Raw genomic sequence first — 70,572 nt, 5'->3', positions numbered from 1 at the left:
AGTTCATACCACATCTGTCACCGCATTTGTCTGCCAGGACATTGATTTGGTGTAATGACGTTGTAGAGTAATGAAATGGAGATCAATGAGAGGAAACTCTTCAGTGAACACGTTAAAATAAAATAATTGTGTTTGAGAAATATCGACCTTAATCCGTTTTTCCAGATTTGTGGTAACTTGAAATGCTACACTTCTACTCAATGAGCAGGTGATGAAGACTCAGCAAAGGTCTGGGTCACGTAGGAGATGAAATGCTGGACACTGACTGCTGCACAGATTCCAGCTTGTCTACCTTTGTTTTCTAGCAAGAGGGAAGCTAAAGACGTCTGTTTATTGAATATGCATCTGTACCTCATAAAGGAGACATTTGGTTTGGGAAAATGCCCGTTGTGAGAGATTATGGACTATGTTCTGAAGTTTGCTAATCGGAGGATGCCAATATCACATCAAGTTTGCAGTTGCTTTCTTCTTGGCTTTCACTAAAGCTTACATTTTTTAAAGGTAAAAATTGTAATATGTGCTTAAAACGACTAAACTAGTCAAGGAAGCATTTCAGTGTGTAAAACCAATAAAATATATGCTTGTCCGTAATAGGAGACACAAAGATTGAAATTTGGTTGTGTGTTGACCTCTCGGTCACGAGAAGCAAGTTTTCTTGGAACATGCTGTCTCTGGGAGCAAACTGTGTGAATTTCTTCATCGTTGGGTGATTCCTACTTGCTTTCAAATCCTTCATGACTTTGATTATGTGAGTGTATCATTCCACAATGTGACCAAATTTCATACATGTTTTGATATTTTTAACAAACTTCCCAAGTGTCAAGTTCTAATTAAATTTCTTCTCCAGCGAATTCTGAGGTAACTCAGAGGGCCACCGAAGCATTTCAGAACAATTTGAAAAAGTCACCTGGATGTTTTGGACAGCTTTTATTACAGGCAGAGCATTATCAAGTAAAAGGTAACAACCGCAGGGGAGTTCAAGATTATACCACATGCAGATAAAGTCCACTCCACTTGCACAAAAGAAGGAAAACCAGTCGACCCCTCCTTGTCAGACCGGTGCCGTCCTGACGTCCTTGTGACATGGTCCCAGTCTCCTCCCAAACCAGAAAACTTAGAGTGGGTCACCGACAGCTATAAAGAAGCAGTAAGGGCCAGGAAAAATCCAAGAAGGCCCCTTGGCTTTTCCTGGCTCCCGGCAAACCTCGTCTTTATCGGACGGGTTAAAACGTTCCTTGGCTGTTGGGCTGATGCCCTCCCAGGAAAAAGGGAAGTGGTTACAAACTGGACTCCGAAGAGAACTCACTTAGGAGAGAGTCCATACACTGCTCAATATGAACTCAATTCCCATGACCCTTGGTCTGGCCTATTACTGGTTTTAATCTATGTTTTTCAGCTGCAGAGAGTCTATTCCCCTCAAGGCGTCTATGACTTATAGCAAGTTGAGAATTCACACGTGTGGGTGGAAATAGAAGACTTTTCTTTTCTCTCTGCCTAGTCGCTCCAGAAACCGGAAACCACTGGGTTCCGAGCAGCTTCATCAGGGACTTGAAAGACTGTCTCCTGACTTGTACGGGAATCTCCAGATACGTGGGCCACCTCTACAAGGAAAACGTCTGCCCAGGCAAAATCTAATGTCAACCACTAGGTGTGGCTTCTTGACCTTGAGAGTCTTTGGGGGAGAATAGTCTGAGAATCGTTTTGAAGAATTACTGCGGAGTTGGTGTGACAAAGCCTATAGGGTCAACGGGCCAAACCTATTTTGAAAATGAATTAGTCTTTGTTTAACTCTGTTTAATGGATATGAGGATAATTTTTTTAAAAACGAAATTGTTTCAATGGCATTAAATTCTAGGTCTATTCATTGGAGTCTGGGTTTGTGAAAGTGACTGTGTCAGCCACACTTTGCCCTGATGTTCAGAAGGAAAAAGAGTTACCTGGGGGAGATTTGATCCATGAGGATAACCACTCACGGCGTGTTTCTGCCTGTCTTAGGTCCATTGCTAAAAGCACCTGGCCACTGTGTGTGTGTGACCATTGGGTGTCTACCTGCCCTTCCTCGCTAAAGGCCTCCATATCCCAGCCCCTCCCTCGCTTCCTTAGAGCGGTTTCCTCAGGGTAGCTGGAGATGCTGCCTCCTGGACTTAGGGCTTCCTTCTGCCCCAAATAAAAGTGAACTCTCAACTCTCAGGTTGCGCATATTCTTTCAGTCAGCAACTTAGGAATGAGGCCTTGATGCAGCTCTCTTTTCCCTTCTGTAGACACCTAGAAACAGCCTTTCTAATGGCTCCTTTAGTCAGCTTGATCACTTTACACCAATGAGGCCATCTCGCTCTCAGGACCCCATGTGCCATAGGCCCAAGACACCAGAGGCTGCGGGTTCAAATACTTGAACTCTCCCGAATAGGTGATCCGTGGAATCAAAACCCAACTTCGTTGTTGGCAGGGGCTGGAGGGGCAGGTCAATACGTGGTGACTGAGTAACAGTTGTGGAGGGTTTCTTTTTAAGCAATGGAAGTGTCCTGCTGTTACATCGTGCGAATGGTTGCACAACGTTTTGAATGAAATAACAGGCACTCAGTTACACATTTTTTGGTCTTTTTTAGGGCTGTACCTGTGGCCTATGGAGGTGCCCAGGCTAGGGGTCAAATCAGAGCTGTAGCCACAAGCTTATGCCACAGCCACAGCACCACAGGATCCAAAGTGCATCTGTGACCTACACCCGAGCTCACAGCAGTGCCAGGTCCCTAACTCACTGAGCAAGGCCAGGGATCAAACCCACATCCTCATGGCTACTCACCTGGTTTGCGAACCACTGAGCCACGAGGGGAACGCCTCAATTATACCTTTTTAGTGATTTAAATAATTATTCTATGGCAAGAGAATTTTGCTTTAATAACAACTGATACAGTGTAAAGAGCGGTGTGCTAAAAATCTTCTTTCTCTCTGGTCACGTGTACACACACACGTATTAGGAACGTGCTGCAATGGATTGTGTAACTACATATTATGCACGTTTATTAAATCATGATATTGCTGAATAATCAGCCCTTGAATCACTTACCTGTGAAGGTCTTTTATAATGACAGCATTTATGTTTCAATATGGCACTGCCCCCATTTTTGTCCAAAATCATATGTAGGAAGTTTATACCAAGAAATGTATCAGCAGTTACCTCCACATTACGTAATTTCAAAGGTGCAATTTATCTACTTCCAAAATCATGTGTATTTTTCCAGCGAATGAACACTATAGGTCCTGCTTTCAATATCTTGCTACAGGTTACAAGACTAGAATCAGCATGGGTTTTATTGGTTCTTTGCTCTCATCACATCATCATTACTCCATATACACTTAGGCATCTCTTCTAAATACCCCCAGCTTAATATTTGTACAAGTACATCCGAACTGCTGGCAAACTCCCACAAAGCCACCACGTTCGTCCCCATGCTCACGTGAACGAAAATGTTGGCGAGTCAAATGACGTGTGGACGTGTGTGAGTGAAACTAAAACCTTCTGAAACACCGTCAGTGCTTTCCAGGTGTGTCCCACACAGCCTTTGTTCCCACCAGGAAAGAGACAAACCACCTTAAGAAACATTAACGTCCTTCATACTCATTCAAAGGCAATTGGGTTCACTCTCACTGCCTCGTGTGTATCACTCTCACGCAAGCACAGAGATATCGAAACACACAGATAAATTGCGTCTCTCCTTCGACCAGTAGGTGAGAGGCTGCAAATGGGACTTTCCACTCTTCCTCCTCCACTAGGGGGCCGCTTAATTCCCAGACCAGCACCAGCATCTCTGGTGTTTTGTGATACTCGCCTGGGGACAGAGAACACATGTTAAAGCTATTTCGTTCACCAGGACAAACATCAGGAGACGTAGTAGCCCAAGACTGCAAATGTACATATCCTGCAGAGTCGTACTTTCTTCATCAGGATCCGGCACAGCTGGAGCAGGTGGCCTTCAGCTCACAGGTCTGCCATCCAGAGACAAAGGTACTAAAGGAAACACAATAGGGGAGTGGAGATGAGCCTTTTCTCATTCTGTAGACAGAGAATACATGGGGATTGTATTTGGAAGTACATGAATTGACTATTTGCATGACTTAAGATTGGATTCCCTCTCCCTATCTGGAGGCAGAAGGATTAAGGAAGAGTGGGTTTTCATGGAAAAATGTTCAATTCCCCAGGTGTCCAATTGCAATGAACACACTTTGGTTTTCCAGGCTTATTATAAATACCTACTTATTTTCCTAAGCAAGTAGGAAACTTTGGTTAGGTTGTACTGAGTGTTAAGTATAAGTCACCCCCACGACGAGAAGAGTGAAGCGATAGCCACGACGAGTTCATGGTTGAAGGTTAAAAGAGTCGCCAGGTGTGCATCAGCATTGCCCCCCTCTGCATACCAGAATTTTGAACCACAGAATGTTCAAGTGTTGTGGCTTTGTGTGGTGTACTTACTATTTAGGGCTTGCAGAGAAAAGAAAGTAAACAGCATGTTTCTGGTAGAAACAGATCATAAAACTATGCCTTCGGTTTTCAAGTTCAAGTGTTGATGTTTACATCAGGTGTACCTATGTACAATATGAGAGCTATAGCGGGCCTTCCGTCATAACAGCGATCTCAGACTCAGTGTGTTTTGATTTCATGTCTTCTGTACTGATGACGAGGTGACTGTCTGGACTGTTCCAAGAAGCAAACGTATGTCCACGTAGGGGAAACTGACTCAAAGCCAGAATCAACTGGACTCAGAATACTGAGATCTATCAACTACTCTTGTTCTCTGTTGGCGCAGTTTGTCTTTAGACTGTTCATGGGCATTTTTTAGACACTTTATAGTTTCCTCACTGGAGAACATAAGTTATGCTGACTACGCTAACATAACCCAGAGTTTCATGAAAATTAACTCATATTTATGAGTATCGACAAATTCCCAAGGTCTTTGATGAAAAGAGGTTTTCTGATGTTCTATCAACTAATATGTTACTAAACTATTTTCGGACAGAAAAGCTACTGCTCTGAGTCTATGCATTGGTAGCAATGTCAAACTTAAGAAGCAGGCTCTGGCATCAGAGGGCTTTCCTCTTGTCCAGCCCCAATGTGGTACCCGGTGGAAGATAACGACCAAGGTTCTGACGTTCCTTGATACTCTGTATCTTAATTTTGACAACGTGCATGTAACGTTGTCGCCACAAATGCAGGCTCTGTACACCGGCACCAATTAAGTCTCAGAGACCGAGTTCTTTGAGGAAGAGAAAGGACAGGCTTGTTGCTTTGCGAGGCAGAGGAGGACACAGCAGGCTCGTACCTCAGAGCCATGTCCTCTCTTGCAAAGAGAAAGCAAAGAGGGACAGAGGGTGAGCTCAGAAGACAGGGTTACTGACCGTGGTGTCTGTCGTAGTTTTCATCCACAGCTCATTTCAGAGTCGTCAACTCTGGGGCCAGTCGGTCCGGGGAGGGCTTCTGGTTGTCTGTGGGAGTATCGCTTCCTGACCTTCTCTCTGGAATGAAGCTCACTTGTAGGGAAGGGGTGTCAGGGAGGGGTTCAATGACAAAAGGCAGCGCTGGGAGGGACACAGCTCTAAGTAGAAAGTAACCATTAGGAAAAGAAAGCAGTTGAGCCAGGAAGAGGTCATTGGGGGAACCCAGACATCAGGTGCCATCTAACTCTAACTAGAAGGTACATCTGAGTAGGAAGGTAGGGGGCCAAGGCAGGACATGACAAAATGAAGGCTGCATTAACCCGTTGTTAGCTCTACCTGTATTTCCTAATAGTTAACTCCTGAGTCAGCCTTTTAAGACTTGGGGGCCAGGCAGGACGGAGGGGCTAAAGGAAAGAACTTGTGGTTAAAAACTCAAAGAGCTATGGTCTGGAGCATGGTTTCAACATGACCTGCTTATGGAGTTTTTGTGATAATTAGCGCAGCTAACGCGCAAACTGCGTTATCCCAGGTTCTGTTTCATTAGAAGAGTCCAGGAAATGGTCATGGTAAGATGAGAACTGCAAGGATGAGCACTCCTCTCCTTCAAGACCAGGAAACAGGCAACGTCAGGGAGAGTATTCAGAGTCCTCACCCTGAATGTTTTTCCTCTTGGTGAAGATGTTCCAGGAGCTCAGCGGTGCCAACAGCTCGAAGGGCCAGGTCTCTGAGTTCGTTCTGATGGGTTTCCCAGGCATTCACACCTGGCAGCACTGGCTCTCTCTGCCCCTGGCGTGGCTCTACCTCTTAGCTCTCAGTGCCAACATCCTTATCCTGATCATCATCAATCATGAGGCAACCCTGCACCAGCCCATGTACCACTTCCTGGGCATCCTGGCGGTGGTAGACATGGGCCTGGCCACCACCATCATGCCCAAGATTTTGGCCATCTTGTGGTTTGATGCCAAGGCCATCAGTCTCCCTGAGTGCTTTCTGCAGATGTATGTCATCCATTGCTTTGTAGCAATGGAGTCGGGCGTCTTTGTCTGCATGGCTATGGATAGATATGTAGCCATTTGTCGACCACTACACTATACATCCATAGTTACACGATCTTTTGTGGTCAAAGCAACGGTGTTCATGGCACTGAGAAGCTGCTTACTTACCATCCCAGTGCCTGTGTTGGCTGCCCAGAGACAATACTGCTCCAGAAACGAAATTGAGCACTGTCTGTGCTCGAATCGTGGAGTCACCCGCCTCGCCTGTGATGACAGGACCATCAGCAGCATGTACCAGCTCCTTCTGGCTTGGACACTCATGGGAAGTGACTTGGGTTTGATTATGTTGTCATATGCTTTGATACTTCACTCTGTGCTGAAGCTGAACTCAGCCGAAGCTGCATCCAAGGCCCTAAGCACCTGCACGTCCCACCTCATCCTAATCCTGTTCTTCTACACGGCCATCGTTGTCCTCTCCGTCACCCACAGAGCAGCAGTGACGGTTCCCCTCATCCCAGTCCTACTCAATGTGCTGCACAATGTCATTCCTCCTGCCCTCAACCCCGTGGTCTATGCACTCAAGAACAAGGAGCTCAGACACGGCTTGTATAAGGTTCTTAAGCTGAAAGTCAAGGACAACTAACTCATAGAAGATACTCACGTTTTGATGTCTCCAGATACCTGCCCAATAGGACATCTAATGAGTGCCTAATGGAGAAGAACAGAAAAGTGGTCACTCTGAAGCTTTTTGCTTCCTATAATGAATCTGTGGCACCGCCTCAAGGTTAAAATAAAGCAACGGTGATGGTCCTATCTGAAATCCTTGGGTTTCAAGCAAGGGTTTACACAAAAGGAGGAAGGTGTTGATGTTTGTTGAGATGTGTATTGATCCCAAGGGAAACGGACGTGAACTATGACACCTGCGTCTCCTCATTGCTCTTTTCACCTCCCTTACCCTTTCTGTGTCTGGTCCGCATTCTTGTTTGTGCTTTGCAATGGCCTTCTCCATTCTTCACCTGACCAGGACTAAAACGCTCATTGTGAAAAACGTTCCCATTCCAGACTTCAAAATATTATAGAATCAGTTAGAATTTTTCCCCCTTTACAAAGGCCTAGCCAAGCATGTTCCATGGTTGCTTTGTGAATGCCTTGAGGACTTGAGACGCTGGGCGTGAGGACTCGGAAATGCTCCGAGGAGGGAGAATAACAGCGACGCCTTAGTCTTTCACCCTGTCTTTCAGTCTAACCCTGGAAGACCCCTTGCTGGTCCCGCTCAAGGAGGACACAGCTTGGAGGCATTAGCCTGCGGTGGCCTCTCTTGCCCGGGAAAGCAGTAAAGCTCTTCTTTCTGTTTCACCCACAACTCTGTCTCTGAGACCTAACTGGGGCTGGGGTACAGAGGCCACTTTTAGGCTCCAGAATTTGGGGGCTTGGCCTGGGTCTTGCTTGTGGTCAGGAGGCCCCCACAGGGGTCCCCCGGCTTGATCAGATGCTCCGAGTTCGTCCTCCTCGCAGCCAGCCTCTTTCAGGAAGGCAGAGGGTTGGAGGCCTCCTTCAGAGGCCGGAGGGCCTGGGACACTTGGGGAAAGGCCATGCCCTAGTCATGCCCATTCTGCCATGCGGGAAGTAGGAACTCCAGCGTGGGGATGGCAGGCGGAGGAGAGAGCACCCTAGCAGCTGCCAAGGCCCCCTTGGCCTCAGGGATGCACCTCTCTTCCTCCCACCCACATGAGCCCTACATCCCCCTCTGGGGAATTATTTGAGGGCAGGAGGAAAACAGTGTCTGAAACCTTGCAGCAGGTCTGTCGGCATCTGCGTAAGTCCACCAGTGTGCACTCTGGGGCCCCTGGGACATGGCTCTGTCTGGGCAACTCTTGGTCCCATGTGGGCATTTGTTTGTTTGTTTGCTTCTGACATTCCACCTGATCTGTAAGGTACCATTTGGGCTGCGGTCCCGGGCTTAGAGGGACTTGGAAGCCAATCTGAGCCTTGTGCTGTCCGACTCTGCTTTTCGGGCTTGAGGCTTCCATCTGCTGGTGAGGATTCTGGGTTTCTTCCCATGTGCATGTAGATTGGACTTCAAGGAAATGTGGGAATCACTTCCTCTTCCATTCCGTCGGATAGCCCCTTGTGAAAAACCGTGGCAAACTGGTCAACCTGTAGTGATACATGTATGAATCAGGAGAAATTCAACTTAAACTCTGTGGCTACGATATCCTTTAGACTCCAGAGAAAACTGGTTGAGGTAAAACGCGTCTGAAAGTTCAAAACTTGCTCTCTTTGTATATGCATTAGAGAAATCTTGCCTGATAACTTCTTTTCCAGAGTTCTGACCCTGAGAGAGCAATAGATGCCTGGGGGAAAGCATGCAACTCACCCTTGTCATGCCCTCGGTATCCCAACACAGCCAACTTTGCCTAAGACTTTGAGTTAATTAGTAGACGTTCCAAGCAGAAGGGAAAAGAGAGAGAGAAAGGAGAGGCAAGAGGCTTTTCCATTCAAGGAGGCAAATTCAGCTTATTCCAAGGGCTATTTTTGGTCTTGCCTTCGCCAGGTGAATTGCCACGTCAAGTGCAACCACGAGTCCCTATGTTTCCATGGGCATGTTCCTTACTGTTAAAAAGAGGAAGTTGCATTTGAAAAAATAGTGGAGGAAACTGTTAGATGTCACCGTTTTGACTTTCTCCTGCAGGAATCAGATTTTGTTCTGTGTGGGTATATTTGCATTTGTCTTGTAGGCACATGCGTGTGCCAGCTATGGGGAACTCCGTTTTGTCTCCTAAAGACAGCCCCTTGAGCTGCAGTCTTCAGGATGAAACCACTTGCAATTACAAACCAGTGAAATGTATGAAAGATGGCTTTCCTTTGTAAGACAGCCTGGGCATGATACATCCTAGATCAAATTTTAAAATAAGCTCCAAGCTCTCTCTCTGCTGAAATATATGTATGTCTCTGAATGTACCTTTGTGATACAATGAGCTCTATCTCCTTGGCTTAAAGACAAGTAAACACAAAGAAGCAGTTCTAAATAAAAGAGAAACGAAGCTAAATGAACTTAAGGTTTCCATGATCTGGGAAGTACTTAGCGTAAATGTCTGGTATTAACGTGAGTCCAAGTTTGTTGCTGAAGCACATTTTTCTTAATACAGACATGTTTTTAGAGTCATCAGTGTTAAGTATAATACTTTTGCTGTACCTAAGTTTACTGAGAGTCAGGAAGTTCATACCACATCTGTCACCGCATTTGTCTGCCAGGACATTGATTTGGTGTAATGACGTTGTAGAGTAATGAAATGGAGATCAATGAGAGGAAACTCTTCAATGAACACGTTAAAATAAAATAATTGTGTTTGAGAAATATCGACCTTAATCCGTTTTTCCAGATTTGTGGTAACTTGAAATGCTACACTTCTACTCAATGAGCAGGTGATGAAGACTCAGCAAAGGTCTGGGTCACGTAGGAGATGAAATGCTGGACACTGACTGCTGCACAGATTCCAGCTTGTCTACCTTTGTTTTCTAGCAAGAGGGAAGCTAAAGACGTCTGTTTATTGAATATGCATCTGTACCTCATAAAAGAGACATTTGGTTTGGGAAAATGCCCGTTGTGAGAGATTATGGACTATGTTCTGAAGTTTGCTAATCGGAGGATGCCAATATCACATCAAGTTTGCAGTTGCTTTCTTCTTGGCTTTCACTAAAGCTTACATTTTTTTAAAGGTAAAAATTGTAATATGTGCTTAAAACGACCAAACTAGTCAAGGAAGCATTTCAGTGTGTAAAACCAATAAAATATATGCTTGTCCGTAATAGGAGACACAAAGATTGAAATTTGTTTGTGTGTTGACCTCTCGGTCACGAGAAGCAAGTTTTCTTGCAACATGCTGTCTCTGGGAGCAAACTGTGTGAATTTCTTCATCGTTGGGTGATTCCTACTTGCTTTCAAATCCTTCATGACTTTGATTATGTGAGTGTATCATTCCACAATGTGACCAAATTTCATACATGTTTTGATATTTTTAACAAACTTCCCAAGTGTCAAGTTCTAATTAAATTTCTTCTCCAGCGAATTCTGAGGTAACTCAGAGGGCCACCGAAGCATTTCAGAACAATTTGAAAAAGTCACCTGGATGTTTTGGACAGCTTTTATTACAGGCAGAGCATTATCAAGTAAAAGGTAACAACCGCAGGAGAGTTCAAGATTATACCACATGCAGATAAAGTCCACTCCACTTGCACAAAAGAAGGAAAACCAGTCGACCCCTCCTTGTCAGACCGGTGCCATCCTGACGTCCTTGTGACATGGTCCCAGTCTCCTCCCAAACCAGAAAACTTAGAGTGGGTCACCGACAGCTATAAAGAAGCAGTAAGGGCCAGGAAAAATCCAAGAAGGCCCCTTGGCTTTTCCTGGCTCCCGGCAAACCTCGTCTTTATCGGACGGGTTAAAACGTTCCTTGGCTGTTGGGCTGATGCCCTCCCAGGAAAAAGGGAAGTGGTTACAAACTGGACTCCGAAGAGAACTCACTTAGGAGAGAGTCCATACACTGCTCAATATGAACTCAATTCCCATGACCCTTGGTCTGGCCTATTACTGGTTTTAATCTATGTTTTTCAGCTGCAGAGAGTCTATTCCCCTCAAGGCGTCTATGACTTATAGCAAGTTGAGAATTCACACGTGTGGGTGGAAATAGAAGACTTTTCTTTTCTCTCTGCCTAGTCGCTCCAGAAACCGGAAACCACTGGGTTCCGAGCAGCTTCATCAGGGACTTGAAAGACTGTCTCCTGACTTGTACGGGAATCTCCAGATACGTGGGCCACCTCTACAAGGAAAACGTCTGCCCAGGCAAAATCTAATGTCAACCACTAGGTGTGGCTTCTTGACCTTGAGAGTCTTTGGGGGAGAATAGTCTGAGAATCGTTTTGAAGAATTACTGCGGAGTTGGTGTGACAAAGCCTATAGGGTCAACGGGCCAAACCTATTTTGAAAATGAATTAGTCTTTGTTTAACTCTGTTTAATGGATATGAGGATAATTTTTTAAAAAACGAAATTGTTTCAATGGCATTAAATTCTAGGTCTATTCATTGGAGTCTGGGTTTGTGAAAGTGACTGTGTCAGCCACACTTTGCCCTGATGTTCAGAAGGAAAAAGAGTTACCTGGGGGAGATTTGATCCATGAGGATAACCACTCATGGTGTGTTTCTGCCTGTCTTAGGTCTATTGCTAAAAGCACCTGGCCACTGTGTGTGTGTGACCATTGGGTGTCTACCTGCCCTTCCTCGCTAAAGGCCTCCATATCCCAGCCCCTCCCTCGCTTCCTTAGAGCGGTTTCCTCAGGGTAGCTGGAGATGCTGCCTCCTGGACTTAGGGCTTCCTTCTGCCCCAAATAAAAGTGAACTCTCAACACTCAGGTTGCGCATATTCTTTCAGTCAGCAACTTAGGAATGAGGCCTTGATGCAGCTCTCTTTTCCCTTCTGTAGACACCTAGAAACAGCCTTTCTAATGGCTCCTTTAGTCAGCTTGATCACTTTACACCAATGAGGCCATCTCGCTCTCAGGACCCCATGTGCCATAGGCCCAAGACACCAGAGGCTGCGGGTTCAAATACTTGAACTCTCCCGAATAGGTGATCCGTGGAATCAAAACCCAACTTCGTTGTTGGCAGGGGCTGGAGGGGCAGGTCAATACGTGGTGACTGAGTAACAGTTGTGGAGGGTTTCTTTTTAAGCAATGGAAGTGTCCTGCTGTTACATCGTGCGAATGGTTGCACAACGTTTTGAATGAAATAACAGGCACTCAGTTACACATTTTTTGGTCTTTTTTAGGGCTGTACCTGTGGCCTATGGAGGTGCCCAGGCTAGGGGTCAAATCAGAGCTGTAGCCGCAAGCTTATGCCACAGCCACAGCACCACAGGATCCAAAGTGCATCTGTGACCTACACCCGAGCTCACAGCAGTGCCAGGTCCCTAACTCACTGAGCAAGGCCAGGGATCAAACCCACATCCTCATGGCTACTCACCTGGTTTGCTAATCACTGAGCCACGAGGGGAACGCCTCAATTATACCTTTTTAGTGATTTAAATAATTATTCTATGGCAAGAGAATTTTGCTTTAATAACAACTGATACAGTGTAAAGAGCGGTGTGCTAAAAATCTTCTTTCTCTCTGGTCACGTGTACACACACACGTATTAGGAACGTGCTGCAATGGATTGTGTAACTACATATTATGCACGTTTATTAAATCATGATATTGCTGAATAATCACCCCTTGAATCACTTACCTGTGAAGGTCTTTTATAATGACAGCATTTATGTTTCAATATGGCACTGCCCCCATTTTTGTCCAAAATCATATGTAGGAAGTTTATACCAAGAAATGTATCAGCAGTTACCTCCACATTACGTAATTTCAAAGGTGCAATTTATCTACTTCCAAAATCATGTGTATTTTTCCAGCGAATGAACACTATAGGTCCTGCTTTCAATATCTTGCTACAGGTTACAAGACTAGAATCAGCATGGGTTTTATTGGTTCTTTGCTCTCATCACATCATCATTACTCCATATACACTTAGGCATCTCTTCTAAATACCCCCAGCTTAATATTTGTACAAGTACATCCGAACTGCTGGCAAACTCCCACAAAGCCACCACGTTCGTCCCCATGCTCACGTGAACGAAAATGTTGGCGAGTCAAATGACGTGTGGACGTGTGTGAGTGAAACTAAAACCTTCTGAAACACCGTCAGTGCTTTCCAGGTGTGTCCCACACAGCCTTTGTTCCCACCAGGAAAGAGACAAACCACCTTAAGAAACATTAACGTCCTTCATACTCATTCAAAGGCAATTGGGTTCACTCTCACTGCCTCGTGTGTATCACTCTCACGCAAGCACAGAGATATCGAAACACACAGATAAATTGCGTCTCTCCTTCGACCAGTAGGTGAGAGGCTGCAAATGGGACTTTCCACTCTTCCTCCTCCACTAGGGGGCCGCTTAATTCCCAGACCAGCACCAGCATCTCTGGTGTTTTGTGATACTCGCCTGGGGACAGAGAACACATGTTAAAGCTATTTCGTTCACCAGGACAAACATCAGGAGACGTAGTAGCCCAAGACTGCAAATGTACATATCCTGCAGAGTCGTACTTTCTTCATCAGGATCCGGCACAGCTGGAGCAGGTGGCCTTCAGCTCACAGGTCTGCCATCCAGAGACAAAGGTACTAAAGGAAACACAATAGGGGAGTGGAGATGAGCCTTTTCTCATTCTGTGGACAGAGAATACATGGGGATTGTATTTGGAAGTACATGAATTGACTATTTGCATGACTTAAGATTGGATTCCCTCTCCCTATCTGGAGGCAGAAGGATTAAGGAAGAGTGGGTTTTCATGGAAAAATGTTCAATTCCCCAGGTGTCCAGTTGCAATGAACACACTTTGGTTTTCCAGGCTTATTATAAATACCTACTTATTTTCCTAAGCAAGTAGGAGACTTTGGTTAGGTTGTACTGAGTGTTAAGTATAAGTCACCCCCACGACGAGAAGAGTGAAGCGATAGCCACGACGAGTTCATGGTTGAAGGTTAAAAGAGTCGCCAGGTGTGCATCAGCATTGCCCCCCTCTGCATACCAGAATTTTGAACCACAGAATGTTCAAGTGTTGTGGCTTTGTGTGGTGTACTTACTATTTAGGGCTTGCAGAGAAAAGAAAGTAAACAGCATGTTTCTGGTAGAAACAGATCATAAAACTATGCCTTCGGTTTTCAAGTTCAAGTGTTGATGTTTACATCAGGTGTACCTATGTACAATATGAGAGCTATAGCGGGCCTTCCGTCATAACAGCGATCTCAGACTCAGTGTGTTTTGATTTCATGTCTTCTGTACTGATGACGAGGTGACTGTCTGGACTGTTCCAAGAAGCAAACGTATGTCCACGTAGGGGAAACTGACTCAAAGCCAGAATCAACTGGACTCAGAATACTGAGATCTATCAACTACTCTTGTTCTCTGTTGGCGCAGTTTGTCTTTAGACTGTTCATGCGCATTTTTTAGACATTTTATAGTTTCCTCACTGGAGAACATAAGTTACGCTGACTACGCTAACATAACCCAGAGTTTCATGAAAATTAACTCATATTTATGAGTATCGACAAATTCCCAAGGTCTTTGATGAAAAGAGGTTTTCTGATGTTCTATCAACTAATATGTTACTAAACTATTTTCGGACAGAAAAGCTACTGCTCTGAGTCTATGCATTGGTAGCAATGTCAAACTTAAGAAGCAGGCTCTGGCATCAGAGGGCTTTCCTCTTGTCCAGCCCCAATGTCGTACCCGGTGGAAGATAACGACCAAGGTCCTGACTTTCCTTGATACTCTGTATCTTAATTTTGAGAAGGTGCATGTAACGTTGTCGCCACAAATGCAGGCTCTGTACACCGGCACCAATTAAGTCTCAGAGACCGAGTTCTTTGAGGAAGAGAAAGGACAGGCTTGTTGCTTTGCGAGGCAGAGGAGGACACAGCAGGCTCGTACCTCAGAGCCATGTCCTCTCTTGCAAAGAGAAAGCAAAGAGGGACAGAGGGTGAGCTCAGAAGACAGGGTTACTGACCGTGGTGTCTGTCGTAGTTTTCATCCACAGCTCATTTCAGAGTCGTCAACTCTGGGGCCAGTCGGTCCGGGGAGGGCTTCTGGTTGTCTGTGGGAGTATCGCTTCCTGACCTTCTCTCTGGAATGAAGCTCACTTGTAGGGAAGGGGTGTCAGGGAGGGGTTCAATGACAAAAGGCAGCGCTGGGAGGGACACAGCTCTAAGTAGAAAGTAACCATTAGGAAAAGAAAGCAGTTGAGCCAGGAAGAGGTCATTGGGGGAACCCAGACATCAGGTGCCATCTAACTCTAACTAGAAGGTACATCTGAGTAGGAAGGTAGGGGGCCAAGGCAGGACATGACAAAATGAAGGCTGCATTAACCCGTTGTTAGCTCTACCTGTATTTCCTAATAGTTAACTCCTGAGTCAGCCTTTTAAGACTTGGGGGCCAGGCAGGACGGAGGGGCTAAAGGAAAGAACTTGTGGTTAAAAACTCAAAGAGCTATGGTCTGGAGCATGGTTTCAACATGACCTGCTTATGGAGTTTTTGTGATAATTAGCACAGCTAACGCGCAAACTGCGTTATCCCAGGTTCTGTTTCATTAGAAGAGTCCAGGAAATGGTCATGGTAAGATGAGAACTGCAAGGATGAGCACTCCTCTCCTTCAAGACCAGGAAACAGGCAACGTCAGGGAGAGTATTCAGAGTCCTCACCCTGAATGTTTTTCCTCTTGGTGAAGATGTTCCAGGAGCTCAGCGGTGCCAACAGCTCGAAGGGCCAGGTCTCTGAGTTCGTTCTGATGGGTTTCCCAGGCATTCACACCTGGCAGCACTGGCTCTCTCTGCCCCTGGCGTGGCTCTACCTCTTAGCTCTCAGTGCCAACATCCTTATCCTGATCATCATCAATCACGAGGCAACCCTGCACCAGCCCATGTACCACTTCCTGGGCATCCTGGCGGTGGTAGACATGGGCCTGGCCACCACCATCATGCCCAAGATTTTGGCCATCTTGTGGTTTGATGCCAAGGCCATCAGTCTCCCTGAGTGCTTTCTGCAGATGTATGTCATCCATTGCTTTGTAGCAATGGAGTCGGGCGTCTTTGTCTGCATGGCTATGGATAGATATGTAGCCATTTGTCGACCACTACACTATACATCCATAGTAACAGGATCTTTTGTGGTCAAGGCAACGGTGTTCAAGGCACTGAGAAGCTGCTTACTTACCATCCCAGTGCCTGTGTTGGCTGCCCAGAGACAATACTGCTCCAGAAACGAAATTGAGCACTGTCTGTGCTCGAATCGTGGGGTCACCAGCCTCGCCTGTGATGACAGGACCATCAACGGCATGTACCAGCTCCTTCTGGCTTGGACACTCATGGGAAGTGACTTGGGTTTGATTATGTTGTCATATGCTTTGATACTTCACTCTGTGCTGAAGCTGAACTCAGCCGAAGCTGCATCCAAGGCCCTAAGCACCTGCACGTCCCACCTCATCTTAATTCTGTTCTTCTACACGGCCATCATTGTCCTCTCCGTCACCCACAGAGCAGCAGTGACGGTTCCCCTCATCCCAGTCCTACTCAATGTGCTCCACAATGTCATTCCTCCTGCCCTCAACCCCGTGGTCTATGCACTCAAGAACAAGGAGCTCAGACACGGCTTGTATAAGGTTCTTAAGCTGAAAGTCAAGGACAACTAACTCAAAGAAGATACTCACATTTTGATGTCTCCAGATACCTGCCCAATAGGACATCTAATGAGTGCCTAATGGAGAAGAACAGAAAAGTGGTCACTCTGAAGCTTTTTGCTTCCTATAATGAATCTGTGGCACCGCCTCAAGGTTAAAATAAAGCAACGGTGATGGTCCTATTTGAAATCCTTGGGTTTCAAGCAAGGGTTTACACAAAAGGAGGAAGGTGTTGATGTTTGTTGAGATGTGTATTTAACCCAAGGGAAACGGACGTGAACTATGACACCTGCGTCTCCTCATTGCTCTCTTTTCACCTCCCTTACCCTTTCTGTGTCTGGTCCGCATTCTTGTTTGTGCTTTGCAATGGCCTTCTCCATTCTTCACCTGACCAGGACTAAAACGCTCATTGTGAAAAACGTTCCCATTCCAGACTTCAAAATATTATAGAATCAGTTAGAATTTTTCCCCCTTTACAAAGGCCTAGCCAAGCATGTTCCATGGTTGCTTTGTGAATGCCTTGAGGACTTGAGACGCTGGGCGTGAGGACTCGGAAATGCTCCGAGGAGGGAGAATAACAGCGACGCCTTAGTCTTTCACCCTGTCTTTCAGTCTAACCCTGGAAGACCCCTTGCTGGTCCCGCTCAAGGAGGACACAGCTTGGAGGCATTAGCCTGCGGTGGCCTCTCTTGCCCGGGAAAGCAGTAAAGCTCTTCTTTCTGTTTCACCCACAACTCTGTCTCTGAGACCTAACTGGGGCTGGGGTACAGAGGCCACTTTTAGGCTCCAGAATTTGGGGGCTTGTCCTGGATCTTGCTTGTGGTCAGGAGGCCCCCACAGGGGTCCCCCGGCTTGATCAGATGCTCCGAGTTCGTCCTCCTCGCAGCCAGCCTCTTTCAGGAAGGCAGAGGGTTGGAGGCCTCCTTCAGAGGCCGGAGGGCCTGGGACACTTGGGGAAAGGCCATGCCCTAGTCATGCCCATTCTGCCATGCGGGAAGTAGGAACTCCAGCGTGGGGATGGCAGGCGGAGGAGAGAGCACCCTAGCAGCTGCCAAGGCCCCCTTGGCCTCAGGGATGTGCCTCTCTTCCTCCCACCCACATGAGCCCTACATCCCCCTCTGGGTGATTATTTGAGGGCAGGAGGAAAACAGTGTCTGAAACCTTGCAGCAGGTCTGTCGGCATCTGCGTAAGTCTGCCAGTGTGCACTCTGGGGCCGCTGGGACATGGCTCTGTCTGGGCAACTCTTGGTCCCATGTGGGCATTTGTTTGTTTGTTTGCTTCTGACATTCCACCTGATCTGTAAGGTACCATTTGGGCTGCGGTCCCGGGCTTAGAGGGACTTGGAAGCCAATCTGAGCCTTGTGCTGTCCGACTCTGCTTTTCGGGCTTGAGGCTTCCATCTGCTGGTGAGGATTCTGGGTTTCTTCCCATGTGCATGTAGACTGGACTTCAAGGAAATGTGGGAATCACTTCCTCTTCCATTCCGTCGGATAGCCCCTTGTGAAAAACCGTGGCAAACTGGTCAACCTGTAGTGATACATGTATGAATAAGGAGAAATTCAACTTAAACTCTGTGGCTACGATATCCTTTAGACTCCAGAGAAAACTGGTTGAGGTAAAACGCGTCTGAAACTTCAAAACTTGCTCTTTTTATATATGCATTAGAGAAATCTTGCCTGATAACTTCTTTTCCAGACTTCTGACCCTGAGAGAGCAATAGATGCCTGGGGGAAAGCATGCAGCTCACCCTTGTCATGCCCTCGGTATCCCAACACAGCCAACTTTGCCTAAGACTTTGAGTTAATTAGTAGACGTTCTAAGCAGAAGGGAAAAGAGAGAGAGAAAGGAGAGGGAAGAGGCTTTTCCATTCAAGGAGGCAAATTCAACTTATTCCAAGGGCTATTTTTGGTCTTGCCTTCGCCAGGTGAATTGCCACGTCAAGTGCAACCACGAGTCCCTATGCTTCCATGGGCATGTTCCTTACTGTTAAAAAGAGGAAGTTGCATTTGAAAAAATAGTGGAGGAAACTGTTAGATGTCACCGTTTTGACTTTCTCCTGCAGGAATCAGATTTTGTTCTGTGTGGGTATATTTGCATTTGTCTTGTAGGCACATGCGTGTGCCAGCTATGGGGAACTCCGTTTTGTCTCCTAAAGACAGCCCCTTGAGCTGCAGTCTTCAGAATGAAACCACTTGCAATTACAAACCAGTGAAATGTATGAAAGATGGCTTTCCTTTGTAAGACAGCCTGGGCATGATACATCCTAGATCAAATTTTAAAATAAGCTCCAAGCTCTCTCTCTGCTGAAATATATGTATGTCTCTGAATGTACCTTTGTGATACAATGAGCTCTATCTCCTTGGCTTAAAGACAAGTAAACACAAAGAAGCAGTTCTAAATAAAAGAGAAACGAAGCTAAATGAACTTAAGGTTTCCATGATCTGGGAAGTACTTAGCGTAAATGTCTGGTATTAACGTGAGTCCAAGTTTGTTGCTGAAGCACATTTTTCTTAATACAGACATGTTTTTAGAGTCATCAGTGTTAAGTATAATACTTTTGCTGTACCTAAGTTTACTGAGAGTCAGGAAGTTCATACCACATCTGTCACCGCATTTGTCTGCCAGGACATTGATTTGGTGTAATGACGTTGTAGAGTAATGAAATGGAGATCAATGAGAGGAAACTCTTCAATGAACACGTTAAAATAAAATAATTGTGTTTGAGAAATATCGACCTTAATCCGTTTTTCCAGATTTGTGGTAACTTGAAATGCTACACTTCTACTCAATGAGCAGGTGATGAAGACTCAGCAAAGGTCTGGGTCACGTAGGAGATGAAATGCTGGACACTGACTGCTGCACAGATTCCAGCTTGTCTACCTTTGTTTTCTAGCAAGAGGGAAGCTAAAGACGTCTGTTTATTGAATATGCATCTGTACCTCATAAAGGAGACATTTGGTTTGGGAAAATGCCCGTTGTGAGAGATTATGGACTATGTTCTGAAGTTTGCTAATCGGAGGATGCCAATATCACATCAAGTTTGCAGTTGCTTTCTTCTTGGCTTTCACTAAAGCTTACATTTTTTTAAAGGTAAAAATTGTAATATGTGCTTAAAACGACCAAACTAGTCAAGGAAGCATTTCAGTGTGTAAAACCAATAAAATATATGCTTGTCCGTAATAGGAGACACAAAGATTGAAATTTGTTTGTGTGTTGACCTCTCGGTCACGAGAAGCAAGTTTTCTTGCAACATGCTGTCTCTGGGAGCAAACTGTGTGAATTTCTTCATCGTTGGGTGATTCCTACTTGCTTTCAAATCCTTCATGACTTTGATTATGTGAGTGTATCATTCCACAATGTGACCAAATTTCATACATGTTTTGATATTTTTAACAAACTTCCCAAGTGTCAAGTTCTAATTAAATTTCTTCTCCAGCGAATTCTGAGGTAACTCAGAGGGCCACCGAAGCATTTCAGAACAATTTGAAAAAGTCACCTGGATGTTTTGGACAGCTTTTATTACAGGCAGAGCATTATCAAGTAAAAGGTAACAACCGCAGGAGAGTTCAAGATTATACCACATGCAGATAAAGTCCACTCCACTTGCACAAAAGAAGGAAAACCAATCGACCCCTCCTTGTCAGACCGGTGCCATCCTGACGTCCTTGTGACATGGTCCCAGTCTCCTCCCAAACCAGAAAACTTAGAGTGGGTCACCGACAGCTATAAAGAAGCAGTAAGGGCCAGGAAAAATCCAAGAAGGCCCCTTGGCTTTTCCTGGCTCCCGGCAAACCTCGTCTTTATCGGACGGGTTAAAACGTTCCTTGGCTGTTGGGCTGATGCCCTCCCAGGAAAAAGGGAAGTGGTTACAAACTGGACTCCGAACAGAACTCACTTAGGAGAGAGTCCATACACTGCTCAATATGAACTCAATTCCCATGACCCTTGGTCTGGCCTATTACTGGTTTTAATCTATGCTTTTCAGCTGCAGAGAGTCTATTCCCCTCAAGGCGTCTATGACTTATAGCAAGTTGAGAATTCACACGTGTGGGTGGAAATAGAAGACTTTTCTTTTCTCTCTGCCTAGTCGCTCCAGAAACCGGAAACCACTGGGTTCCGAGCAGCTTCATCAGGGACTTGAAAGACTGTCTCCTGACTTGTACGGGAATCTCCAGATACGTGGGCCACCTCTACAAGGAAAACGTCTGCCCAGGCAAAATCTAATGTCAACCACTAGGTGTGGCTTCTTGACCTTGAGAGTCTTTGGGGGAGAATAGTCTGAGAATCGTTTTGAAGAATTACTGCGGAGTTGGTGTGACAAAGCCTATAGGGTCAACGGGCCAAACCTATTTTGAAAATGAATTAGTCTTTGTTTAACTCTGTTTAATGGATATGAGGATAATTTTTTAAAAAACGAAATTGTTTCAATGGCATTAAATTCTAGGTCTATTCATTGGAGTCTGGGTTTGTGAAAGTGACTGTGTCAGCCACACTTTGCCCTGATGTTCAGAAGGAAAAAGAGTTACCTGGGGGAGATTTGATCCATGAGGATAACCACTCATGGTGTGTTTCTGCCTGTCTTAGGTCTATTGCTAAAAGCACCTGGCCACTGTGTGTGTGTGACCATTGGGTGTCTACCTGCCCTTCCTCGCTAAAGGCCTCCATATCCCAGCCCCTCCCTCGCTTCCTTAGAGCGGTTTCCTCAGGGTAGCTGGAGATGCTGCCTCCTGGACTTAGGGCTTCCTTCTGCCCCAAATAAAAGTGAACTCTCAACACTCAGGTTGCGCATATTCTTTCAGTCAGCAACTTAGGAATGAGGCCTTGATGCAGCTCTCTTTTCCCTTCTGTAGACACCTAGAAACAGCCTTTCTAATGGCTCCTTTAGTCAGCTTGATCACTTTACACCAATGAGGCCATCTCGCTCTCAGGACCCCATGTGCCATAGGCCCAAGACACCAGAGGCTGCGGGTTCAAATACTTGAACTCTCCCGAATAGGTGATCCGTGGAATCAAAACCCAACTTCGTTGTTGGCAGGGGCTGGAGGGGCAGGTCAATACGTGGTGACTGAGTAACAGTTGTGGAGGGTTTCTTTTTAAGCAATGGAAGTGTCCTGCTGTTACATCGTGCGAATGGTTGCACAACGTTTTGAATGAAATAACAGGCACTCAGTGACACATTTGTTTTGGGTCTTTTTAGGGCTGTACCTGTGGCTTATGGAGGTTCCCAGGCTAGGGGTCAAATCGGAGCTGTAGCCACAAGCTTATGCCACAGCCACAGCACCACAGGATCCAAAGTGCATCTGTGACCTACACCCGAGCTCACAGCAGTGCCAGGTCCCTAACTCACTCAGCAAGGCCAGGGATCAAACCCACATCCTCATGGCTACTCACCTGGTTTGCTAACCACTGAGCCACGAGGGGAACGCCTCAATTATACCTTTTTAGTGATTTAAATAATTATTCTATGGCAAGAGAATTTTGCTTTAATAACAACTGATACAGTGTAAAGAGCGGTGTGCTAAAAATCTTCTTTCTCTCTGGTCACGTGTACACACACACGTATTAGGAACGTGCTGCAATGGATTGTGTAACTACATATTATGCACGTTTATTAAATCATGATATTGCTGAATAATCACCCCTTGAATCACTTACCTGTGAAGGTCTTTTATAATGACAGCATTTATGTTTCAATATGGCACTGCCCCCATTTTTGTCCAAAATCATATGTAGGAAGTTTATACCAAGAAATGTATCAGCAGTTACCTCCACATTACGTAATTTCAAAGGTGCAATTTATCTACTTCCAAAATCATGTGTATTTTTCCAGCGAATGAACACTATAGGTCCTGCTTTCAATATCTTGCTACAGGTTACAAGACTAGAATCAGCATGGGTTTTATTGGTTCTTTGCTCTCATCACATCATCATTACTCCATATACACTTAGGCATCTCTTCTAAATACCCCCAGCTTAATATTTGTACAAGTACATCCGAACTGCTGGCAAACTCCCACAAAGCCACCACGTTCGTCCCCATGCTCACGTGAACGAAAATGTTGGCGAGTCAAATGACGTGTGGACGTGTGTGAGTGAAACTAAAACCTTCTGAAACACCGTCAGTGCTTTCCAGGTGTGTCCCACACAGCCTTTGTTCCCACCAGGAAAGAGACAAACCACCTTAAGAAACATTAACGTCCTTCATACTCATTCAAAGGCAATTGGGTTCACTCTCACTGCCTCGTGTGTATCACTCTCACGCAAGCACAGAGATATCGAAACACACAGATAAATTGCGTCTCTCCTTCGTCCAGTAGGTGAGAGGCTGCAAATGGGACTTTCCACTCTTCCTCCTCCACTAGGGGGCCGCTTAATTCCCAGACCAGCACCAGCATCTCTGGTGTTTTGTGATACTCGCCTGGGGACAGAGAACACATGTTAAAGCTATTTCGTTCACCAGGACAAACATCAGGAGACGTAGTAGCCCAAGACTGCAAATGTACATATCCTGCAGAGTCGTACTTTCTTCATCAGGATCCGGCACAGCTGGAGCAGGTGGCCTTCAGCTCACAGGTCTGCCATCCAGAGACAAAGGTACTAAAGGAAACACAATAGGGGAGTGGAGATGAGCCTTTTCTCATTCTGTGGACAGAGAATACATGGGGATTGTATTTGGAAGTACATGAATTGACTATTTGCATGACTTAAGATTGGATTCCCTCTCCCTATCTGGAGGCAGAAGGATTAAGGAAGAGTGGGTTTTCATGGAAAAATGTTTAATTCCCCAGGTGTCCAATTGCAATGAACACACTTTGGTTTTCCAGGCTTATTATAAATACCTACTTATTTTCCTAAGCAAGTAGGAGACTTTGGTTAGGTTGTACTGAGTGTTAAGTATAAGTCACCCCCACGACGAGAAGAGTGAAGCGATAGCCACGACGAGTTCATGGTTGAAGGTTAAAAGAGTCGCCAGGTGTGCATCAGCATTGCCCCCCTCTGCATACCAGAATTTTGAACCACAGAATGTTCAAGTGTTGTGGCTTTGTGTGGTGTACTTACTATTTAGGGCTTGCAGAGAAAAGAAAGTAAACAGCATGTTTCTGGTAGAAAGAGATCATAAAACTATGCCTTCGGTTTTCAAGTTCAGGTGTTGATGTTTACATCAGGTGTACCTATGTACAATATGAGAGCTATAGCGGGCCTTCCGTCATAACAGCGATCTCAGACTCAGTGTGTTTTGATTTCATGTCTTCTGTACTGATGACGAGGTGACTGTCTGGACTGTTCCAAGAAGCAAACGTATGTCCACGTAGGGGAAACTGACTCAAAGCCAGAATCAACTGGACTCAGAATACTGAGATCTATCAACTACTCTTGTTCTCTGTTGGCGCAGTTTGTCTTTAGACTGTTCATGGGCATTTTTTAGACACTTTATAGTTTCCTCACTGGAGAACATAAGTTATGCTGACTACGCTAACATAACCCAGAGTTTCATGAAAATTAACTCATATTTATGAGTATCGACAAATTCCCAAGGTCTTTGATGAAAAGAGGTTTTCTGATGTTCTATCAACTAATATGTTACTAAACTATTTTCGGACAGAAAAGCTACTGCTCTGAGTCTATGCATTGGTAGCAATGTCAAACTTAAGAAGCAGGCTCTGGCATCAGAGGGCTTTCCTCTTGTCCAGCCCCAATGTGGTACCCGGTGGAAGATAACGACCAAGGTTCTGACGTTCCTTGATACTCTGTATCTTAATTTTGACAACGTGCATGTAACGTTGTCGCCACAAATGCAGGCTCTGTACACCGGCACCAATTAAGTCTCAGAGACCGAGTTCTTTGAGGAAGAGAAAGGACAGGCTTGTTGCTTTGCGAGGCAGAGGAGGACACAGCAGGCTCGTACCTCAGAGCCATGTCCTCTCTTGCAAAGAGAAAGCAGAGAGGGACAGAGGGTGAGCTCAGAAGACAGGGTTACTGACCGTGGTGTCTGTCGTAGTTTTCATCCACAGCTCATTTCAGAGTCGTCAACTCTGGGGCCAGTCGGTCCGGGGAGGGCTTCTGGTTGTCTGTGGGAGTATCGCTTCCTGACCTTCTCTCTGGAATGAAGCTCACTTGTAGGGAAGGGGTGTCAGGGAGGGGTTCAATGACAAAAGGCAGCACTGGGAGGGACACAGCTCTAAGTAGAAAGTAACCATTAGGAAAAGAAAGCAGTTGAGCCAGGAAGAGGTCATTGGGGGAACCCAGACATCAGGTGCCATCTAACTCTAACTAGAAGGTACATCTGAGTAGGAAGGTAGGGGGCCAAGGCAGGACATGACAAAATGAAGGCTGCATTAACCCGTTGTTAGCTCTACCTGTATTTCCTAATAGTTAACTCCTGAGTCAGCCTTTTAAGACTTGGGGGCCAGGCAGGACGGAGGGGCTAAAGGAAAGAACTTGTGGTTAAAAACTCAAAGAGCTATGGTCTGGAGCATGGTTTCAACATGACCTGCTTATGGAGTTTTTGTGATAATTAGCACAGCTAACGCGCAAACTGCGTTATCCCAGGTTCTGTTTCATTAGAAGAGTCCAGGAAATGGTCATGGTAAGATGAGAACTGCAAGGATGAGCACTCCTCTCCTTCAAGACCAGGAAACAGGCAACGTCAGGGAGAGTATTCAGAGTCCTCACCCTGAATGTTTTTCCTCTTGGTGAAGATGTTCCAGGAGCTCAGCGGTGCCAACAGCTCGAAGGGCCAGGTCTCTGAGTTCGTTCTGATGGGTTTCCCAGGCATTCACACCTGGCAGCACTGGCTCTCTCTGCCCCTGGCGTGGCTCTACCTCTTAGCTCTCAGTGCCAACATCCTTATCCTGATCATCATCAATCACGAGGCAACCCTGCACCAGCCCATGTACCACTTCCTGGGCATCCTGGCGGTGGTAGACATGGGCCTGGCCACCACCATCATGCCCAAGATTTTGGCCATCTTGTGGTTTGATGCCAAGGCCATCAGTCTCCCCGAGTGCTTTCTGCAGATGTATGTCATCCATTGCTTTGTAGGCATGGAGTCGGGCGTCTTTGTCTGCATGGCTATGGATAGATATGTAGCCATTTGTCGACCACTACACTATACATCCATAGTTACACGATCTTTTGTGGTCAAAGCAACGGTGTTCATGGCACTGAGAAGCTGCTTACTTACCATCCCAGTGCCTGTGTTGGCTGCCCAGAGACAATACTGCTCCAGAAACGAAATTGAGCACTGTCTGTGCTCGAATCGTGGAGTCACCCGCCTCGCCTGTGATGACAGGACCATCAGCAGCATGTACCAGCTCCTTCTGGCTTGGACACTCATGGGAAGTGACTTGGGTTTGATTATGTTGTCATATGCTTTGATACTTCACTCTGTGCTGAAGCTGAACTCAGCCGAAGCTGCATCCAAGGCCCTAAGCACCTGCACGTCCCACCTCATCCTAATCCTGTTCTTCTACACAGTCATCGTTGTCATTTCCGTCACCCACAGTGCAGCAATGACGGTTCCCCTCATCCCAGTCCTACTCAATGTGCTCCACAATGTCATTCCTCCTGCCCTCAACCCCGTGGTCTATGCACTCAAGAACAAGGAGCTCAGACACGGCTTGTATAAGGTTCTTAAGCTGAAAGTCAAGGACAACTAACTCAAAGAAGATACTCACATTTTGATGTCTCCAGATACCTGCCCAATAGGACATCTAATGAGTGCCTAATGGAGAAGAACAGAAAAGTGGTCACTCTGAAGCTTTTTGCTTCCTATAATGAATCTGTGGCACCGCCTCAAGGTTAAAATAAAGCAACGGTGATGGTCCTATCTGAAATCCTTGGGTTTCAAGCAAGGGTTTACACAAAAGGAGGAAGGTGTTGATGTTTGTTGAGATGTGTATTGATCCCAAGGGAAACGGACGTGAACTATGACACCTGCGTCTCCTCATTGCTCTCTTTTCACCTCCCTTACCTTTTCTGTGTCTGGTCCGCATTCTTGTTTGTGCTTTGCAATGGCCTTCTCCATTCTTCACCTGACCAGGACTAAAACGCTCATTGTGAAAAACGTTCCCATTCCAGACTTCAAAATATTATAGAATCAGTTAGAATTTTTCCCCCTTTACAAAGGCCTAGCCAAGCATGTTCCATGGTTGCTTTGTGAATGCCTTGAGGACTTGAGACGCTGGGCGTGAGGACTCGGAAATGCTCCGAGGAGGGAGAATAACAGCGACGCCTTAGTCTTTCACCCTGTCTTTCAGTCTAACCCTGGAAGACCCCTTGCTGGTCCCGCTCAAGGAGGACACAGCTTGGAGGCATTAGCCTGTGGTGGCCTCTCTTGCCCGGGAAAGCAGTAAAGCTCTTCTTTCTGTTTCACCCACAACTCTGTCTCTGAGACCTAACTGGGGCTGGGGTACAGAGGCCACTTTTAGGCTCCAGAATTTGGGGGCTTGTCCTGGATCTTGCTTGTGGTCAGGAGGCCCCCACAGGGGTCCCCCGGCTTGATCAGATGCTCCAAGTTCGTCCTCCTCGCAGCCAGCCTCTTTCAGGAAGGCAGAGGGTTGGAGGCCTCCTTCAGAGGCCGGAGGGCCTGGGACACTTGGGGAAAGGCCATGCCCTAGTCATGCCCACTCTGCCATGCGGGAAGTAAGAACTCCAGCGTGGGGATGGCAGGCGGAGGAGAGACCACCCTAGCAGCTGCCAAGGCCCCCTTGGCCTCAGGGATGCACCTTTCTTCCTCCCACCCACATGAGCCCTACATCCCCCTCTGGGTGATTATTTGAGGGCAGGAGGAAAACAGTGTCTGAAACCTTGCAGCAGCTCTGTCGGCATCTGGGTAAGTCCGCCAGTGTGCACTCTGGGGCCGCTGGGACATGGCTCTGTCTGGGCAACTCTTGGTCCCATGTGGGCATTTGTTTGTTTGTTTGCTTCTGACATTCCACCTGATCTGTAAGGTACCATTTGGGCTGCGGTCCCGGGCTTAGAGGGACTTGGAAGCCAATCTGAGCCTTGTGCTGTCCGACTCTGCTTTTCGGGCTTGAGGCTTCCATCTGCTGGTGAGGATTCTGGGTTTCTTCCCATGTGCATGTAGACTGGACTTCAAGGAAATGTGGGAATCACTTCCTCTTCCATTCCGTTGGATAGCCCCTTGTGAAAAACCGTGGCAAACTGGTCAACCTGTAGTGATACATGTATGAATAAGGAGAAATTCAACTTAAACTCTGTGGCTACGATATCCTTTAGACTCCAGAGAACACTGGTTGAGGTAAAACGCGTCTGAAAGTTCAAAACTTGCTCTTTTTATATACGCATTAGAGAAATCTTGCCTGATAACTTCTTTTCCAGACTTCTGACCCTGAGAGAGCAAATAGATGCCTGGGGGAAAGCATGCAGTTAACCCTTGTCATGCCCTCGGTATCCCAACACAGCCAACTTTGCCTAAGACTTTGAGTTAATTAGTAGACGTTCCAAGCAGAAGGGAAAAGAGAGAGAGAAAGGAGAGGGAAGAGGCTTTTCCATTCAAGGAGGCAAATTCAGCTTATTCCAAGGGCTATTTTTGGTCTTGCCTTCTCCAGGTGAATTGCCATGTCAAGTGCAACCACGAGTCCCTATGTTTCCATGGGCATGTTCCTTACTGTTAAAAAGAGGAAGTTGCATTTGAAAAAATAGTGGAGGAAACTGTTAGATGTCACCGTTTTGACTTTCTCCTGCAGGAATCAGATTTTGTTCTGTGTGGGTATATTTGCATTTGTCTTGTAGGCACATGCGTGTGCCAGCTATGGGGAACTCCGTTTTGTCTCCTAAAGACAGCCCCTTGAGCTGCAGTCTTCAGAATGAAACCACTTGCAATTACAAACCAGTGAAATGTATGAAAGATGGCTTTCCTTTGTAAGACAGCCTGGGCATGATACATCCTAGATCAAATTTTAAAATAAGCTCCAAGCTCTCTCTCTGCTGAAATATATGTATGTCTCTGAATGTACCTTTGTGATACAATGAGCTCTATCTCCTTGGCTTAAAGACAAGTAAACACAAAGAAGCAGTTCTAAATAAAAGAGAAACGAAGCTAAATGAACTTAAGGTTTCCATGATCTGGGAAGTACTTAGCGTAAATGTCTGGTATTAACGTGAGTCCAAGTTTGTTGCTGAAGCACATTTTTCTTAATACAGACATGTTTTTAGAGTCATCAGGGTTAAGTATAATACTTTTGCTGTACCTAAGTTTACTGAGAGTCAGGAAGTTCATACCACATCTGTCACCGCATTTGTCTGCCAGGACATTGATTTGGTGTAATGACGTTGTAGAGTAATGAAATGGAGATCAATGAGAGGAAACTCTTCAATGAACACGTTAAAATAAAATAATTGTGTTTGAAAAATATCGACCTTAATCCGTTTTTCCAGATTTGTGGTAACTTGAAATGCTACACTTCTACTCAATGAGCAGGTGATGAAGACTCAGCAAAGGTCTGGGTCACGTAGGAGATGAAAGGCTGGACACTGACTGCTGCACAGATTCCAGCTTGTCTACCTTTGTTTTCTAGCAAGAGGGAAGCTAAAGACGTCTGTTTATTGAATATGCATCTGTACCTCATAAAGGAGACATTTGGTTTGGGAAAATGCCCGTTGTGAGAGATTATGGACTATGTTCTGAAGTTTGCTAATCGGAGGATGCCAATATCACATCAAGTTTGCAGTTGCTTTCTTCTTGGCTTTCACTAAAGCTTACATTTTTTAAAGGTAAAAATTGTAATATGTGCTTAAAACGACCAAACTAGTCAAGGAAGCATTTCAGTGTGTAAAACCAATAAAATATATGCTTGTCCGTAATAGGAGACACAAAGATTGAAATTTGGTTGTGTGTTGACCTCTCGGTCACGAGAAGCAAGTTTTCTTGGAACATGCTGTCTCTGGGAGCAAACTGTGTGAATTTCTTCATCGTTGGGTGATTCCTACTTGCTTTCAAATCCTTCATGACTTTGATTATGTGAGTGTATCATTCCACAATGTGACCAAATTTCATACATGTTTTGATATTTTTAACAAACTTCCCAAGTGTCAAGTTCTAATTAAATTTCTTCTCCAGCGAATTCTGAGGTAACTCAGAGGGCCACCGAAGCATTTCAGAACAATTTGAAAAAGTCACCTGGATGTTTTGGACAGCTTTTATTACAGGCAGAGCATTATCAAGTAAAAGGTAACAACCGCAGGAGAGTTCAAGATTATACCACATGCAGATAAAGTCCACTCCACTTGCACAAAAGAAGGAAAACCAGTCGACCCCTCCTTGTCAGACCGGTGCCATCCTGACGTCCTTGTGACATGGTCCCAGTCTCCTCCCAAACCAGAAAACTTAGAGTGGGTCACCGACAGCTATAAAGAAGCAGTGAGGGCCAGGAAAAATCCAAGAAGGCCCCTTGGCTTTTCCTGGCTCCCGGCAAACCTCGTCTTTATCGGACGGGTTAAAACGTTCCTTGGCTGTTGGGCTGATGCCCTCCCAGGAAAAAGGGAAGTGGTTACAAACTGGACTCCGAACAGAACTCACTTAGGGGAGAGTCCATACACTGCTCAATATGAACTCAATTCTTGGTCTGGCCTATTACTGGTTTTAATCTATGCTTTTCAGCTGCAGAGAGTCTATTCCCCTCAAGGCGTCTATGACTTATAGCAAGTTGAGAATTCACACGTGTGGGTGGAAATAGAAGACTTTTCTTTTCTCTCTGCCTAGTCGCTCCAGAAACCGGAAACCACTGGGTTCCGAGCAGCTTCATCAGGGACTTGAAAGACTGTCTCCTGACTTGTACGGGAATCTCCAGATACGTGGGCCACCTCTACAAGGAAAACGTCTGCCCAGGCAAAATCTAATGTCAACCACTAGGTGTGGCTTCTTGACCTTGAGAGTCTTTGGGGGAGAATAGTCTGAGAATCGTTTTGAAGAATTACTGCGGAGTTGGTGTGACAAAGCCTATAGGGTCAACGGGCCAAACCTATTTTGAAAATGAATTAGTCTTTGTTTAACTCTGTTTAATGGATATGAGGATAATTTTTTAAAAAACGAAATTGTTTCAATGGCATTAAATTCTAGGTCTATTCATTGGAGTCTGGGTTTGTGAAAGTGACTGTGTCAGCCACACTTTGCCCTGATGTTCAGAAGGAAAAAGAGTTACCTGGGGGAGATTTGATCCATGAGGATAACCACTCACGGCGTGTTTCGCCTGTCTTAGGTCCATTGCTAAAAGCACCTGGCCACTGTGTGTGTGTGACCATTGGGTGTCTACCTGCCCTTCCTCGCTAAAGGCCTCCATATCCCAGCCCCTCCCTCGCTTCCTTAGAGCGGTTTCCTCAGGGTAGCTGGAGATGCTGCCTCCTGGACTTAGGGCTTCCTTCTGCCCCAAATAAAAGTGAACTCTCAACTCTCAGGTTGCGCATATTCTTTCAGTCAGCAACTTAGGAATGAGGCCTTGATGCAGCTCTCTTTTCCCTTCTGTAGACACCTAGAAACAGCCTTTCTAATGGCTCCTTTAGTCAGCTTGATCACTTTACACCAATGAGGCCATCTCGCTCTCAGGACCCCATGTGCCATAGGCCCAAGACACCAGAGGCTGCGGGTTCAAATACTTGAACTCTCCCGAATAGGTGATCCGTGGAATCAAAACCCAACTTCGTTGTTGGCAGGGGCTGGAGGGGCAGGTCAATACGTGGTGACTGAGTAACAGTTGTGGAGGGTTTCTTTTTAAGCAATGGAAGTGCCCTGCTGTTACATCGTGCGAATGGTTGCACAACGTTTTGAATGAAATAACAGGCACTCAGTGACACATTTTTTGGTCTTTTTTAGGGCTGTACCTGTGGCCTATGGAGGTGCCCAGGCTAGGGGTCAAATCGGAGCTGTAGCCGCAAGCTTATGCCACAGCCACAGCACCACAGGATCCAAAGTGCATCTGTGACCTACACCCGAGCTCACAGCAGTGCCAGGTCCCTAACTCACTGAGCAAGGCCAGGGATCAAACCCACATCCTCATGGCTACTCATCTGGTTTGTTAACCAATGAGCCACGAGGGGAACGCCTCAATTATACCTTTTTAGTGATTTAAATAATTATTCTATGGCAAGAGAATTTTGCTTTAATAACAACTGATACAGTGTAAAGAGCGGTGTGCTAAAAATCTTCTTTCTCTCTGGTCACGTGTACACACACACGTATTAGGAACGTGCTGCAATGGATTGTGTAACTACATATTATGCACATTTATTAAATCATGATATTGCTGAATAATCACCCCTTGAATCACTTACCTGTGAAGGTCTTTTATAATGAGAACATTTATGTTTCAATATGGCACTGCCCCCATTTTTGTCCAAAATCATATGTAGGAAGTTTATACCAAGAAATGTATCAGCAGTTACCTCCACATTACGTAATTTCAAAGGTGCAATTTATCTACTTCCAAAATCATGTGTATTTTTCCAGCGAATGAACACTATAGGTCCTGCTTTCAATATCTTGCTACAGGTTACAAGACTAGAATCAGCATGGGTTTTATTGGTTCTTTGCTCTCATCACATCATCATTACTCCATATACACTTAGGCATCTCTTCTAAATACCCCCAGCTTAATATTTGTACAAGTACATCCGAACTGCTGGCAAACTCCCACAAAGCCACCACGTTCGTCCCCATGCTCACGTGAACGAAAATGTTGGCGAGTCAAATGACGTGTGGACGTGTGTGAGTGAAACTAAAACCTTCTGAAACACCGTCAGTGCTTTCCAGGTGTGTCCCACACAGCCTTTGTTCCCACCAGGAAAGAGACAAACCACCTTAAGAAACATTAACGTCCTTCATACTCATTCAAAGGCAATTGGGTTCACTCTCACTGCCTCGTGTGTATCACTCTCACGCAAGCACAGAGATATCGAAACACACAGATAAATTGCGTCTCTCCTTCGTCCAGTAGGTGAGAGGCTGCAAATGGGACTTTCCACTCTTCCTCCTCCACTAGGGGGCCGCTTAATTCCCAGACCAGCACCAGCATCTCTGGTGTTTTGTGATACTCGCCTGGGGACAGAGAACACATGTTAAAGCTATTTCGTTCACCAGGACAAACATCAGGAGACGTAGTAGCCCAAGACTGCAAATGTACATATCCTGCAGAGTCGTACTTTCTTCATCAGGATCCGGCACAGCTGGAGCAGGTGGCCTTCAGCTCACAGGTCTGCCATCCAGAGACAAAGGTACTAAAGGAAACACAATAGGGGAGTGGAGATGAGCCTTTTCTCATTCTGTAGACAGAGAATACATGGGGATTGTATTTGGAAGTACGTGAATTGACTATTTGCATGACTTAAGATTGGATTCCCTCTCCCTATCTGGAGGCAGAAGGATTAAGGAAGAGTGGGTTTTCATGGAAAAAAGTTCAATTCCCCAGGTGTCCAGTTGCAATGAACACACTTTGGTTTTCCAGGCTTATTATAAATACCTACTTATTTTCCTAAGCAAGTAGGAGACTTTGGTTAGGTTGTACTGAGTGTTAAGTGTAAGTCACCCCCACGACGAGAAGAGTGAAGCGATAGCCACGACGAGTTCATGGTTGAAGGTTAAAAGAGTCGCCAGGTGTGCATCAGCATTGCCCCCCTCTGCATACCAGAATTTTGAACCACAGAATGTTCAAGTGTTGTGGCTTTGTGTGGTGTACTTACTATTTAGGGCTTGCAGAGAAAAGAAAGTAAACAGCATGTTTCTGGTAGAAAGAGATCATAAAACTATGCCTTCGGTTTTCAAGTTCAGGTGTTGATGTTTACATCAGGTGTACCTATGTACAATATGAGAGCTATAGCGGGCCTTCCGTCATAACAGCGATCTCAGACTCAGTGTGTTTTGATTTCATGTCTTCTGTACTGATGACGAGGTGACTGTCTGGACTGTTCCAAGAAGCAAACGTATGTCCACGTAGGGGAAACTGACTCAAAGCCAGAATCAACTGGACTCAGAATACTGAGATCTATCAACTACTCTTGTTCTCTGTTGGCGCAGTTTGTCTTTAGACTGTTCATGCGCATTTTTTAGACATTTTATAGTTTCCTCACTGGAGAACATAAGTTATGCTGACTACGCTAACATAACCCAGAGTTTTATGAAAATTAACTCATATTTATGAGTATCGTCAAATTCCCAAGGTCTTTGATGAAAAGAGGTTTTCTGATGTTCTATCAACTAATATGTTACTAAACTATTTTCGGACAGAAAAGCTACTGCTCTGAGTCTATGCATTGGTAGCAATGTCAAACTTAAGAAGCAGGCTCTGGCATCAGAGGGCTTTCCTCTTGTCCAGCCCCAATGTGGTACCCGGTGGAAGATAACGACCAAGGTTCTGACGTTCCTTGATACTCTGTATCTTAATTTTGACAACGTGCATGTAACGTTGTCGCCACAAATGCAGGCTCTGTACACCGGCACCAATTAAGTCTCAGAGACCGAGTTCTTTGAGGAAGAGAAAGGACAGGCTTGTTGCTTTGCGAGGCAGAGGAGGACACAGCAGGCTCGTACCTCAGAGCCATGTCCTCTCTTGCAAAGAGAAAGCAGAGAGGGACAGAGGGTGAGCTCAGAAGACAGGGTTACTGACCGTGGTGTCTGTCGTAGTTTTCATCCACAGCTCATTTCAGAGTCGTCAACTCTGGGGCCAGTCGGTCCGGGGAGGGCTTCTGGTTGTCTGTGGGAGTATCGCTTCCTGACCTTCTCTCTGGAATGAAGCTCACTTGTAGGGAAGGGGTGTCAGGGAGGGGTTCAATGACAAAAGGCAGCGCTGGGAGGGACACAGCTCTAAGTAGAAAGTAACCATTAGGAAAAGAAAGCAGTTGAGCCAGGAAGAGGTCATTGGGGGACCCCAGACATCAGGTGCCATCGAACTCTAACTAGAAGGTACATCTGAGTAGGAAGGTAGGGGGCCAAGGCAGGACATGACAAAATGAAGGCTGCATTAACCCGTTGTTAGCTCTACCTGTATTTCCTAATAGTTAACTCCTGAGTCAGCCTTTTAAGACTTGGGGGCCAGGCAGGACGGAGGGGCTAAAGGAAAGAACTTGTGGTTAAAAACTCAAAGAGCTATGGTCTGGAGCATGGTTTCAACATGACCTGCTTATGGAGTTTTTGTGATAATTAGCACAGCTAACGCGCAAACTGCGTTATCCCAGGTTCTGTTTCATTAGAAGAGTCCAGGAAATGGTCATGGTAAGATGAGAACTGCAAGGATGAGCACTCCTCTCCTTCAAGACCAGGAAACAGGCAACGTCAGGGAGAGTATTCAGAGTCCTCACCCTGAATGTTTTTCCTCTTGGTGAAGATGTTCCAGGAGCTCAGCGGTGCCAACAGCTCGAAGGGCCAGGTCTCTGAGTTCGTTCTGATGGGTTTCCCAGGCATTCACACCTGGCAGCACTGGCTCTCTCTGCCCCTGGCGTGGCTCTACCTCTTAGCTCTCAGTGCCAACATCCTTATCCTGATCATCATCAATCACGAGGCAACCCTGCACCAGCCCATGTACCACTTCCTGGGCATCCTGGCGGTGGTAGACATGGGCCTGGCCACCACCATCATGCCCAAGATTTTGGCCATCTTGTGGTTTGATGCCAAGGCCATCAGTCTCCCCGAGTGCTTTCTGCAGATGTATGTCATCCATTGCTTTGTAGGCATGGAGTCGGGCGTCTTTGTCTGCATGGCTATGGATAGATATGTAGCCATTTGTCGACCACTACACTATACATCCATAGTTACACGATCTTTTGTGGTCAAAGCAACGGTGTTCATGGCACTGAGAAGCTGCTTACTTACCATCCCAGTGCCTGTGTTGGCTGCCCAGAGACAATACTGCTCCAGAAACGAAATTGAGCACTGTCTGTGCTCGAATCGTGGAGTCACCCGCCTCGCCTGTGATGACAGGACCATCAGCAGCATGTACCAGCTCCTTCTGGCTTGGACACTCATGGGAAGTGACTTGGGTTTGATTATGTTGTCATATGCTTTGATACTTCACTCTGTGCTGAAGCTGAACTCAGCCGAAGCTGCATCCAAGGCCCTAAGCACCTGCACGTCCCACCTCATCCTAATCCTGTTCTTCTACACAGTCATCGTTGTCATTTCCGTCACCCACAGTGCAGCAATGACGGTTCCCCTCATCCCAGTCCTACTCAATGTGCTCCACAATGTCATTCCTCCTGCCCTCAACCCCGTGGTCTATGCACTCAAGAACAAGGAGCTCAGACACGGCTTGTATAAGGTTCTTAAGCTGAAAGTCAAGGACAACTAACTCAAAGAAGATACTCACATTTTGATGTCTCCAGATACCTGCCCAATAGGACATCTAATGAGTGCCTAATGGAGAAGAACAGAAAAGTGGTCACTCTGAAGCTTTTTGCTTCCTATAATGAATCTGTGGCACCGCCTCAAGGTTAAAATAAAGCAACGGTGATGGTCCTATCTGAAATCCTTGGGTTTCAAGCAAGGGTTTACACAAAAGGAGGAAGGTGTTGATGTTTGTTGAGATGTGTATTGATCCCAAGGGAAACGGACGTGAACTATGACACCTGCGTCTCCTCATTGCTCTCTTTTCACCTCCCTTACCTTTTCTGTGTCTGGTCCGCATTCTTGTTTGTGCTTTGCAATGGCCTTCTCCATTCTTCACCTGACCAGGACTAAAACGCTCATTGTGAAAAACGTTCCCATTCCAGACTTCAAAATATTATAGAATCAGTTAGAATTTTTCCCCCTTTACAAAGGCCTAGCCAAGCATGTTCCATGGTTGCTTTGTGAATGCCTTGAGGACTTGAGACGCTGGGCGTGAGGACTCGGAAATGCTCCGAGGAGGGAGAATAACAGCGACGCCTTAGTCTTTCACCCTGTCTTTCAGTCTAACCCTGGAAGACCCCTTGCTGGTCCCGCTCAAGGAGGACACAGCTTGGAGGCATTAGCCTGTGGTGGCCTCTCTTGCCCGGGAAAGCAGTAAAGCTCTTCTTTCTGTTTCACCCACAACTCTGTCTCTGAGACCTAACTGGGGCTGGGGTACAGAGGCCACTTTTAGGCTCCAGAATTTGGGGGCTTGTCCTGGATCTTGCTTGTGGTCAGGAGGCCCCCACAGGGGTCCCCCGGCTTGATCAGATGCTCCAAGTTCGTCCTCCTCGCAGCCAGCCTCTTTCAGGAAGGCAGAGGGTTGGAGGCCTCCTTCAGAGGCCAGACGGCCTGGGACACTTGGGGAAAGGCCATGCCCTAGTCATGCCCACTCTGCCATGCGGGAAGTAAGAACTCCAGCGTGGGGATGGCAGGCGGAGGAGAGACCACCCTAGCAGCTGCCAAGGCCCCCTTGGCCTCAGGGATGCACCTTTCTTCCTCCCACCCACATGAGCCCTACATCCCCCTCTGGGTGATTATTTGAGGGCAGGAGGAAAACAGTGTCTGAAACCTTGCAGCAGCTCTGTCGGCATCTGGGTAAGTCCGCCAGTGTGCACTCTGGGGCCGCTGGGACATGGCTCTGTCTGGGCAACTCTTGGTCCCATGTGGGCATTTGTTTGTTTGTTTGCTTCTGACATTCCACCTGATCTGTAAGGTACCATTTGGGCTGCGGTCCCGGGCTTAGAGGGACTTGGAAGCCAATCTGAGCCTTGTGCTGTCCGACTCTGCTTTTCGGGCTTGAGGCTTCCATCTGCTGGTGAGGATTCTGGGTTTCTTCCCATGTGCATGTAGACTGGACTTCAAGGAAATGTGGGAATCACTTCCTCTTCAAGTCCGTCGGATAGCCCCTTGTGAAAAACCGTGGCAAACTGGTCAACCTGTAGTGATACATGTATGAATAAGGAGAAATTCAACTTAAACTCTGTGGCTACGATATCCTTTAGACTCCAGAGAACACTGGTTGAGGTAAAACGCGTCTGAAAGTTCAAAACTTGCTCTTTTTATATACGCATTAGAGAAATCTTGCCTGATAACTTCTTTTCCAGACTTCTGACCCTGAGAGAGCAAATAGATGCCTGGGGGAAAGCATGCAGTTAACCCTTGTCATGCCCTCGGTATCCCAACACAGCCAACTTTGCCTAAGACTTTGAGTTAATTAGTAGACGTTCCAAGCAGAAGGGAAAAGAGAGAGAGAAAGGAGAGGGAAGAGGCTTTTCCATTCAAGGAGGCAAATTCAGCTTATTCCAAGGGCTATTTTTGGTCTTGCCTTCTCCAGGTGAATTGCCACGTCAAGTGCAACCACGAGTCCCTATGTTTCCATGGGCATGTTCCTTACTGTTAAAAAGAGGAAGTTGCATTTGAAAAAATAGTGGAGGAAACTGTTAGATGTCACCGTTTTGACTTTCTCCTGCAGGAATCAGATTTTGTTCTGTGTGGGTATATTTGCATTTGTCTTGTAGGCACATGCGTGTGCCAGCTATGGGGAACTCCGTTTTGTCTCCTAAAGACAGCCCCTTGAGCTGCAGTCTTCAGAATGAAACCACTTGCAATTACAAACCAGTGAAATGTATGAAAGATGGCTTTCCTTTGTAAGACAGCCTGGGCATGATACATCCTAGATCAAATTTTAAAATAAGCTCCAAGCTCTCTCTCTGCTGAAATATATGTATGTCTCTGAATGTACCTTTGTGATACAATGAGCTCTATCTCCTTGGCTTAAAGACAAGTAAACACAAAGAAGCAGTTCTAAATAAAAGAGAAACGAAGCTAAATGAACTTAAGGTTTCCATGATCTGGGAAGTACTTAGCGTAAATGTCTGGTATTAACGTGAGTCCAAGTTTGTTGCTGAAGCACATTTTTCTTAATACAGACATGTTTTTAGAGTCATCAGGGTTAAGTATAATACTTTTGCTGTACCTAAGTTTACTGAGAGTCAGGAAGTTCATACCACATCTGTCACCGCATTTGTCTGCCAGGACATTGATTTGGTGTAATGACGTTGTAGAGTAATGAAATGGAGATCAATGAGAGGAAACTCTTCAATGAACACGTTAAAATAAAATAATTGTGTTTGAAAAATATCGACCTTAATCCGTTTTTCCAGATTTGTGGTAACTTGAAATGCTACACTTCTACTCAATGAGCAGGTGATGAAGACTCAGCAAAGGTCTGGGTCACGTAGGAGATGAAAGGCTGGACACTGACTGCTGCACAGATTCCAGCTTGTCTACCTTTGTTTTCTAGCAAGAGGGAAGCTAAAGACGTCTGTTTATTGAATATGCATCTGTACCTCATAAAGGAGACATTTGGTTTGGGAAAATGCCCGTTGTGAGAGATTATGGACTATGTTCTGAAGTTTGCTAATCGGAGGATGCCAATATCACATCAAGTTTGCAGTTGCTTTCTTCTTGGCTTTCACTAAAGCTTACATTTTTTAAAGGTAAAAATTGTAATATGTGCTTAAAACGACCAAACTAGTCAAGGAAGCATTTCAGTGTGTAAAACCAATAAAATATATGCTTGTCCGTAATAGGAGACACAAAGATTGAAATTTGGTTGTGTGTTGACCTCTCGGTCACGAGAAGCAAGTTTTCTTGGAACATGCTGTCTCTGGGAGCAAACTGTGTGAATTTCTTCATCGTTGGGTGATTCCTACTTGCTTTCAAATCCTTCATGACTTTGATTATGTGAGTGTATCATTCCACAATGTGACCAAATTTCATACATGTTTTGATATTTTTAACAAACTTCCCAAGTGTCAAGTTCTAATTAAATTTCTTCTCCAGCGAATTCTGAGGTAACTCAGAGGGCCACCGAAGCATTTCAGAACAATTTGAAAAAGTCACCTGGATGTTTTGGACAGCTTTTATTACAGGCAGAGCATTATCAAGTAAAAGGTAACAACCGCAGGAGAGTTCAAGATTATACCACATGCAGATAAAGTCCACTCCACTTGCACAAAAGAAGGAAAACCAGTCGACCCCTCCTTGTCAGACCGGTGCCATCCTGACGTCCTTGTGACATGGTCCCAGTCTCCTCCCAAACCAGAAAACTTAGAGTGGGTCACCGACAGCTATAAAGAAGCAGTGAGGGCCAGGAAAAATCCAAGAAGGCCCCTTGGCTTTTCCTGGCTCCCGGCAAACCTCGTCTTTATCGGACGGGTTAAAACGTTCCTTGGCTGTTGGGCTGATGCCCTCCCAGGAAAAAGGGAAGTGGTTACAAACTGGACTCCGAACAGAACTCACTTAGGGGAGAGTCCATACACTGCTCAATATGAACTCAATTCTTGGTCTGGCCTATTACTGGTTTTAATCTATGCTTTTCAGCTGCAGAGAGTCTATTCCCCTCAAGGCGTCTATGACTTATAGCAAGTTGAGAATTCACACGTGTGGGTGGAAATAGAAGACTTTTCTTTTCTCTCTGCCTAGTCGCTCCAGAAACCGGAAACCACTGGGTTCCGAGCAGCTTCATCAGGGACTTGAAAGACTGTCTCCTGACTTGTACGGGAATCTCCAGATACGTGGGCCACCTCTACAAGGAAAACGTCTGCCCAGGCAAAATCTAATGTCAACCACTAGGTGTGGCTTCTTGACCTTGAGAGTCTTTGGGGGAGAATAGTCTGAGAATCGTTTTGAAGAATTACTGCGGAGTTGGTGTGACAAAGCCTATAGGGTCAACGGGCCAAACCTATTTTGAAAATGAATTAGTCTTTGTTTAACTCTGTTTAATGGATATGAGGATAATTTTTTAAAAAACGAAATTGTTTCAATGGCATTAAATTCTAGGTCTATTCATTGGAGTCTGGGTTTGTGAAAGTGACTGTGTCAGCCACACTTTGCCCTGATGTTCAGAAGGAAAAAGAGTTACCTGGGGGAGATTTGATCCATGAGGATAACCACTCACGGCGTGTTTCGCCTGTCTTAGGTCCATTGCTAAAAGCACCTGGCCACTGTGTGTGTGTGACCATTGGGTGTCTACCTGCCCTTCCTCGCTAAAGGCCTCCATATCCCAGCCCCTCCCTCGCTTCCTTAGAGCGGTTTCCTCAGGGTAGCTGGAGATGCTGCCTCCTGGACTTAGGGCTTCCTTCTGCCCCAAATAAAAGTGAACTCTCAACTCTCAGGTTGCGCATATTCTTTCAGTCAGCAACTTAGGAATGAGGCCTTGATGCAGCTCTCTTTTCCCTTCTGTAGACACCTAGAAACAGCCTTTCTAATGGCTCCTTTAGTCAGCTTGATCACTTTACACCAATGAGGCCATCTCGCTCTCAGGACCCCATGTGCCATAGGCCCAAGACACCAGAGGCTGCGGGTTCAAATACTTGAACTCTCCCGAATAGGTGATCCGTGGAATCAAAACCCAACTTCGTTGTTGGCAGGGGCTGGAGGGGCAGGTCAATACGTGGTGACTGAGTAACAGTTGTGGAGGGTTTCTTTTTAAGCAATGGAAGTGCCCTGCTGTTACATCGTGCGAATGGTTGCACAACGTTTTGAATGAAATAACAGGCACTCAGTGACACATTTTTTGGTCTTTTTTAGGGCTGTACCTGTGGCCTATGGAGGTGCCCAGGCTAGGGGTCAAATCGGAGCTGTAGCCGCAAGCTTATGCCACAGCCACAGCACCACAGGATCCAAAGTGCATCTGTGACCTACACCCGAGCTCACAGCAGTGCCAGGTCCCTAACTCACTGAGCAAGGCCAGGGATCAAACCCACATCCTCATGGCTACTCATCTGGTTTGTTAACCAATGAGCCACGAGGGGAACGCCTCAATTATACCTTTTTAGTGATTTAAATAATTATTCTATGGCAAGAGAATTTTGCTTTAATAACAACTGATACAGTGTAAAGAGCGGTGTGCTAAAAATCTTCTTTCTCTCTGGTCACGTGTACACACACACGTATTAGGAACGTGCTGCAATGGATTGTGTAACTACATATTATGCACATTTATTAAATCATGATATTGCTGAATAATCACCCCTTGAATCACTTACCTGTGAAGGTCTTTTATAATGAGAACATTTATGTTTCAATATGGCACTGCCCCCATTTTTGTCCAAAATCATATGTAGGAAGTTTATACCAAGAAATGTATCAGCAGTTACCTCCACATTACGTAATTTCAAAGGTGCAATTTATCTACTTCCAAAATCATGTGTATTTTTCCAGCGAATGAACACTATAGGTCCTGCTTTCAATATCTTGCTACAGGTTACAAGACTAGAATCAGCATGGGTTTTATTGGTTCTTTGCTCTCATCACATCATCATTACTCCATATACACTTAGGCATCTCTTCTAAATACCCCCAGCTTAATATTTGTACAAGTACATCCGAACTGCTGGCAAACTCCCACAAAGCCACCACGTTCGTCCCCATGCTCACGTGAACGAAAATGTTGGCGAGTCAAATGACGTGTGGACGTGTGTGAGTGAAACTAAAACCTTCTGAAACACCGTCAGTGCTTTCCAGGTGTGTCCCACACAGCCTTTGTTCCCACCAGGAAAGAGACAAACCACCTTAAGAAACATTAACGTCCTTCATACTCATTCAAAGGCAATTGGGTTCACTCTCACTGCCTCGTGTGTATCACTCTCACGCAAGCACAGAGATATCGAAACACACAGATAAATTGCGTCTCTCCTTCGTCCAGTAGGTGAGAGGCTGCAAATGGGACTTTCCACTCTTCCTCCTCCACTAGGGGGCCGCTTAATTCCCAGACCAGCACCAGCATCTCTGGTGTTTTGTGATACTCGCCTGGGGACAGAGAACACATGTTAAAGCTATTTCGTTCACCAGGACAAACATCAGGAGACGTAGTAGCCCAAGACTGCAAATGTACATATCCTGCAGAGTCGTACTTTCTTCATCAGGATCCGGCACAGCTGGAGCAGGTGGCCTTCAGCTCACAGGTCTGCCATCCAGAGACAAAGGTACTAAAGGAAACACAATAGGGGAGTGGAGATGAGCCTTTTCTCATTCTGTAGACAGAGAATACATGGGGATTGTATTTGGAAGTACGTGAATTGACTATTTGCATGACTTAAGATTGGATTCCCTCTCCCTATCTGGAGGCAGAAGGATTAAGGAAGAGTGGGTTTTCATGGAAAAAAGTTCAATTCCCCAGGTGTCCAGTTGCAATGAACACACTTTGGTTTTCCAGGCTTATTATAAATACCTACTTATTTTCCTAAGCAAGTAGGAGACTTTGGTTAGGTTGTACTGAGTGTTAAGTGTAAGTCACCCCCACGACGAGAAGAGTGAAGCGATAGCCACGACGAGTTCATGGTTGAAGGTTAAAAGAGTCGCCAGGTGTGCATCAGCATTGCCCCCCTCTGCATACCAGAATTTTGAACCACAGAATGTTCAAGTGTTGTGGCTTTGTGTGGTGTACTTACTATTTAGGGCTTGCAGAGAAAAGAAAGTAAACAGCATGTTTCTGGTAGAAAGAGATCATAAAACTATGCCTTCGGTTTTCAAGTTCAGGTGTTGATGTTTACATCAGGTGTACCTATGTACAATATGAGAGCTATAGCGGGCCTTCCGTCATAACAGCGATCTCAGACTCAGTGTGTTTTGATTTCATGTCTTCTGTACTGATGACGAGGTGACTGTCTGGACTGTTCCAAGAAGCAAACGTATGTCCACGTAGGGGAAACTGACTCAAAGCCAGAATCAACTGGACTCAGAATACTGAGATCTATCAACTACTCTTGTTCTCTGTTGGCGCAGTTTGTCTTTAGACTGTTCATGCGCATTTTTTAGACATTTTATAGTTTCCTCACTGGAGAACATAAGTTATGCTGACTACGCTAACATAACCCAGAGTTTTATGAAAATTAACTCATATTTATGAGTATCGTCAAATTCCCAAGGTCTTTGATGAAAAGAGGTTTTCTGATGTTCTATCAACTAATATGTTACTAAACTATTTTCGGACAGAAAAGCTACTGCTCTGAGTCTATGCATTGGTAGCAATGTCAAACTTAAGAAGCAGGCTCTGGCATCAGAGGGCTTTCCTCTTGTCCAGCCCCAATGTGGTACCCGGTGGAAGATAACGACCAAGGTTCTGACGTTCCTTGATACTCTGTATCTTAATTTTGACAACGTGCATGTAACGTTGTCGCCACAAATGCAGGCTCTGTACACCGGCACCAATTAAGTCTCAGAGACCGAGTTCTTTGAGGAAGAGAAAGGACAGGCTTGTTGCTTTGCGAGGCAGAGGAGGACACAGCAGGCTCGTACCTCAGAGCCATGTCCTCTCTTGCAAAGAGAAAGCAGAGAGGGACAGAGGGTGAGCTCAGAAGACAGGGTTACTGACCGTGGTGTCTGTCGTAGTTTTCATCCACAGCTCATTTCAGAGTCGTCAACTCTGGGGCCAGTCGGTCCGGGGAGGGCTTCTGGTTGTCTGTGGGAGTATCGCTTCCTGACCTTCTCTCTGGAATGAAGCTCACTTGTAGGGAAGGGGTGTCAGGGAGGGGTTCAATGACAAAAGGCAGCGCTGGGAGGGACACAGCTCTAAGTAGAAAGTAACCATTAGGAAAAGAAAGCAGTTGAGCCAGGAAGAGGTCATTGGGGGACCCCAGACATCAGGTGCCATCGAACTCTAACTAGAAGGTACATCTGAGTAGGAAGGTAGGGGGCCAAGGCAGGACATGACAAAATGAAGGCTGCATTAACCCGTTGTTAGCTCTACCTGTATTTCCTAATAGTTAACTCCTGAGTCAGCCTTTTAAGACTTGGGGGCCAGGCAGGACGGAGGGGCTAAAGGAAAGAACTTGTGGTTAAAAACTCAAAGAGCTATGGTCTGGAGCATGGTTTCAACATGACCTGCTTATGGAGTTTTTGTGATAATTAGCACAGCTAACGCGCAAACTGCGTTATCCCAGGTTCTGTTTCATTAGAAGAGTCCAGAAAATGGTCATGGTAAGATGAGAACTGCAAGGATGAGCACTCCTCTCCTTCAAGACCAGGAAACAGGCAACGTCAGGGAGAGTATTCAGAGTCCTCACCCTGAATGTTTTTCCTCTTGGTGAAGATGTTCCAGGAGCTCAGCGGTGCCAACAGCTCGAAGGGCCAGGTCTCTGAGTTCGTTCTGATGGGTTTCCCAGGCATTCACACCTGGCAGCACTGGCTCTCTCTGCCCCTGGCGTGGCTCTACCTCTTAGCTCTCAGTGCCAACATCCTTATCCTGATCATCATCAATCACGAGGCAACCCTGCACCAGCCCATGTACCACTTCCTGGGCATCCTGGCGGTGGTAGACATGGGCCTGGCCACCACCATCATGCCCAAGATTTTGGCCATCTTGTGGTTTGATGCCAAGGCCATCAGTCTCCCCGAGTGCTTTCTGCAGATGTATGTCATCCATTGCTTTGTAGGCATGGAGTCGGGCGTCTTTGTCTGCATGGCTATGGATAGATATGTAGCCATTTGTCGACCACTACACTATACATCCATAGTTACACGATCTTTTGTGGTCAAAGCAACGGTGTTCATGGCACTGAGAAGCTGCTTACTTACCATCCCAGTGCCTGTGTTGGCTGCCCAGAGACAATACTGCTCCAGAAACGAAATTGAGCACTGTCTGTGCTCGAATCGTGGAGTCACCCGCCTCGCCTGTGATGACAGGACCATCAGCAGCATGTACCAGCTCCTTCTGGCTTGGACACTCATGGGAAGTGACTTGGGTTTGATTATGTTGTCATATGCTTTGATACTTCACTCTGTGCTGAAGCTGAACTCAGCCGAAGCTGCATCCAAGGCCCTAAGCACCTGCACGTCCCACCTCATCCTAATCCTGTTCTTCTACACAGTCATCGTTGTCATTTCCGTCACCCACAGTGCAGCAATGACGGTTCCCCTCATCCCAGTCCTACTCAATGTGCTCCACAATGTCATTCCTCCTGCCCTCAACCCCGTGGTCTATGCACTCAAGAACAAGGAGCTCAGACACGGCTTGTATAAGGTTCTTAAGCTGAAAGTCAAGGACAACTAACTCAAAGAAGATACTCACATTTTGATGTCTCCAGATACCTGCCCAATAGGACATCTAATGAGTGCCTAATGGAGAAGAACAGAAAAGTGGTCACTCTGAAGCTTTTTGCTTCCTATAATGAATCTGTGGCACCGCCTCAAGGTTAAAATAAAGCAACGGTGATGGTCCTATCTGAAATCCTTGGGTTTCAAGCAAGGGTTTACACAAAAGGAGGAAGGTGTTGATGTTTGTTGAGATGTGTATTGATCCCAAGGGAAACGGACGTGAACTATGACACCTGCGTCTCCTCATTGCTCTCTTTTCACCTCCCTTACCTTTTCTGTGTCTGGTCCGCATTCTTGTTTGTGCTTTGCAATGGCCTTCTCCATTCTTCACCTGACCAGGACTAAAACGCTCATTGTGAAAAACGTTCCCATTCCAGACTTCAAAATATTATAGAATCAGTTAGAATTTTTCCCCCTTTACAAAGGCCTAGCCAAGCATGTTCCATGGTTGCTTTGTGAATGCCTTGAGGACTTGAGACGCTGGGCGTGAGGACTCGGAAATGCTCCGAGGAGGGAGAATAACAGCGACGCCTTAGTCTTTCACCCTGTCTTTCAGTCTAACCCTGGAAGACCCCTTGCTGGTCCCGCTCAAGGAGGACACAGCTTGGAGGCATTAGCCTGTGGTGGCCTCTCTTGCCCGGGAAAGCAGTAAAGCTCTTCTTTCTGTTTCACCCACAACTCTGTCTCTGAGACCTAACTGGGGCTGGGGTACAGAGGCCACTTTTAGGCTCCAGAATTTGGGGGCTTGTCCTGGATCTTGCTTGTGGTCAGGAGGCCCCCACAGGGGTCCCCCGGCTTGATCAGATGCTCCAAGTTCGTCCTCCTCGCAGCCAGCCTCTTTCAGGAAGGCAGAGGGTTGGAGGCCTCCTTCAGAGGCCAGACGGCCTGGGACACTTGGGGAAAGGCCATGCCCTAGTCATGCCCACTCTGCCATGCGGGAAGTAAGAACTCCAGCGTGGGGATGGCAGGCGGAGGAGAGACCACCCTAGCAGCTGCCAAGGCCCCCTTGGCCTCAGGGATGCACCTTTCTTCCTCCCACCCACATGAGCCCTACATCCCCCTCTGGGTGATTATTTGAGGGCAGGAGGAAAACAGTGTCTGAAACCTTGCAGCAGCTCTGTCGGCATCTGGGTAAGTCCGCCAGTGTGCACTCTGGGGCCGCTGGGACATGGCTCTGTCTGGGCAACTCTTGGTCCCATGTGGGCATTTGTTTGTTTGTTTGCTTCTGACATTCCACCTGATCTGTAAGGTACCATTTGGGCTGCGGTCCCGGGCTTAGAGGGACTTGGAAGCCAATCTGAGCCTTGTGCTGTCCGACTCTGCTTTTCGGGCTTGAGGCTTCCATCTGCTGGTGAGGATTCTGGGTTTCTTCCCATGTGCATGTAGACTGGACTTCAAGGAAATGTGGGAATCACTTCCTCTTCAAGTCCGTCGGATAGCCCCTTGTGAAAAACCGTGGCAAACTGGTCAACCTGTAGTGATACATGTATGAATAAGGAGAAATTCAACTTAAACTCTGTGGCTACGATATCCTTTAGACTCCAGAGAACACTGGTTGAGGTAAAACGCGTCTGAAAGTTCAAAACTTGCTCTTTTTATATACGCATTAGAGAAATCTTGCCTGATAACTTCTTTTCCAGACTTCTGACCCTGAGAGAGCAAATAGATGCCTGGGGGAAAGCATGCAGTTAACCCTTGTCATGCCCTCGGTATCCCAACACAGCCAACTTTGCCTAAGACTTTGAGTTAATTAGTAGACGTTCCAAGCAGAAGGGAAAAGAGAGAGAGAAAGGAGAGGGAAGAGGCTTTTCCATTCAAGGAGGCAAATTCAGCTTATTCCAAGGGCTATTTTTGGTCTTGCCTTCTCCAGGTGAATTGCCACGTCAAGTGCAACCACGAGTCCCTATGTTTCCATGGGCATGTTCCTTACTGTTAAAAAGAGGAAGTTGCATTTGAAAAAATAGTGGAGGAAACTGTTAGATGTCACCGTTTTGACTTTCTCCTGCAGGAATCAGATTTTGTTCTGTGTGGGTATATTTGCATTTGTCTTGTAGGCACATGCGTGTGCCAGCTATGGGGAACTCCGTTTTGTCTCCTAAAGACAGCCCCTTGAGCTGCAGTCTTCAGAATGAAACCACTTGCAATTACAAACCAGTGAAATGTATGAAAGATGGCTTTCCTTTGTAAGACAGCCTGGGCATGATACATCCTAGATCAAATTTTAAAATAAGCTCCAAGCTCTCTCTCTGCTGAAATATATGTATGTCTCTGAATGTACCTTTGTGATACAATGAGCTCTATCTCCTTGGCTTAAAGACAAGTAAACACAAAGAAGCAGTTCTAAATAAAAGAGAAACGAAGCTAAATGAACTTAAGGTTTCCATGATCTGGGAAGTACTTAGCGTAAATGTCTGGTATTAACGTGAGTCCAAGTTTGTTGCTGAAGCACATTTTTCTTAATACAGACATGTTTTTAGAGTCATCAGGGTTAAGTATAATACTTTTGCTGTACCTAAGTTTACTGAGAGTCAGGAAGTTCATACCACATCTGTCACCGCATTTGTCTGCCAGGACATTGATTTGGTGTAATGACGTTGTAGAGTAATGAAATGGAGATCAATGAGAGGAAACTCTTCAATGAACACGTTAAAATAAAATAATTGTGTTTGAAAAATATCGACCTTAATCCGTTTTTCCAGATTTGTGGTAACTTGAAATGCTACACTTCTACTCAATGAGCAGGTGATGAAGACTCAGCAAAGGTCTGGGTCACGTAGGAGATGAAAGGCTGGACACTGACTGCTGCACAGATTCCAGCTTGTCTACCTTTGTTTTCTAGCAAGAGGGAAGCTAAAGACGTCTGTTTATTGAATATGCATCTGTACCTCATAAAGGAGACATTTGGTTTGGGAAAATGCCCGTTGTGAGAGATTATGGACTATGTTCTGAAGTTTGCTAATCGGAGGATGCCAATATCACATCAAGTTTGCAGTTGCTTTCTTCTTGGCTTTCACTAAAGCTTACATTTTTTAAAGGTAAAAATTGTAATATGTGCTTAAAACGACCAAACTAGTCAAGGAAGCATTTCAGTGTGTAAAACCAATAAAATATATGCTTGTCCGTAATAGGAGACACAAAGATTGAAATTTGTTTGTGTGTTGACCTCTCGGTCACGAGAAGCAAGTTTTCTTGGAACATGCTGTCTCTGGGAGCAAACTGTGTGAATTTCTTCATCGTTGGGTGATTCCTACTTGCTTTCAAATCCTTCATGACTTTGATTATGTGAGTGTATCATTCCACAATGTGACCAAATTTCATACATGTTTTGATATTTTTAACAAACTTCCCAAGTGTCAAGTTCTAATTAAATTTCTTCTCCAGCGAATTCTGAGGTAACTCAGAGGGCCACCGAAGCATTTCAGAACAATTTGAAAAAGTCACCTGGATGTTTTGGACAGCTTTTATTACAGGCAGAGCATTATCAAGTAAAAGGTAACAACCGCAGGAGAGTTCAAGATTATACCACATGCAGATAAAGTCCACTCCACTTGCACAAAAGAAGGAAAACCAGTCGACCCCTCCTTGTCAGACCGGTGCCATCCTGACGTCCTTGTGACATGGTCCCAGTCTCCTCCCAAACCAGAAAACTTAGAGTGGGTCACCGACAGCTATAAAGAAGCAGTGAGGGCCAGGAAAAATCCAAGAAGGCCCCTTGGCTTTTCCTGGCTCCCGGCAAACCTCGTCTTTATCGGACGGGTTAAAACGTTCCTTGGCTGTTGGGCTGATGCCCTCCCAGGAAAAAGGGAAGTGGTTACAAACTGGACTCCGAACAGAACTCACTTAGGGGAGAGTCCATACACTGCTCAATATGAACTCAATTCTTGGTCTGGCCTATTACTGGTTTTAATCTATGCTTTTCAGCTGCAGAGAGTCTATTCCCCTCAAGGCGTCTATGACTTATAGCAAGTTGAGAATTCACACGTGTGGGTGGAAATAGAAGACTTTTCTTTTCTCTCTGCCTAGTCGCTCCAGAAACCGGAAACCACTGGGTTCCGAGCAGCTTCATCAGGGACTTGAAAGACTGTCTCCTGACTTGTACGGGAATCTCCAGATACGTGGGCCACCTCTACAAGGAAAACGTCTGCCCAGGCAAAATCTAATGTCAACCACTAGGTGTGGCTTCTTGACCTTGAGAGTCTTTGGGGGAGAATAGTCTGAGAATCGTTTTGAAGAATTACTGCGGAGTTGGTGTGACAAAGCCTATAGGGTCAACGGGCCAAACCTATTTTGAAAATGAATTAGTCTTTGTTTAACTCTGTTTAATGGATATGAGGATAATTTTTTAAAAAACGAAATTGTTTCAATGGCATTAAATTCTAGGTCTATTCATTGGAGTCTGGGTTTGTGAAAGTGACTGTGTCAGCCACACTTTGCCCTGATGTTCAGAAGGAAAAAGAGTTACCTGGGGGAGATTTGATCCATGAGGATAACCACTCACGGCGTGTTTCGCCTGTCTTAGGTCCATTGCTAAAAGCACCTGGCCACTGTGTGTGTGTGACCATTGGGTGTCTACCTGCCCTTCCTCGCTAAAGGCCTCCATATCCCAGCCCCTCCCTCGCTTCCTTAGAGCGGTTTCCTCAGGGTAGCTGGAGATGCTGCCTCCTGGACTTAGGGCTTCCTTCTGCCCCAAATAAAAGTGAACTCTCAACTCTCAGGTTGCGCATATTCTTTCAGTCAGCAACTTAGGAATGAGGCCTTGATGCAGCTCTCTTTTCCCTTCTGTAGACACCTAGAAACAGCCTTTCTAATGGCTCCTTTAGTCAGCTTGATCACTTTACACCAATGAGGCCATCTCGCTCTCAGGACCCCATGTGCCATAGGCCCAAGACACCAGAGGCTGCGGGTTCAAATACTTGAACTCTCCCGAATAGGTGATCCGTGGAATCAAAACCCAACTTCGTTGTTGGCAGGGGCTGGAGGGGCAGGTCAATACGTGGTGACTGAGTAACAGTTGTGGAGGGTTTCTTTTTAAGCAATGGAAGTGCCCTGCTGTTACATCGTGCGAATGGTTGCACAACGTTTTGAATGAAATAACAGGCACTCAGTGACACATTTTTTGGTCTTTTTTAGGGCTGTACCTGTGGCCTATGGAGGTGCCCAGGCTAGGGGTCAAATCGGAGCTGTAGCCGCAAGCTTATGCCACAGCCACAGCACCACAGGATCCAAAGTGCATCTGTGACCTACACCCGAGCTCACAGCAGTGCCAGGTCCCTAACTCACTGAGCAAGGCCAGGGATCAAACCCACATCCTCATGGCTACTCATCTGGTTTGTTAACCAATGAGCCACGAGGGGAACGCCTCAATTATACCTTTTTAGTGATTTAAATAATTATTCTATGGCAAGAGAATTTTGCTTTAATAACAACTGATACAGTGTAAAGAGCGGTGTGCTAAAAATCTTCTTTCTCTCTGGTCACGTGTACACACACACGTATTAGGAACGTGCTGCAATGGATTGTGTAACTACATATTATGCACATTTATTAAATCATGATATTGCTGAATAATCACCCCTTGAATCACTTACCTGTGAAGGTCTTTTATAATGAGAACATTTATGTTTCAATATGGCACTGCCCCCATTTTTGTCCAAAATCATATGTAGGAAGTTTATACCAAGAAATGTATCAGCAGTTACCTCCACATTACGTAATTTCAAAGGTGCAATTTATCTACTTCCAAAATCATGTGTATTTTTCCAGCGAATGAACACTATAGGTCCTGCTTTCAATATCTTGCTACAGGTTACAAGACTAGAATCAGCATGGGTTTTATTGGTTCTTTGCTCTCATCACATCATCATTACTCCATATACACTTAGGCATCTCTTCTAAATACCCCCAGCTTAATATTTGTACAAGTACATCCGAACTGCTGGCAAACTCCCACAAAGCCACCACGTTCGTCCCCATGCTCACGTGAACGAAAATGTTGGCGAGTCAAATGACGTGTGGACGTGTGTGAGTGAAACTAAAACCTTCTGAAACACCGTCAGTGCTTTCCAGGTGTGTCCCACACAGCCTTTGTTCCCACCAGGAAAGAGACAAACCACCTTAAGAAACATTAACGTCCTTCATACTCATTCAAAGGCAATTGGGTTCACTCTCACTGCCTCGTGTGTATCACTCTCACGCAAGCACAGAGATATCGAAACACACAGATAAATTGCGTCTCTCCTTCGTCCAGTAGGTGAGAGGCTGCAAATGGGACTTTCCACTCTTCCTCCTCCACTAGGGGGCCGCTTAATTCCCAGACCAGCACCAGCATCTCTGGTGTTTTGTGATACTCGCCTGGGGACAGAGAACACATGTTAAAGCTATTTCGTTCACCAGGACAAACATCAGGAGACGTAGTAGCCCAAGACTGCAAATGTACATATCCTGCAGAGTCGTACTTTCTTCATCAGGATCCGGCACAGCTGGAGCAGGTGGCCTTCAGCTCACAGGTCTGCCATCCAGAGACAAAGGTACTAAAGGAAACACAATAGGGGAGTGGAGATGAGCCTTTTCTCATTCTGTAGACAGAGAATACATGGGGATTGTATTTGGAAGTACTTGAATTGACTATTTGCATGACTTAAGATTGGATTCCCTCTCCCTATCTGGAGGCAGAAGGATTAAGGAAGAGTGGGTTTTCATGGAAAAAAGTTCAATTCCCCAGGTGTCCAGTTGCAATGAACACACTTTGGTTTTCCAGGCTTATTATAAATACCTACTTATTTTCCTAAGCAAGTAGGAGACTTTGGTTAGGTTGTACTGAGTGTTAAGTGTAAGTCACCCCCACGACGAGAAGAGTGAAGCGATAGCCACGACGAGTTCATGGTTGAAGGTTAAAAGAGTCGCCAGGTGTGCATCAGCATTGCCCCCCTCTGCATACCAGAATTTTGAACCACAGAATGTTCAAGTGTTGTGGCTTTGTGTGGTGTACTTACTATTTAGGGCTTGCAGAGAAAAGAAAGTAAACAGCATGTTTCTGGTAGAAAGAGATCATAAAACTATGCCTTCGGTTTTCAAGTTCAAGTGTTGATGTTTACATCAGGTGTACCTATGTACAATATGAGAGCTATAGCGGGCCTTCCGTCATAACAGCGATCTCAGACTCAGTGTGTTTTGATTTCATGTCTTCTGTACTGATGACGAGGTGACTGTCTGGACTGTTCCAAGAAGCAAACGTATGTCCACGTAGGGGAAACTGACTCAAAGCCAGAATCAACTGGACTCAGAATACTGAGATCTATCAACTACTCTTGTTCTCTGTTGGCGCAGTTTGTCTTTAGACTGTTCATGCGCATTTTTTAGACATTTTATAGTTTCCTCACTGGAGAACATAAGTTATGCTGACTACGCTAACATAACCCAGAGTTTTATGAAAATTAACTCATATTTATGAGTATCGTCAAATTCCCAAGGTCTTTGATGAAAAGAGGTTTTCTGATGTTCTATCAACTAATATGTTACTAAACTATTTTCGGACAGAAAAGCTACTGCTCTGAGTCTATGCATTGGTAGCAATGTCAAACTTAAGAAGCAGGCTCTGGCATCAGAGGGCTTTCCTCTTGTCCAGCCCCAGTGTCTTACCCGGTGGAAGGTAACGACCAAGGTTCTGACGTTCCTTGATACTCTGTATCTTAATTTTGAGAAGGTGCATGTAACGTTGTCGCCACAAATGCAGGCTCTGTACACCGGCACCAATTAAGTCTCAGAGACCGAGTTCTTTGAGGAAGAGAAAGGACAGGCTTATTGCTTTGCGAGGCAGAGGAGGACACAGCAGGCTAGTACCTCAGAGCCATGTCCTCTCTTGCAAAGAGAAAGCAGAGAGGGACAGAGGCTGAGCTCAGAAGACAGGGTTACTGACCGTGGTGTCTGTCGTAGTTTTCATCCACAGCTCATTTCAGAGTCGTCAACTCTGGGGCCAGTCGGTCCGGGGAGGGCTTCTGGTTGTCTGTGGGAGTATCGCTTCCTGACCTTCTCTCTGGAATGAAGCTCACTTGTAGGGAAGGGGTGTCAGGGAGGGGTTCAATGACAAAAGGCAGCGCTGGGAGGGACACAGCTCTAAGTAGAAAGTAACCATTAGGAAAAGAAAGCAGTTGAGCCAGGAAGAGGTCATTGGGGGACCCCAGACATCAGGTGCCATCGAACTCTAACTAGAAGGTACATCTGAGTAGGAAGGTAGGGGGCCAAGGCAGGACATGACAAAATGAAGGCTGCATTATCCCGTTTTTAGCTCTACCTGTATTTCCTAATAGTTAACTCCTGAGTCAGCCTTTTAAGACTTGGGGGCCAGGCAGGACGGAGAGGCTAAAGGAAAGAACTTTTGGTTTAAAACTCAAAGAGTTATAGTCTGGAGCATGGTTTCAACATGACCTGATTATGGAGTTTTTGTGATAATTAGTGCAGCTAACACGCAAAATGCGTTATCCCAGGTTCTGTTTCATTAGAAGAGTCCAGGAAATGTTCATGGTAAGATGAGAACTGCAAGGATGAGCACTCCTCTCCTTCAAGACCAGGAAACAGGCAACGTCAGGGAGAGTATTCAGAGTCCTCACCCTGAATGTTTTTCCTCTTGGTGGAGATGTTCCAGGAGCTCAGCGGTGCCAACAGCTCGAAGGGCCAGGTCTCTGAGTTCGTTCTGATGGGTTTCCCAGGCATTCACACCTGGCAGCACTGGCTCTCTCTGCCCCTGGCGTGGCTCTACCTCTTAGCTCTCAGTGCCAACATCCTTATCCTGATCATCATCAATCACGAGGCAACCCTGCACCAGCCCATGTACCACTTCCTGGGCATCCTGGCGGTGGTAGACATGGGCCTGGCCACCACCATCATGCCCAAGATTTTGGCCATCTTGTGGTTTGATGCCAAGGCCATCAGTCTCCCTGAGTGCTTTCTGCAGATGTATGTCATCCATTGCTTTGTAGCAATGGAGTCGGGCGTCTTTGTCTGCATGGCTATGGATAGATATGTAGCCATTTGTCGACCACTACACTATACATCCATAGTTACAGGATCTTTTGTGGTCAAAGCAACGGTGTTCATGGCACTGAGAAGCTGCTTACTTACCATCCCAGTGCCTGTGTTGGCTGCCCAGAGACAATACTGCTCCAGAAACGAAATTGAGCACTGTCTGTGCTCGAATCGTGGAGTCACCCGCCTCGCCTGTGATGACAGGACCATCAACAGCATGTACCAGCTCCTTCTGGCTTGGACACTCATGGGAAGTGACTTGGGTTTGATTATGTTGTCATATGCTTTGATACTTCACTCTGTGCTGAAGCTGAACTCAGCCGAAGCTGCATCCAAGGCCCTAAGCACCTGCACGTCCCACCTCATCCTAATCCTGTTCTTCTACACAGCCATCGTTGTCATTTCCGTCACCCACAGTGCAGCAGTGACGGTTCCCCTCATCCCAGTCCTACTCAATGTGCTCCACAATGTCATTCCTCCTGCCCTCAACCCCGTGGTCTATGCACTCAAGAACAAGGAGCTCAGACACGGCTTGTATAAGGTTCTTAAGCTGAAAGTCAAGGACAACTAACTCATAGAAGATACTCACGTTTTGATGTCTCCAGATACCTGCCCAATAGGACATCTAATGAGTGCCTAATGGAGAAGAACAGAAAAGTGGTCACTCTGAAGCTTTTTGCTTCTTATAATGAATCTGTGGCACCGCCTCAAGGTTAAAATAAAGCAACGGTGATGGTCCTATCTGAAATCCTTGGGTTTCAAGCAAGGGTTTACACAAAAGGAGGAAGGTGTTGATGTTTGTTGAGATGTGTATTGATCCCAAGGGAAACGGACGTGAACTATGACACCTGCGTCTCCTCATTGCTCTTTTCACCTCCCTTACCCTTTCTGTGTCTGGTCCGCATTCTTGTTTGTGCTTTGCAATGGCCTTCTCCATTCTTCACCTGACCAGGACTAAAACGCTCATTGTGAAAAACGTTCCCATTCCAGACTTCAAAATATTATAGAATCAGTTAGAATTTTTCCCCCTTTACAAAGGCCTAGCCAAGCATGTTCCATGGTTGCTTTGTGAATGCCTTGAGGACTTGAGACGCTGGGCGTGAGGACTCGGAAATGCTCCGAGGAGGGAGAATAACAGCGACGCCTTAGTCTTTCACCCTGTCTTTCAGTCTAACCCTGGAAGACCCCTTGCTGGTCCCGCTCAAGGAGGACACAGTTTCGAGGCATTAGCCTGCGGTGGCCTCTCTTGCCCGGGAAAGCAGTAAAGCTCTTCTTTCTGTTTCACCCACAACTCTGTCTCTGAGACCTAACTGGGGCTGGGGTACAGAGGCCACTTTTAGGCTCCAGAATTTGGGGGCTTGGCCTGGATCTTGCTTGTGGTCAGGAGGCCCCCACAGGGGTCCCCCGGCTTGATCAGAAGCTCCGAGTTCGTCCTCCTCGCAGCCAGCCTCTTTCAGGAAGGCAGAGGGTTGGAGGCCTCCTTCAGAGGCCGGAGGGCCTGGGACACTTGGGGAAAGGCCATGCCCTAGTCATGCCCATTCTGCCATGCGGGAAGTAGGAACTCCAGCGTGGGGATGGCAGGCGGAGGAGAGAGCACCCTAGCAGCTGCCAAGGCCCCCTTGGCCTCAGGGATGCACCTTTCTTCCTCCCACCCACATGAGCCCTACATCCCCCTCTGGGGAATTATTTGAGGGCAGGCGGAAAACAGTGTCTGAAACCTTGCAGCAGCTCTGTCGGCATCTGGGTAAGTCCGCCAGTGTGCACTCTGGGGCCGCTGGGACAAGGCTCTGTCTGGGCAACTCTTGGTCCCATGTGGGCATTTGTTTGTTTGTTTGCTTCTGACATTCCACCTGATCTTTAAGGTACCATTTGGGCTGCGGTCCCGGGCTTAGAGGGACTTGGAAGCCAATCTGAGCCTTGTGCTGTCCGACTCTGCTTTTCGGGCTTGAGGCTTCCATCTGCTGGTGAGGATTCTGGGTTTCTTCCCATGTGCGTGTAGACTGGACTTCAAGGAAATGTGGGAATCACTTCCTCTTCAAGTCCGTCGGATAGCCCCTTGTGAAAAACCGTGGCAAACTGGTCAACCTGTAGTGATACATGTATGAATAAGGAGAAATTCAACTTAAACTCTGTGGCTACGATATCCTTTAGACTCCAGAGAACACTGGTTGAGGTAAAACGCGTCTGAAAGTTCAAAACTTGCTCTTTTTATATATGCATTAGAGAAATCTTGCCTGATAACTTCTTTTCCAGACTTCTGACCCTGAGAGAGCAAATAGATGCCTGGGGGAAAGCATGCAGTTAACCCTTGTCATGCCCTCGGTATCCCAACACAGCCAACTTTGCCTAAGACTTTGAGTTAATTAGTAGACGTTCCAAGCAGAAGGGAAAAGAGAGAGAGAAAGGAGAGGGAAGAGGCTTTTCCATTCAAGGAGGCAAATTCAGCTTATTCCAAGGGCTATTTTTGGTCTTGCCTTTGCCAGGTGAATTGCCACGTCAAGTGCAACCACGAGTCCCTATGTTTCCATGGGCATGTTCCTTACTGTTAAAAAGAGGAAGTTGCATTTGAAAAAATAGTGGAGGAAACTGTTAGATGTCACCGTTTTGACTTTCTCCTGCAGGAATCAGATTTTGTTCTGTGTGGGTATATTTGCATTTGTCTTGTAGGCACATGCGTGTGCCAGCTATGGGGAACTCCGTTTTGTCTCCTAAAGACAGCCCCTTGAGCTGCAGTCTTCAGGATGAAACCACTTGCAATTACAAACCAGTGAAATGTATGAAAGATGGCTTTCCTTTGTAAGACAGCCTGGGCATGATACATCCTAGATCAAATTTTAAAATAAGCTCCAAGCTCTCTCTCTGCTGAAATATATGTATGTCTCTGAATGTACCTTTGTGATACAATGAGCTCTATCTCCTTGGCTTAAAGACAAGTAAACACAAAGAAGCAGTTCTAAATAAAAGAGAAACGAAGCTAAATGAACTTAAGGTTTCCATGATCTGGGAAGTACTTAGCGTAAATGTCTGGTATTAACGTGAGTCCAAGTTTGTTGCTGAAGCACATTTTTCTTAATACAGACATGTTTTTAGAGTCATCAGGGTTAAGTATAATACTTTTGCTGTACCTAAGTTTACTGAGAGTCAGGAAGTTCATACCACATCTGTCACCGCATTTGTCTGCCAGGACATTGATTTGGTGTAATGACGTTGTAGAGTAATGAAATGGAGATCAATGAGAGGAAACTCTTCAATGAACACGTTAAAATAAAATAATTGTGTTTGAGAAATATCGACCTTAATCCGTTTTTCCAGATTTGTGGTAACTTGAAATGCTACACTTCTACTCAATGAGCAGGTGATGAAGACTCAGCAAAGGTCTGGGTCACGTAGGAGATGAAATGCTGGACACTGACTGCTGCACAGATTCCAGCTTGTCTACCTTTGTTTTCTAGCAAGAGGGAAGCTAAAGACGTCTGTTTATTGAATATGCATCTGTACCTCATAAAGGAGACATTTGGTTTGGGAAAATGCCCGTTGTGAGAGATTATGGACTATGTTCTGAAGTTTGCTAATCGGAGGATGCCAATATCACATCAAGTTTGCAGTTGCTTTCTTCTTGGCTTTCACTAAAGCTTACATTTTTTAAAGGTAAAAATTGTAATATGTGCTTAAAACGACCAAACTAGTCAAGGAAGCATTTCAGTGTGTAAAACCAATAAAATATATGCTTGTCCGTAATAGGAGACACAAAGATTGAAATTTGTTTGTGTGTTGACCTCTCGGTCACGAGAAGCAAGTTTTCTTGGAACATGCTGTCTCTGGGAGCAAACTGTGTGAATTTCTTCATCGTTGGGTGATTCCTACTTGCTTTCAAATCCTTCATGACTTTGATTATGTGAGTGTATCATTCCACAATGTGACCAAATTTCATACATGTTTTGATATTTTTAACAAACTTCCCAAGTGTCAAGTTCTAATTAAATTTCTTCTCCAGCGAATTCTGAGGTAACTCAGAGGGCCACCGAAGCATTTCAGAACAATTTGAAAAAGTCACCTGGATGTTTTGGACAGCTTTTATTACAGGCAGAGCATTATCAAGTAAAAGGTAACAACCGCAGGAGAGTTCAAGATTATACCACATGCAGATAAAGTCCACTCCACTTGCACAAAAGAAGGAAAACCAGTCGACCCCTCCTTGTCAGACCGGTGCCATCCTGACGTCCTTGTGACATGGTCCCAGTCTCCTCCCAAACCAGAAAACTTAGAGTGGGTCACCGACAGCTATAAAGAAGCAGTGAGGGCCAGGAAAAATCCAAGAAGGCCCCTTGGCTTTTCCTGGCTCCCGGCAAACCTCGTCTTTATCGGACGGGTTAAAACGTTCCTTGGCTGTTGGGCTGATGCCCTCCCAGGAAAAAGGGAAGTGGTTACAAACTGGACTCCGAACAGAACTCACTGAGGAGAGAGTCCATACACTGCTCAATATGAACTCAATTCCCATGACCCTTGGTCTGGCCTATTACTGGTTTTAATCTATGTTTTTCAGCTGCAGAGAGTCTATTCCCCTCAAGGCGTCTATGACTTATAGCAAGTTGAGAATTCACACGTGTGGGTGGAAATAGAAGACTTTTCTTTTCTCTCTGCCTAGTCGCTCCAGAAACCGGAAACCACTGGGTTCCGAGCAGCTTCATCAGGGACTTGAAAGACTGTCTCCTGACTTGTATGGGAATCTCCAGATACGTGGGCCACCTCTACAAGGAAAACATCTGCCCAGGCAAAATCTAATGTCAACCACTAGGTGTGGCTTCATGACCTTGAGAGGCCTTTGGGGGAGAATAGTCTGAGAATCGTTTTGAAGAATTACTGCGGAGTTGGTGTGACAAAGCCTATAGGGTCAACGGGCCAAACCTATTTTGAAAATTAGTCTTTGTTTAACTCTGTTTAATGGATATGAGGACAATTTTTTTAAAAACGAAATTGTTTCAATGGCATTAAATTCTAGGTCTATTCATTGGAGTCTGGGTTTGTGAAAGTGACTGTGTCAGCCACACTTTGCCCTGATGTTCAGAAGGAAAAAGAGTTACCTGGGGGAGATTTGATCCATGAGGATAACCACTCACGGCGTGTTTCTGCCTGTCTTAGGTCCATTGCTAAAAGCACATGGCCACTGTGTGTGTGTGACCATTGGGTGTCTACCTGCCCTTCCTCGCTAAAGGCCTCCATATCCCAGCCCCTCCCTCGCTTCCTTAGAGCGGTTTCCTCAGGGTAGCTGGAGATGCTGCCTCCTGGACTTAGGGCTTCCTTCTGCCCCAAATAAAAGTGAACTCTCAACTCTCAGGTTGCGCATATTCTTTCAGTCAGCAGCTTAGGAATGAGGCCTTGATGCAGCTCTCTTTTCCCTTCTGTAGACACCTAGAAACAGCCTTTCTAATGGCTCCTTTAGTCAGCTTGATCACTTTACACCAATGAGGCCATCTCGCTCTCAGGACCCCATGTGCCATAGGCCCAAGACACCAGAGGCTGCGGGTTCAAATACTTGAACTCTCCCGAATAGGTGATCCGTGGAATCAAAACCCAACTTCGTTGTTGGCAGGGGCTGGAGGGGCAGGTCAATACGTGGTGACTGAGTAACAGTTATGGAGGGTTTCTTTTTAAGCAATGGAAGTGCCCTGCTGTTACATCGTGCGAATGGTTGCACAACGTTTTGAATGAAATAACAGGCACTCAGTTACACATTTTTTGGTCTTTTTTAGGGCTGTACCTGTGGCCTATGGAGGTGCCCAGGCTAGGGGTCAAATCGGAGCTGTAGCCGCAAGCTTATGCCACAGCCACAGCACCACAGGATCCAAAGTGCATCTGTGACCTACACCCGAGCTCACAGCAGTGCCAGGTCCCTAACTCACTGAGCAAGGCCGGGGATCAAACCCACATCCTCATGGCTACTCATCTGGTTTGTTAACCAATGAGCCACGAGGGGAACGCCTCAATTATAACTTTTTAGTGATTTAAATAATTATTCTATGGCAAGAGACTTTTGCTTTAATAACAACTGATACAGTGTAAAGAGCGCTGTGCTAAAAATCTTCTCTCTCTCTGGTCACGTGCACACACACACGTATTAGGAATGTGCTGCAATGGATTGTGTAACTACATATTATGCACGTTTATTAAATCATGATATTGCTGAATAATCACCCCTTGAATCACTTACCTGTGAAGGTCTTTTATAATGACAGCATTTATGTTTCAATAAGGCACTGCCCCCATTTTTGTCCAAAATCATATGTAGGAAGTTTATACCAAGAAATGTATCAGCAGTTACCTCCACATTACGTAATTTCAAAGGTGCAATTTATCTGCTTCCAAAATCATGTGTATTTTTCCAACGAATGAACACTATAGGTCCTGCTTTCAATATCTTGCTACAGGTTACAAGACTAGAATCAGCATGGGTTTTATTGGTTCTTTGCTCTCATCACATCATCATTACTCCATATACACTTAGGCATCTCTTCTAAATACCCCCAGCTTAATATTTGTACAAGTACATCCGAACTGCTGGCAAACTCCCACAAAGCCACCACGTTCGTCCCCATCCTCACGTGAACAAAAATGTTGGCGAGTCAAATGACGTGTGGACGTGTGTGAGTGAAACTAAAACCTTCTGAAACACCGTCAGTGCTTTCCAGGTGTGTCCCACACAGCCTTTGTTCCCAGGAGCAAAGAGACAAACCACCTTAAGAAACATTAACGTCCTTCATACTCATTCAAAGGCAATTGGGTTCACTCTCACTGCCTCGTGTGTATCACTCTCACGCAAGCACAGAGATATCGAAACACACAGATAAATTGCGTCTCTCCTTCGTCCAGTAGGTGAGAGGCTGCAAATGGGACTTTCCACTCTTCCTCCTCCACTAGGGGGCCGCTAAATTCCCAGACCAGCACCAGCATCTCTGGTGTTTTGTGATACTCGCCTGGGGACAGAGAACACATGTTAAAGCTATTTCGTTCACCAGGACAAACATCAGGAGACGTAGTAGCCCAAGACTGCAAATGTACATATCCTGCAGAGTCGTACTTTCTTCATCAGGATCCGGCACAGCTGGAGCAGGTGGCCTTCAGCTCACAGGTCTGCCATCCAGAGACAAAGGTACTAAAGGAAACACAATAGGGGAGTGGAGATGAGCCTTTTCTCATTCTGTGGACAGAGAATACATGGGGATTGTTCCTGGAAGTACATGAATTGACTATTTGCATGACTTAAGATTGGATTCCCTCTCCCTATCTGGAGGCAGAAGGATTAAGGAAGAGTGGGTTTTCATGGAAAAATGTTCAATTCCCCAGGTGTCCAATTGCAATGAACACACTTTGGTTTTCCAGGCTTATTATAAATACCTACTTATTTTCCTAAGCAAGTAGGAGACTTTGGTTAGGTCGTACTGAGTGTTAAGTATAAGTCACCCCCACGACGAGAAGAGTGAAGCGATAGCCACGACGAGTTCATGGTTGAAGGTTAAAAGAGTCGCCAGGTGTGCATCAGCACTGCCCCCCTCTGCATACCAGAATTTTGAACCACAGAATGTTCAAGTGTTGTGGCTTTGTGTGGTGTACTTACTATTTAGGGCTTGCAGAGAAAAGAAAGTAAACAGCATGTTTCTGGTAGAAAGAGATCATAAAACTATGCCTTCGGTTTTCAAGTTCAAGTGTTGATGTTTACATCAGGTGTACCTATGTACAATATGAGAGCTATAGCGGGCCTTCCGTCATAACAGCGATCTCAGACTCAGTGTGTTTTGATTTCATGTCTTCTGTACTGATGACGAGGTGACTGTCTGGACTGTTCCAAGAAGCAAACGTATGTCCACGTAGGGGAAACTGACTCAAAGCCAGAATCAACTGGACTCAGAATACTGAGATCTATCAACTACTCTTGTTCTCTGTTGGCGCAGTTTGTCTTTAGACTGTTCATGCGCATTTTTTAGACATTTTATAGTTTCCTCACTGGAGAACATAAGTTACGCTGACTACGCTAACATAACCCAGAGTTTCATGAAAATTAACTCATATTTATGAGTATCGTCAAATTCCCAAGGTCTTTGATGAAAAGAGGTTTTCTGATGTTCTATCAACTAATATGTTACTAAACTATTTTCGGACAGAAAAGCTACTGCTCTGAGTCTATGCATTGGTAGCAATGTCAAACTTAAGAAGCAGGCTCTGGCATCAGAGGGCTTTCCTCTTGTCCAGCCCCAGTGTCTTACCCGGTGGAAGATAACGACCAAGGTCCTGACGTTCCTTGATACTCTGTATCTTAATTTTGAGAAGGTGCATGTAACGTTGTCGCCACAAATGCAGGCTCTGTACACCGGCACCAATTAAGTCTCAGAGACCGAGTTCTTTGAGGAAGAGAAAGGACAGGCTTATTGCTTTGCGAGGCAGAGGAGGACACAGCAGGCTAGTACCTCAGAGCCATGTCCTCTCTTGCAAAGAGAAAGCAGAGAGGGACAGAGGCTGAGCTCAGAAGACAGGGTTACTGACCGTGGTGTCTGTCGTAGTTTTCATCCACAGCTCATTTCAGAGTCGTCAACTCTGGGGCCAGTCGGTCCGGGGAGGGCTTCTGGTTGTCTGTGGGAGTATCGCTTCCTGACCTTCTCTCTGGAATGAAGCTCACTTGTAGGGAAGGGGTGTCAGGGAGGGGTTCAATGACAAAAGGCAGCGCTGGGAGGGACACAGCTCTAAGTAGAAAGTAACCATTAGGAAAAGAAAGCAGTTGAGCCAGGAAGAGGTCATTGGGGGAACCCAGACATCAGGTGCCATCGAACTCTAACTAGAAGGTACATCTGAGTAGGAAGGTAGGGGGCCAAGGCAGGACATGACAAAATGAAGGCTGCATTAACCCATTGTTAGCTCTACCTGTATTTCCTAATAGTTAACTCCTGAGTCAGCCTTTTAAGACTTGGGGGCCAGGCAGGACGGAGAGGCTAAAGGAAAGAACTTTTGGTTTAAAACTCAAAGAGTTATAGTCTGGAGCATGGTTTCAACATGACCTGATTATGGAGTTTTTGTGATAATTAGTGCAGCTAACACGCAAAATGCGTTATCCCAGGTTCTGTTTCATTAGAAGAGTCCAGGAAATGTTCATGGTAAGATGAGAACTGCAAGGATGAGCACTCCTCTCCTTCAAGACCAGGAAACAGGCAACGTCAGGGAGAGTATTCAGAGTCCTCACCCTGAATGTTTTTCCTCTTGGTGGAGATGTTCCAGGAGCTCAGCGGTGCCAACAGCTCGAAGGGCCAGGTCTCTGAGTTCGTTCTGATGGGTTTCCCAGGCATTCACACCTGGCAGCACTGGCTCTCTCTGCCCCTGGCGTGGCTCTACCTCTTAGCTCTCAGTGCCAACATCCTTATCCTGATCATCACCAATCACGAGGCAACCCTGCACCAGCCCATGTACCACTTCCTGGGCATCCTGGCGGTGGTAGACATGGGCCTGGCCACCACCATCATGCCCAAGATTTTGGCCATCTTGTGGTTTGATGCCAAGGCCATCAGTCTCCCTGAGTGCTTTCTGCAGATGTATGTCATCCATTGCTTTGTAGGCATGGAGTCGGGCGTCTTTGTCTGCATGGCTATGGATAGATATGTAGCCATTTGTCGACCACTACACTATACATCCATAGTTACAGGATCTTTTGTGGCCAAAGCAATGGTGTTCATGGCACTGAGAAACTGCTTACTTACCATCCCAGTGCCTGTGTTGGCTGCCCAGAGACAATACTGCTCCAGAAACGAAATTGAGCACTGTCTGTGCTCGAATCGTGGAGTCACCCGCCTCGCCTGTGATGACAGGACCATCAGCAGCATGTACCAGCTCCTTCTGGCTTGGACACTCATGGGAAGTGACTTGGGTTTGATTATGTTGTCATATGCTTTGATACTTCACTCTGTGCTGAAGCTGAACTCAGCCGAAGCTGCATCCAAGGCCCTAAGCACCTGCACGTCCCACCTCATCCTAATCCTGTTCTTCTACACAGTCATCGTTGTCATTTCCGTCACCCACAGTGCAGCAATGACGGTTCCCCTCATCCCAGTCCTACTCAATGTGCTCCACAATGTCATTCCTCCTGCCCTCAACCCCGTGGTCTATGCACTCAAGAACAAGGAGCTCAGACACGGCTTGTATAAGGTTCTTAAGCTGAAAGTCAAGGACAACTAACTCATAGAAGATACTCACGTTTTGATGTCTCCAGATACCTGCCCAATAGGACATCTAATGAGTGCCTAATGGAGAAGAACAGAAAAGTGGTCACTCTGAAGCTTTTTGCTTCTTATAATGAATCTGTGGCACCGCCTCAAGGTTAAAATAAAGCAACGGTGATGGTCCTATCTGAAATCCTTGGGTTTCAAGCAAGGGTTTACACAAAAGGAGGAAGGTGTTGATGTTTGTTGAGATGTGTATTGATCCCAAGGGAAACGGACGTGAACTATGACACCTGCGTCTCCTCATTGCTCTCTTTTCACCTCCCTTACCCTTTCTGTGTCTGGTCCGCATTCTTGTTTGTGCTTTGCAATGGCCTTCTCCATTCTTCACCTGACCAGGACTAAAACGCTCATTGTGAAAAACGTTCCCATTCCAGACTTCAAAATATTATAGAATCAGTTAGAATTTTTCCCCCTTTACAAAGGCCTAGCCAAGCATGTTCCATGGTTGCTTTGTGAATGCCTTGAGGACTTGAGACGCTGGGCGTGAGGACTCGGAAATGCTCCGAGGAGGGAGAATAACAGCGACGCCTTAGTCTTTCACCCTGTCTTTCAGTCTAACCCTGGAAGACCCCTTGCTGGTCCCGCTCAAGGAGGACACAGCTTGGAGGCATTAGCCTGCGGTGGCCTCTCTTGCCCGGGAAAGCAACAAAGCTCTTCTTTCTGTTTCACCCACAACTCTGTCTCTGAGACCTAACTGGGGCTGGGGTACAGAGGCCACTTTTAGGCTCCAGAATTTGGGGGCTTGTCCTGGATCTTGCTTGTGGTCAGGAGGCCCCCACAGGGGTCCCCCGGCTTGATCAGATGCTCCAAGTTCGTCCTCCTCGCAGCCAGCCTCTTTCAGGAAGGCAGAGGGTTGGAGGCCTCCTTCAGAGGCCAGATGGCCTGGGACACTTGGGGAAAGGCCATGCCCTAGTCATGCCCACTCTGCCATGCGGGAAGTAGGAACTCCAGCGTGGGGATGGCAGGCGGAGGAGAGACCACCCTAGCAGCTGCCAAGGCCCCCTTGGCCTCAGGGATGCACCTCTCTTCCTCCCGCCCACATGAGCCCTACATCCCCCTCTGGGTGATTATTTGAGGGCAGGAGGAAAACAGTGTCTGAAACCTTGCAGCAGCTCTGTCGGCATCTGGGTAAGTCCGCCAGTGTGCACTCTGGGGCCGCTGGGACATGGCTCTGTCTGGGCAACTCTTGGTCCCATGTGGGCATTTGTTTGTTTGTTTGCTTCTGACATTCCACCTGATCTGTAAGGTACCATTTGGGCTGCGGTCCCGGGCTTAGAGGGACTTGGAAGCCAATCTGAGCCTTGTGCTGTCCGACTCTGCTTTTCGGGCTTGAGGCTTCCATCTGCTGGTGAGGATTCTGGGTTTCTTCCCATGTGCATGTAGACTGGACTTCAAGGAAATGTGGGAATCACTTCCTCTTCCATTCCGTTGGATAGCCCCTTGTGAAAAACCGTGGCAAACTGGTCAACCTGTAGTGATACATGTATGAATAAGGAGAAATTCAACTTAAACTCTGTGGCTACGATATCCTTTAGACTCCAGAGAACACTGGTTGAGGTAAAACGCGTCTGAAAGTTCAAAACTTGCTCTTTTTATATACGCATTAGAGAAATCTTGCCTGATAACTTCTTTTCCAGACTTCTGACCCTGAGAGAGCAAATAGATGCCTGGGGGAAAGCATGCAGTTAACCCTTGTCATGCCCTCGGTATCCCAACACAGCCAACTTTGCCTAAGACTTTGAGTTAATTAGTAGACGTTCCAAGCAGAAGGGAAAAGAGAGAGAGAAAGGAGAGGGAAGAGGCTTTTCCATTCAAGGAGGCAAATTCAGCTTATTCCAAGGGCTATTTTTGGTCTTGCCTTCTCCAGGTGAATTGCCACGTCAAGTGCAACCACGAGTCCCTATGTTTCCATGGGCATGTTCCTTACTGTTAAAAAGAGGAAGTTGCATTTGAAAAAATAGTGGAGGAAACTGTTAGATGTCACCGTTTTGACTTTCTCCTGCAGGAATCAGATTTTGTTCTGTGTGGGTATATTTGCATTTGTCTTGTAGGCACATGCGTGTGCCAGCTATGGGGAACTCCGTTTTGTCTCCTAAAGACAGCCCCTTGAGCTGCAGTCTTCAGAATGAAACCACTTGCAATTACAAACCAGTGAAATGTATGAAAGATGGCTTTCCTTTGTAAGACAGCCTGGGCATGATACATCCTAGATCAAATTTTAAAATAAGCTCCAAGCTCTCTCTCTGCTGAAATATATGTATGTCTCTGAATGTACCTTTGTGATACAATGAGCTCTATCTCCTTGGCTTAAAGACAAGTAAACACAAAGAAGCAGTTCTAAATAAAAGAGAAACGAAGCTAAATGAACTTAAGGTTTCCATGATCTGGGAAGTACTTAGCGTAAATGTCTGGTATTAACGTGAGTCCAAGTTTGTTGCTGAAGCACATTTTTCTTAATACAGACATGTTTTTAGAGTCATCAGGGTTAAGTATAATACTTTTGCTGTACCTAAGTTTACTGAGAGTCAGGAAGTTCATACCACATCTGTCACCGCATTTGTCTGCCAGGACATTGATTTGGTGTAATGACGTTGTAGAGTAATGAAATGGAGATCAATGAGAGGAAACTCTTCAATGAACACGTTAAAATAAAATAATTGTGTTTGAGAAATATCGACCTTAATCCGTTTTTCCAGATTTGTGGTAACTTGAAATGCTACACTTCTACTCAATGAGCAGGTGATGAAGACTCAGCAAAGGTCTGGGTCACGTAGGAGATGAAAGGCTGGACACTGACTGCTGCACAGATTCCAGCTTGTCTACCTTTGTTTTCTAGCAAGAGGGAAGCTAAAGACGTCTGTTTATTGAATATGCATCTGTACCTCATAAAGGAGACATTTGGTTTGGGAAAATGCCCGTTGTGAGAGATTATGGACTATGTTCTGAAGTTTGCTAATCGGAGGATGCCAATATCACATCAAGTTTGCAGTTGCTTTCTTCTTGGCTTTCACTAAAGCTTACATTTTTTAAAGGTAAAAATTGTAATATGTGCTTAAAACGACCAAACTAGTCAAGGAAGCATTTCAGTGTGTAAAACCAATAAAATATATGCTTGTCCGTAATAGGAGACACAAAGATTGAAATTTGGTTGTGTGTTGACCTCTCGGTCACGAGAAGCAAGTTTTCTTGGAACATGCTGTCTCTGGGAGCAAACTGTGTGAATTTCTTCATCGTTGGGTGATTCCTACTTGCTTTCAAATCCTTCATGCCTTTGATTATGTGAGTGTATCATTCCACAATGTGACCAAATTTCATACATGTTTTGATATTTTTAACAAACTTCCCAAGTGTCAAGTTCTAATTAAATTTCTTCTCCAGCGAATTCTGAGGTAACTCAGAGGGCCACCGAAGCATTTCAGAACAATTTGAAAAAGTCACCTGGATGTTTTGGACAGCTTTTATTACAGGCAGAGCATTATCAAGTAAAAGGTAACAACCGCAGGAGAGTTCAAGATTATACCACATGCAGATAAAGTCCACTCCACTTGCACAAAAGAAGGAAAACCAGTCGACCCCTCCTTGTCAGACCGGTGCCATCCTGACGTCCTTGTGACATGGTCCCAGTCTCCTCCCAAACCAGAAAACTTAGAGTGGGTCACCGACAGCTATAAAGAAGCAGTGAGGGCCAGGAAAAATCCAAGAAGGCCCCTTGGCTTTTCCTGGCTCCCGGCAAACCTCGTCTTTATCGGACGGGTTAAAACGTTCCTTGGCTGTTGGGCTGATGCCCTCCCAGGAAAAAGGGAAGTGGTTACAAACTGGACTCCGAACAGAACTCACTTAGGGGAGAGTCCATACACTGCTCAATATGAACTCAATTCTTGGTCTGGCCTATTACTGGTTTTAATCTATGCTTTTCAGCTGCAGAGAGTCTATTCCCCTCAAGGCGTCTATGACTTATAGCAAGTTGAGAATTCACACGTGTGGGTGGAAATAGAAGACTTTTCTTTTCTCTCTGCCTAGTCGCTCCAGAAACCGGAAACCACTGGGTTCCGAGCAGCTTCATCAGGGACTTGAAAGACTGTCTCCTGACTTGTACGGGAATCTCCAGATACGTGGGCCACCTCTACAAGGAAAACGTCTGCCCAGGCAAAATCTAATGTCAACCACTAGGTGTGGCTTCTTGACCTTGAGAGTCTTTGGGGGAGAATAGTCTGAGAATCGTTTTGAAGAATTACTGCGGAGTTGGTGTGACAAAGCCTATAGGGTCAACGGGCCAAACCTATTTTGAAAATGAATTAGTCTTTGTTTAACTCTGTTTAATGGATATGAGGATAATTTTTTAAAAAACGAAATTGTTTCAATGGCATTAAATTCTAGGTCTATTCATTGGAGTCTGGGTTTGTGAAAGTGACTGTGTCAGCCACACTTTGCCCTGATGTTCAGAAGGAAAAAGAGTTACCTGGGGGAGATTTGATCCATGAGGATAACCACTCACGGCGTGTTTCGCCTGTCTTAGGTCCATTGCTAAAAGCACCTGGCCACTGTGTGTGTGTGACCATTGGGTGTCTACCTGCCCTTCCTCGCTAAAGGCCTCCATATCCCAGCCCCTCCCTCGCTTCCTTAGAGCGGTTTCCTCAGGGTAGCTGGAGATGCTGCCTCCTGGACTTAGGGCTTCCTTCTGCCCCAAATAAAAGTGAACTCTCAACTCTCAGGTTGCGCATATTCTTTCAGTCAGCAACTTAGGAATGAGGCCTTGATGCAGCTCTCTTTTCCCTTCTGTAGACACCTAGAAACAGCCTTTCTAATGGCTCCTTTAGTCAGCTTGATCACTTTACACCAATGAGGCCATCTCGCTCTCAGGACCCCATGTGCCATAGGCCCAAGACACCAGAGGCTGCGGGTTCAAATACTTGAACTCTCCCGAATAGGTGATCCGTGGAATCAAAACCCAACTTCGTTGTTGGCAGGGGCTGGAGGGGCAGGTCAATACGTGGTGACTGAGTAACAGTTGTGGAGGGTTTCTTTTTAAGCAATGGAAGTGCCCTGCTGTTACATCGTGCGAATGGTTGCACAACGTTTTGAATGAAATAACAGGCACTCAGTGACACATTTTTTGGTCTTTTTTAGGGCTGTACCTGTGGCCTATGGAGGTGCCCAGGCTAGGGGTCAAATCGGAGCTGTAGCCGCAAGCTTATGCCACAGCCACAGCACCACAGGATCCAAAGTGCATCTGTGACCTACACCCGAGCTCACAGCAGTGCCAGGTCCCTAACTCACTGAGCAAGGCCAGGGATCAAACCCACATCCTCATGGCTACTCATCTGGTTTGTTAACCAATGAGCCACGAGGGGAACGCCTCAATTATACCTTTTTAGTGATTTAAATAATTATTCTATGGCAAGAGAATTTTGCTTTAATAACAACTGATACAGTGTAAAGAGCGGTGTGCTAAAAATCTTCTTTCTCTCTGGTCACGTGTACACACACACGTATTAGGAACGTGCTGCAATGGATTGTGTAACTACATATTATGCACATTTATTAAATCATGATATTGCTGAATAATCACCCCTTGAATCACTTACCTGTGAAGGTCTTTTATAATGAGAACATTTA

General features: G+C 45.9%; 7 protein-coding genes across 7 annotated transcripts; all 7 read left to right on the top strand.

The window, feature by feature from the left end:
• Positions 1–6,108: 6,108 nt before the first annotated feature.
• LOC146399671 (olfactory receptor 56B2-like) lies at positions 6,109–7,068 on the top strand. The gene has a single exon (XM_084978197.1). It carries the CDS (start codon positions 6,109–6,111, stop codon positions 7,066–7,068), a length of 960 nt encoding a protein of 319 aa, XP_084834323.1.
• An 8,684-nt stretch (positions 7,069–15,752) lies between these two features.
• Positions 15,753–16,712, top strand: LOC110262329 (olfactory receptor 56B2-like). Its single transcript, XM_021102726.2, has one exon. The coding sequence runs from the start codon at positions 15,753–15,755 to the stop codon at positions 16,710–16,712; it is 960 nt and encodes a 319-aa protein (XP_020958385.2).
• An 8,688-nt stretch (positions 16,713–25,400) lies between these two features.
• LOC146399670 (olfactory receptor 56B2-like) lies at positions 25,401–26,360 on the top strand. The gene has a single exon (XM_084978196.1). The coding sequence runs from the start codon at positions 25,401–25,403 to the stop codon at positions 26,358–26,360; it is 960 nt and encodes a 319-aa protein (XP_084834322.1).
• An 8,676-nt stretch (positions 26,361–35,036) lies between these two features.
• Positions 35,037–35,996, top strand: LOC146399669 (olfactory receptor 56B2-like). Its single transcript, XM_084978194.1, has one exon. It carries the CDS (start codon positions 35,037–35,039, stop codon positions 35,994–35,996), a length of 960 nt encoding a protein of 319 aa, XP_084834320.1.
• Positions 35,997–44,672: 8,676 nt separating this feature from the next.
• Positions 44,673–45,632, top strand: LOC146399668 (olfactory receptor 56B2-like). Its single transcript, XM_084978193.1, has one exon. The coding sequence runs from the start codon at positions 44,673–44,675 to the stop codon at positions 45,630–45,632; it is 960 nt and encodes a 319-aa protein (XP_084834319.1).
• An 8,676-nt stretch (positions 45,633–54,308) lies between these two features.
• Positions 54,309–55,268, top strand: LOC146399667 (olfactory receptor 56B2-like). The gene has a single exon (XM_084978192.1). It carries the CDS (start codon positions 54,309–54,311, stop codon positions 55,266–55,268), a length of 960 nt encoding a protein of 319 aa, XP_084834318.1.
• An 8,681-nt stretch (positions 55,269–63,949) lies between these two features.
• Positions 63,950–64,909, top strand: LOC100522886 (olfactory receptor 56B2-like). The gene has a single exon (XM_084978191.1). It carries the CDS (start codon positions 63,950–63,952, stop codon positions 64,907–64,909), a length of 960 nt encoding a protein of 319 aa, XP_084834317.1.
• Positions 64,910–70,572: the final 5,663 nt, after the last annotated feature.

Source organism: Sus scrofa, chromosome 9 (assembly GCF_054392235.1).
Source record: "Sus scrofa isolate SSC_HxYL_T2T_F1_AM1 chromosome 9, Sscrofa_HxYL_maternal_Yorkshire_Landrace_v2.0, whole genome shotgun sequence".
Classification (NCBI taxonomy): Eukaryota; Metazoa; Chordata; class Mammalia; order Artiodactyla; family Suidae; genus Sus; species Sus scrofa.
The sequence above is the reverse complement of the archived record's forward strand: the minus strand, read 5'-3'. Positions and strand labels throughout refer to the sequence as shown.

Coding starts and splice junctions, on each gene's coding strand:
- LOC110262329 (XM_021102726.2), top strand. CDS start 15,753: ATGTTCCAGGAGCTCAGCGGTGCCAACAGCTCGAAGGGCCAGGTCTCT.
- LOC146399668 (XM_084978193.1), top strand. CDS start 44,673: ATGTTCCAGGAGCTCAGCGGTGCCAACAGCTCGAAGGGCCAGGTCTCT.
- LOC146399670 (XM_084978196.1), top strand. CDS start 25,401: ATGTTCCAGGAGCTCAGCGGTGCCAACAGCTCGAAGGGCCAGGTCTCT.
- LOC146399667 (XM_084978192.1), top strand. CDS start 54,309: ATGTTCCAGGAGCTCAGCGGTGCCAACAGCTCGAAGGGCCAGGTCTCT.
- LOC146399669 (XM_084978194.1), top strand. CDS start 35,037: ATGTTCCAGGAGCTCAGCGGTGCCAACAGCTCGAAGGGCCAGGTCTCT.
- LOC146399671 (XM_084978197.1), top strand. CDS start 6,109: ATGTTCCAGGAGCTCAGCGGTGCCAACAGCTCGAAGGGCCAGGTCTCT.
- LOC100522886 (XM_084978191.1), top strand. CDS start 63,950: ATGTTCCAGGAGCTCAGCGGTGCCAACAGCTCGAAGGGCCAGGTCTCT.